Source organism: Physella acuta, unplaced genomic scaffold, assembly GCF_028476545.2.
Source record: "Physella acuta isolate Inbredline_101_S28 unplaced genomic scaffold, ASM2847654v3 ptg000446l, whole genome shotgun sequence".
In the NCBI taxonomy this organism is placed as follows: Eukaryota; Metazoa; Mollusca; class Gastropoda; family Physidae; genus Physella; species Physella acuta.
Window position 1 is genome coordinate 43,577 of NW_026731965.1, and position 72,089 is coordinate 115,665.

The window sequence follows — 72,089 nt, forward strand, 5'->3', positions numbered from 1 at the left end:
GACGCATCTAAAGGGCAAAATAATTGGCTTCGAGTAAAGATTAAGGGAACGAAAATCATACACACTGTAATTATTAAGAAATGTCCAGACTGTCTCTCACACACACATACACATATGCATATATATATATATATATATATATATATATATATATATATATATATATATATATATATATATATAAATTTTTATGCACATTTTGTTTCATAAATTATGCCTTTCAATTCTCTTTAATCAGTATCTACAATCAACATTGGCTGCAAAATGAACTGACCTTCTACACCACCGCCGTCTTAACTGCTGTTGGATTACTATCTAACGTGTTGATTTTCATCACTTTATGGACGTCAGGACTAAAAAAGAACTCATGGAATTTATTTGTATCAGCCCTTGCTATATGTGATGGGATGGCCATATTCTTCGCTCTGTTGTCTGAAATGTTACCGTTTTATAATATTTGGTTGGAGTTTTTCATCCTCATCGCTCAAGATTTTTTTTCTTCACACTCTATCTCCATACTTTTATTAATTTGTTTTGATCGTCTTCTTTCAGTGTTTTATTCCCACAAAAAATCATTCATCTTGTCCAATCGGCGCAGCCGTATCATTCTGTTTCTTGTCAGTGGCGTTATATTTGTATTTTCTGTTTTAATACACGTATGTTGGCATTTTTCTTTAGTTTCTGGTAAAGTACTTTACTTGATTCACTTTCTTATCTCCAGGTTAGTTCCATTTATTTTTTCTCTCCTTTTTACCATTACTTTTGTTAGTAAACTTTGTATACTAAGAAAAAAAAAAGAATGGCTTTACAATGACTGTGTATTTAGAAGAGGAAAACAATTGGAAAGGAAGTTAACTTACACATTGATATGTGTTCTCATCATGTATACGATACTCTACTTGCCCCATGTTCTCCTTGTTTTTGTTGATTTATTACAATTGATGGAGTACTCAGATATGAACATACTTTTAAGCATAGTACGTATTTGTATTGCCATCAAACATTCTTCAAATTTCTTCATGTATTTAATACTGATCATAGAATTCCGAGTGAGATTTTTCAAACTAATGCTATGTAAAAAGCAATAAGCATTAACTACACATTGATGCTTAAGGCTAGACACTTAACTGTAACTATTGACATGAGCCCACCAACAGATTGTAATAAATCCGATACAATTATACATATTAGTTAAATGACTGGATAATGCATCATATAATGGATAAGAAGACCGATAACAAAAACTTTAAATAATTTGCAACAAGCCGTCCGGTTTGAACTGTGGTCCATCATGCCTGAACTGTGGTCCATCATGCCTGAACTGTGGTCCATCATGCCTGAACTGTGGTCCATCATGCCTGAACTGTGGTCCATCATGCCTGAACTGTGGACCATCATGCCTGAAATGTGGACCATCATGCTTGAGCTGTCGTCCACCAGGTTTTGATAAATTGCCCTATGACAATTTTGAAAGTATTTTAAACCTAGTCGTCACCCGAGAAAAAATAACAATGTTATTTTCTGAAAAATTATTTCTATACTATTAAATTTTTAAGTGTAACGCATGTAAACGTAGATAATTGTAGTAAATGGTATTTGTTATTAGTGTATTCTCGTCATATATTAATCGTATTGTTTTACACCTATAAATCCTCTAACACGTGATGAACGTAAACCTTTAGATGTTCTTGAATTTCTTTGGTGTTAATAAACTACTTATTCTGTCAGATACTTATTGTTACTACTTTTTTCGTCGTGTTGTTGTCTGAAGAAACTCGACAAACCGGTTTTATCCGTAGACACTAGTGTCTGCGTCCTGTTCCACGTCACCAGTTCCTGTAGCACTTCACTGCTGCGAGAAACCAAAGTGCTACACTAAATGCTACACTAAGTGCTACACTTATCGCAACACCAAGTGTTACATTTAATTTTAATTTGTTGAATTATTTCGGCTCAGAATAATTTTGCACAGCTTTCGACTGCTAACCCGTTAGTCTTGTGTTTGGATCCGTTGGAAGTCTTTTAAACCACCCAGCTGTTATGGGTACCTAACTTACGTAAGGCAAATCAAAATTGGCTGAACATAGTGCTGGCTGCACCATCCGCTCGTATGCCGAGTTAACTAAAAAAAGGTGAACTCTACTTAACCTGACCTAAGGACGGTTAAAAGAAAGCAAGCTCAACTACAGAACTATTTACACATCATTCACACAGCGTTAAATCAAATACTTAATACCTAGGGCGTTGATTTTTTGTTCAAATTTAATTTATTAAAATTTATTAAAATTTATTCAAAAAACGGTTACAATTGTAGGCACGAAGGCCTTTTTCACATTGGCCGTTTAAACAAATAAAACAATTCAATAACATATAGCAGTAACATAGCACTAAAAATGTGGAATAAAGAATTAATGTTACATAGTTATAAAACAAAATGAGATAAAAAAGAGAATATAATAAATGAATGAGAAATGTTACAATGAGTCCGTTAGAGAGGTCATTAAATAATTGTAGTTTTAGTTTAGATTTGAATATATTTTCAGGTCTAGATAGCTTTATTTTATTAGGAAGATTGTTCCACAAATTAGAACCAGAGTAGGCGAAGCTATGTTTTTGGAAAAAAGTTGTATATGGGAATGGTAAATTAAGACGATGATTTAAAATTATGTTAAAAGAAAATAGGTCTGATAAGTAAGAGGGGGCTGTTTCGTGGAATATTTTATATAAGAACATTGATTTAGTATATATTATCTTTTTATTTAATGGAAGTATTTTAGTTGTAAGAAAAGAATCCAGACTACTAGACAAGCCAGTAACCAATTTTATAGCCCGTTTTTATAAAGATAGAAGCAGTGTTTCTTCCAGACTTTTTTCTCCGGGGGGGCACTTGAAATTTTCGGGGGGGGGGGGGCGGTAGACTTTCTTCGGGGGGGGGGGGGCGGACACTGTTAAAAGTATATATTTTCTATATAAATTATATGAATTTCATTTCGTTCGGGGGGGGGGGCGGTAAAAAATTTTCGGGGGGGGGGGGGGGCGGAGCCCCCCCGAAGAGATGCCTGGAAGAAACTCTGGATAGAAGAGGACGCTGCTTAGTTACAAAGCTGCCGCTCCACACTACAGAAGCATAATCCGACCTAGATTGAATAAAAGCGTCATAAAAAACTAGCCTGCTCCTATAGTCGAGAAAGTTCTTTATCCTTGCTAATTGAAAAGTTGTCTTTAATAAGGACATTCTTAGAAAATGAATATGATCGGACCAAGTGAGGTTGTGATCTATAACCAATCCTAGGCATTTGTAACTATCAACCTGTTCAATGTTTGTATTGTCTATAGTAATGCGTAGTTCGGTGGATGGAAGACGAAGGCGTTTCTGATGAGTTGTAATAAACATTGACTTGGTTTTATCGGGGTGAAGTTTCATTAACTAGTATCTCATAAATTTTAAAGTGTGTTGACTTCTAAATGTTTATCTGGCCCATATACAGATATAAAATGGTGCGGTGTGTTTGAGCACACAAATACTAACCTAAAGGTTTCGAGTTTGGTTCCATAACTAAATTTAGTAAAAGTATATATGTTTGTGCACTGAATACACTGACAATTTGTGCCGATGTCAAAGAAACAGATGAACTACTACATCTGCACAATAGATCATACTTCAAGATCTAGATCCTACAACTGAACGCTTAAACTCAATCATACAGGCTCTAAGAGGCAGTTAAAGATCCTTTTTTTCTAGGATTAAAATTTTCTGAAACTAGTAGGCAGACTTGTACTATTCTTTCCGCGCTATTATACGTGCATTATCATGTTCATTTGTTGTGCAATAGTTTTTAGTTATGTAACTCTGTTGTAAATAAAAAAAATTAAAGTATTGAAAAAAGTAGCATAAAAACATTTTAATAACAAGCTTTTATGTATTATTACACTAAAAATGAATCAATAATGATTTTCTTTAAATATATAAGAATACACTACCATTTTAATTACTACATAAAAGCAAGGATCCCTTCCTTAATAATAGTAAAGGTATCCAACACATATTTTGTGATTTATTACATACAAGCATCTTATTAAAATGTTTTTATGTAATTTTTTAATTAAATGAAATCTGAAAATCTTTAATAAAATGTCAAATAAACCGGGAGTGATCTCCCCTAAACTTTCTCGAATATTCTTATGTAACACTACGAGGGATGGCAACTCGGTATATAGACAATATTTTTAATCCATTTTTAATTACTTAAACTTTTTTAAATAGAATAGAATCTCACAGAAAAAATAATTGCACACCAAGTGAACGCCAAACAAAATGTGCATAATAGTGCGTGATATTATTAGTACTTTATAAATGTACATGCGTTTTTTTAGAAATCGAAAGTAGCGTAAATTACTACTTCCGGTCAACGTAAATTACTCAAAATTTGATAGAAAGCAGAGAATTATATCTTTTACTTATATTTGAAGTTTAATTTATCTATCTGAAATAGTAATCAAGTTATAGGCTTTTGAAAAACTCAAAGTAGAAAAAATTCTACTTCGGTTATCGAAAATCGCTGAAAAGCTGATACGGATCTACAAATTTGATAAAATACTTATATATGAAATTTCATCAACCTAGCTGTAACAGTACTCAAGTTATCGTGTTTAGAGACACACATACATAACCCCCCCCCCCCACACACACACACTGACATTCCAACAAAATTGCAAAATTATGTTTTTCCGACCCAGAGAGGTGTAAAACGTCGAGATTTCCCAAAATCTCGATTTTTTTACTTTCTCGTATATACGTAGTATAGAGAAAGTATTGTAATCGTGCAAAAAAAAAAATCGAGATTTTTACAAATCTCGACGTTTTACACCTCACTGATACGGAAAAACATAATTTTGCAATCTTGTCCTTATGTCTGTGTGTGTGTGTGTCTGTGTGTGTGTCTGTCCGTGTGTAAACACGATAACTTGAGTACCGTTACAGCTAGGTTGATGAAATTTCATATATAAGTATTTTATCAAAATCGTAGATCCGTATCAACTTTTGAGCGATTTCCGATAACCGGAAGTGGTACTTTTCCTACTTTGAATTTTTCAAAAGCCTATAACTTGAGTACTATTTCAGATAGATAAATGAAATTTCACATGTAAGTAAAAGATCTAATTCTCTACCTTCTGTTAAATTTTGAGTAATTTCCGTTGACTGGAAGTAGTAATTTACGCTACTTCCGATTTCTCAAAAAACTAATGTAAATTTTTAAAGTACTAATAATATTGCGCACTATTATACGCGTTTTTATTCGGCGTTTGCTTGGTGCGCAATGTTTTTTTTATGAGATTCTATTCTATTTTTAAAAGTTTAAGTATTTAAAATGGATTAAAAATCATAACTATATCCCCAGTTACCATCCCCTGTTGTTTTATATAAGAATATTCGAGAAAGTTTAGGGGAGATCACTACCGGTTTATTTTGTTGCACGATTACAATACTTTCTCTATACTCTGTAGATCTATATACGAGACAGTAAAAATTTAAAATTTACCAAGAATTTATTGCGACTTTTGAACTCTATTTATATAGAATTAAAATGTAAAAGAAAAGTAAAAATAATTTGTGTAACTTTGGTATTTTAAATTCATTCAGATTTGTACATATTATCTTACTTCTTCTGGTCTCAATAAAAAAAAATCATTACAAGATCTGCCCAATACTTTAATTCCAAATAGAATGAAATAAAACATACATATGTTCAAATTCTTTTGATGCAGCATTCAGATAATTAACTTTCCAACAGTCACTTCAGAAGGAAGGTTTAAAAATGTGAAGGTCTAGCCCTTTTCAAGAAAAACAAATTTTAACAAATATATTTACATGTTACAGATCCATCCATCCATCCATCCATCCATCCATCCATCCATCCATCCATCCATCCATCCATCCATCCATCCATCCATCCATCCATCCATCCATCCATCCATCCATCCATCCATCCATCCATCCATCCATCCATCCATCCATCCATCCATCCATCCATCCATCCATCCATCCATCCATCCATCCATCCATCCATCCATCCATCCATCCATCCATCCATCCATCCATCCATCCATCCATCCATCCATCCATCCATCCATCCATCCATCCATCCATCCATCCATCCATCCATCCATCCATCCATCCATCCATCCATCCATCCATCCATCCATCCATCCATCCATCCATCCATCCATCCATCCATCCATCCATCCATCCATCCATCCATCCATCCATCCATCCATCCATCCATCCATCCATCCATCCATCCATCCATCCATCCATCCATCCATCCATCCATCCATCCATCCATCCACCCACCCACCCACCCACCCACCCACCCACCCACCCACCCACCCACCCACCCACCCACCCACCCACCCACCCATCCATCCATCCATCCATCCATCCATCCATCCATCCATCCATCCATCCATCCATCCATCCATCCATCCATCCATCCATCCATTCCATCCGCCCGTCCTTCCATTTGTCCGTCCATCCGTTCATCCGTCCAACCGTTCATCCGTCCGTCCGAATGTCCGTCCGTCTGAACGTCCGTTCGTCCGTTGGTCCATCTATCCTTCCATTTGTCCGTCCATCCATCCGTCAATTCATCCGTCCGTACATCTGTTTATTTATCCGTCTATCTTATCGTCTATCCCATCCTCGTGCGACGAGCTATCCATCAGTCCATTTATCCGATCTTTATGTGAACATTAAATTACTTACGGTGCACTGAGATCGAGTCCTATTAGATAATACGAAATAAAATAATTATTTATGAAATACATATATTTTGCTTCTTTAGACAGTAATTTGCATTTTTTAAAAATTCAATCAACATACACATACATATGAATGTGTATCTGTCAGTATAAATGTAATCGTGTAATTATGCGTATGCACATGTGCCTGTGCTTGTTCATACGTGTACGTGTACATGTACGCCTTTAAGGCGTACTAGTATATTGTCAACGATTAGGCAACCAACCGCGACCGTACAGTAGGCGCTGACCACAGCTCTATCAAGTTATTTTCTTTTATTTTTGATTTTAGTAAATATTTATAATTTAATGACTAATCTAGAGTCTGACTAGTTTAAAAATAAAAGTATTCATGCAATGTCATTTGAATACTAAGATATCTGGAAATTTTTTAACGAAATTGGTGCATTAGAAAAAGGTCAAAATTGAGTTACAAGATTTGTAACAAACCTAATTAAACAAACAAACGAACGCTACGAGTTAAGTAAAAGCATGTAAAAAGTATAGATATGTCTGTTTTAAGGATTTTTCACACTAAAAAAAAATAAGTAGTTTTTTACCCATCGCAAAAACCCCTACAACAATCTTTGTAAAAACCACAAAATTGATTTCTTTCTGCACATCTAAATAAAATTAAAGAATCTGATCAGTTTGCATGTGAATTACAATAAACTTTGTTGTTTTTTAAGTTAAACTAATAACATTATCTACGCCTATCAAATTTCAGGTTACTTTATAACAAAATTACATTAATCACTTATGCTACAAACAGTAAATTTGATTTTAACATTAAATAATAATTAACGATTTAACTCATACAATGATTTCAGCATTTATATTACGACTATGTACCTTTTTTTGCGACCTTTAGTCTCAGATGAAACGTCTACAATAAAAAAATATTACAAGCAGAATGGTATGTTTAAACAATTAAAAAAGACACTTAAACACACATTTACACTTGCGCCTACACCTACATGTAATAGCACACGCACAATAAAGGTTTGAAATGTTGTGTATTTAAAAAAAAAAGAATGGTAATTGTTTCTGCCCCATTACGCTTTTATCCAACAACCATAAATGCATCAAAAGTGGTGACCTGTATAGGATTTTGTATATATTTACGTACAGGTATAGCTATTGTTTTAGATATAGGTATATGTTTAGATGGCTATGGCTATGGCTATGGCTATGGCTATGGCTATGGCTATGGCTATGGCTATGGCTATGGCTATGGCTATGGCTATGGCTATGGCTATGGCTATGGCTATGGCTATGGCTATGGCTATGGCTATGGCTATGGCTATGGCTATGGCTATGGCTATGGCTATGGCTATGGCTATGGCTTTGGCTATGGCTATGGCTATGGCTATGGCTATGGCTATGGCTATGGCTATGGCTATGGCTATGGCTATGGCTATGGCTATGGATATGGCTATGGCTATGGCTATGGCTATGGCTATGGCTATGGCTATGGCTATGGCTATAAGAATAGGCTTTGATATGGGTATAGCTTTAGATAGGGGTATAGGTTTTAATTTTTAATAACATCTACAATCGCAAGCGGTGGTAAGTCGTGGTCAGTTTTTAGCCCCTGGTAGCCGATAGGCTATTTTCCCCCTTTTTGGTCGCCCGTCGCGATAGTCAGATTTGAAGTTAAAGGATTATGTCTAGCTTTTCTTAGGTTTTCAAAAGAAGTATGATTCAAATCTTACCTAAAAACAACTCTTATACTAATACTAACCAATTCTAATTACTATTTCTAATAGAACTAACATCAAAACCATTATAATAATATGCTTTTAAATACACTGAAAATACGAAAATGACCAAAGAAAACAAACTTGATTTATTTGATAAAGCCTCGGTCATTCATAAGAACTCTTAAATAAATTAGTGACCAAAACCGACTCACACAAACATATACATATATATATATATATATATATATATATATATATATATATATATATATATATATATATATATATATATATACACTTATATATATACACGCACACGCACGCACACGCACACACACACCATATATATATATATATATATATATATATATATATATATATATATATATATATATATATATATATATATATATATATATATCTATATATATATATATCTATATATATATATATATATATATATATATATATATATATATATATATATATATATATATATATATATATACAACACCAGTAACAAATAACTCACCACGTTGATCGATGACGAAAGCGTTGCCAAGTTGTAACACAGCAAGGAGCAAGAAAATAACAAAATATTTCATTTTGCTCAGTTTTCCTCCTGTACCAACTCACCAACTGATTAAAGTAAAGACCCAAGTTGCTCGTAACTGAGAGGCCAGTTACATGTGTTGGTGTATAAGAGGGTGGGGAGAGTTGAGGACTGCAGAAGGTTGAGTTGTGGCCTTTTGATTATAAATATGTGTATCCAACTCGTTTCACAGCTCAATAAAGTTTAATTAAACTATTCAAAAAAAAGAGGGTATTGTATTGCGCTACAGGTGTCACACACAGTTTATCTCAAATGTAATATGTAACATACCACAAGGTGTGCGAGATTTTATCCTTTTGAAAAAGTGACGAACGATGGCGATGCGCAGATGGAAATATTTAAGTACTATTGCAGGGAGTCTATATGTTTTTTTATTTTGTGATGTACAGTTTGAATGGTTACTCAAAATGAGCTTTTATTTTTTTTTTTTAAGTATAAAATATGTACTCCCACACGCAAGCAAACAAGCTGACATACTGACACACGCAAAAATACACACACTACAGATAAAATTATGTTAGGGTAGAATCCCTTTGAGCCGACATACAAATGGGCACTGAGATTTTTATTATGCTACATATTCGTGCACATACACTCAAGTATTCTCTCTCTCTCTCTCTCTCACACACACACACACACACACACTGAGACAGAGATAGAGAGAAAGAGAGAGAGAGAGAGGGGGGGGTCAGCAATACTCAATTAATAACGATCTTTTCAAAAATTTAAATTTTTTCATACAACCCCGCTTTTTATTTCTCACAACCCCACCTCTTGTTACATTCAACCCCACCTCTTGTTACATACAACCCCACCTCTTGTACATACAACCCCACCTTTTGTTACATAAAACCCCACCTCTTCCCACCCATACCTCTTGTTACATACAACCCCACCTCTTGTTACATACAACCCAACCTCTTGTTACATACAACCCCTCCTTTTGTTACATATAACCTCATCTCTTGTTACATACAACCCCACTTTTTTTTACATACAACCCCACCTTTTGTTACATACAATCCCACCTTTTGTTACATACAACCCCACCTTTTGTTACATACAATCCCATCTCTTGTTACATACAACCCCATCTCTTGTTACATACAATACCACCTTTTGTTACATACAACCCCACATTTTGTTATATACAACCCCACCTCTTCTCACCCATACCTCTTGTTACATACAACCCCACCTCTTGTTACATACAACCCAACCTCTTCTCATCCACTCCTCTTGTTACACACAATCCCACCTTTTGTTACATACAACCCCAACTCTTGTCACATACAATCCTACATCTTCTTACATACAACCCCACCTTTAGTTACATACAACTCACCTTTTGTTACATACAACAACACCTCTTGTTACATACAATCCCACCTTTAGTTACATACAATCCCACCTTTTGTTACATACAACCCCACCTTTTGTTATACACAACCCCACCTCTTCTCACCCATACCTCTTGTTACATACAACCCCACCTCTTGTTACATACAACCCCACCTCTTGTTACATACAACCCCACCTCTTGTTACATACAACCCCACCTTTTGTTATATACAACCCCACCTCTTCTCACTCATACCTCTTGTCACATACAACCCCACAACTTGTCACATACAACCCCACCTCTTGTTACATACAACCCCACCTTTTGTTACATACAACCCCACCTTTTGTTATATACAACCCCACCTCTTCTCACTCATACCTCTTGTCACATACAACCCCACCTCTTGTCACATACAACCCCACCTCTTGTTACATACAACCCCACCTCTTGTTACACACAACCCCACCTCTTGTTACATACAATCCCGCCTATTGTTACGTACAACCCCACCTTTTGTTAAATACAACCCCACCTCTTGTTACATATAAACCCACCTCTTGTTACATACAACCCCACCTCTTGTTATATACAACCCCACCTCTTGTTACATACAACCCCACCTTTTGTTACATACAACCCCACCTTTAGTTACATACAATCCCAACTTTTGTTACATACAACCCCACCTTTTGTTGCATACAACCCCACCTCTTGTTACATACAATCCCACCTTTAGTTACATACAATCCCACCACTTCTTACATACAACCCCACCTTTAGTTACATACAACCCCACTTTTGTTACATACAACCCCACCTCTTGTTACACACAATCCCACCTTTAATTACATACAATCCCACCTTTTGTTACATACAACCCCACCTCTTGTTACATACAATCCCACCTCTTCTTACATACAACCCCACCTTTAGTTACATACAACCCCACTTTTGTTACATACAACCCCACCTCTTGTTACACACAATCCCACCTTTAGTTACATACAATCCCCCCTTTTGTTACATACAAGCCCACCTTTTGTTACATACAATCCCACCTTTTGTTACATACAATCCCGAATTTGGTTACAAACACTTTTGTTCTATATTTCGAACCTAAGGGACGGTGTGGTCGAATGGTAGAGCGTTTCACTGCTAAGTCGAAAGTCTCGAGTTCATGTCCCGGGCCGAAGTCTATACGATGTCCCTTAGTTCACAGCTACGATTTGTACCTGGATCTCGTTAGGGAAAGTAAAGACGTCTGTGCATAGTGCTGAACGCACTATCCCTTCATATGCCAAAGTCACAGAAACAGGTTGACTACTTCACCTTCCCCACGGACCTTAAGGTAGTTTGTATTTTATCTAGCTATTAAACAGGTTAAACAACAGATGAAAAAGAGGGACAGGGAAAGGAATGGACAGTGTGTACTCCTATCTATAGCTAACTGACATGAAAGCGAAGGAAAGATAACCCTGAACTCCACCGATACTTTCACCTATCCACTCATCAACGCTTATTACCTTGATCAACACAGCGATATTGACATTTTAATTAAAGGTGAGTTCTAAATATAGAGCATAACTCTAAATGCCACGTCAGGCCGGTGTAACATATGTTAAGATACGTGCTCGGAAAATGGACTCTCCGTAAGTTAGGGGTGGCAGGTTTTTAATTGTATTGCAATACATGGTTTAGCGTAAGGGTCAGATTTAGAGGTTCGGTTAGGTGGTTAGGATTTGGCTAGAGATAAGATAAGCGTTGAAATTAGAAGGTGATATTATTTTATAACTTACTGCCAGTAACCTAACATATAAAAAAAAGTAAAAACACGATTCTATACTGGGATTGTTCATTTAACGTTATAATTATAAGATAAAGTAACAAGCAAATCTACTTCACCTATCCTGCCGTTATGTTGGTAGGTGTGGCAGATTGTGAGAAAGTCATCAACACAAATAATGAAAAATGTGGGGGCCACACCGACGGAGGAGACCAGACATGCAGTGTGTACGGTTTAGGTTCGAATCATACCAGTTGTTTTTTTACTGTGAGTGCATGATCAAGCTGAGACAGTTCACCATGAACCACCCGGTGGGGACTTGCAAGATGGGACCAAAGGGATGTAACACAACAGTTGGCGCGCATGAGTTGCGGTTCGTTGTTTTAAACCAAACTTAACCACGTTAACCATGGGTAACATATTAAAAAAAATTAATTCAAATAAAAGGGTTAGTATCCTCACAAATTCAAGACAATTACAATTACAATGAAAATGGACGTTTCGACCCGAGGTCTTCGACAGCACACAACAGTGTGGTTAAAGATTACACAAAAAAGACAATCAGTAACATAATGACCTAAATTATTTTAAGTTTCACTTGAACAAAGTAATATGTTTATAAATTAGACGTCCACAACATTTAACTATAAATTGTTCCTTCAATGTTTGGTGACAAGTCTAATTACTACACGTTGTGAATACGAATTCATCTGCCCTATAGAGCGCTCACGCTAGGCTGGTAACCCGAAAGTCTCGAATTCGAATCCGGGTTCAAGTCAGTCCACCCAGCTCTGATGGGAACCTGAATAACTTTAGGGAAAGTAAAGGCTGCTGGGCAAAGTGCTGAGTGTTATGAATGGGTTAGATAAATTATAATATGGGGAAGTAAACATTAAAATAAGGTCTAACGTAGCTTACCTTTTGTTTACCTTTATTAACCTTAAGCTATTTTTGTCTGTTTTAAGTCTGTTTTGTTGTGTTCATTTTTATAAGAAACGTCATGAATTGCACGCTTATGTAGCATAGTAACCATTGGGAGTTAAGTGACATATATGGTAGGAATTAGGGATTAAGGGGGTATATAAAGACATGGAAAGTTTAGAAGAGGCAGTTGTGTTAATCACAGAGGCGTAGCGATAAGGGGGGGGGGGGGGCAGTGGGGTACATATGTCCCCGAGCACCGACCATCGGGGGCGCCAAAATAGGTTGTAAAAGCAAATTAAAATGTCATTTATCTGCATTTTAGCATTATAAATAGTTTGAGGAGAGGGTGGTGCAAATCGAAAGTTTGAAGGGGGGGGGGGGGGCGCAAATCAAAAGTTTGCTCCCGAGGGGGGCGCCAAATTGAAAGTTTGTCCCCGGGCGCCGGGAAGGGTCGCTACGCCTCTGGTTAATCATTAATCCTGTCGTTGTCGTATCGTTTAGTCATCCTGCAAGTTTAGTTTAGTTATCGTCAGTATTGTCATCGTCAAGGTTATGTACTTTTCAAGCGCAATAAATGAACAAGGAATTCGTATAAGGACTCCGTGGTAATTATCTCCAACGTCGACTCTGTCCTCAAAGTTTGCTTCGCAACACTGACCACACCTTCCTTTCATATGCCGAGGTCAAGAAACCTATGAAATATACTTCATTTACTCTATGGATCGCAAGGTCTAAAAAAATATTATTTTATTTTTTTATTTTTATAGAGCATTCTACTGCTAACCCGAAAGTCTTGAGTTCGAATCCGGTTACTGCACCGCACAACGCTCTGAGTCACGTTAGTGAAAGTAATGGCAGCTTGTTACATTCTCCCCTCATTTGTCGAGGTTACAAAAATAGGTGAACTCTACTTCACTTGCCCTATGGACCTTCAAGTTGGAAAGGGATTTTGTTTAACACACCGCCAGTTTCGAAATGATAACGTTACTACACAATAACCTGGATTATACCTCAGCGCACACAGAAAATTCATGCCCAAAACTTGATAAAATGTTAACCAGTTTTAGCAATGTGATGGGTCTACGTGTGGTCGACGCCTCTGTCCTACCATGGATCGTGTCGGGTTATGTACACACCACTGTTGTTATGATCGATGAAAAAGCCGCGGACCTCATTAAAGGGGAGACAATCATGAATAATAGCACGCAACACAATTATGTTAATAAACTATAGAACTACTTGTAAAATATTTATTTTGGTCTTAATTTTTCACATTGTAAACACATTTTTTGAACTATAGTATAAATCAAGTTTAAAAAATGATTATTTAAAAAGGGCTTGATCGGTTAATTAAAGACAGCTACTATTGAAAGTAAAGAGGTGGAAGACAAAAGCACACATCTCTGTTGGAGGACTGCACCGAGATTTTCCAAGTAGAGGAATGTTTGTGTCATTATGTGCCATTATGCTTCTTTATTGATCACAAATTTATTTCAGCTCTAGCTATAAATTCCAACCCCCTCCCACCCGCCCCGAATTTTTTTTTCTTCCTGTTTATTTCGTTCCAACTTTTGGGACATCTCCTCCCATTTCCTCATAACCATCATTACTAGTTAATTATTTATTTCATTTATTATGGCTTTAACAGTGTTTCTTCCAGACTTTTTTTCTCCGGGGGGCACTTGAAATTTTCGGGGGGGGGGGGGGGGGGCGGTAGACTTTCTTCGGGGGGGGGGGGGGGGGAGCGGACACTGTTAAAAGTATATATTTTCTATATAAATTAGATGCCTGGAAGAAACTCTGGTCTTTAAAAAAATGAAATCCTTAAATCCTTATGAATTCATGAAAAATACGTACCAGAAGACAGTGTGTCTATTACTGTTGTAAATATGAACCCGTCTTTGGAAACTTATAATGGAAAATGCAACACTAAGGCAAACAAATAGGTAAGGTTAGTGTACGCTACAAATTATACGCCTGAGGCAAAGTAAATGATACATTTATATAAGCACCATAAACATATTGATCGTGGACAGCCCAAGACTAATATATTCACTCTACCTACTGGTGAGTTACCGAAGCCTGTTGAGTTACCACTTACTTACACCTTACTGAGTTACCAAAACCCTGTTAAGTTAACAGCACCCATTGAGTTACCCGCAACCTGTTAAGTTACCCGCACCCATTGAGTTACCCGAAGCCTGTTAAGTTACCCGCACCCATTGAGTTACCTACAGCTTGCTGAGTTATCAACACCCTGTTGAGTTACCAGCACCTCTTTGAGTTACCCGAAACCTATTAAGTTACCCGCACCCATTGAGTTACCTACAGCTTGCTGAGTTACCAACACCCTGTTGAGTTACCAGCACCCCTTTGAGTTACCCGAAACCTATTAAGTTACCCGAAGCGTGTTGAGTTACCCGTAAGCCACACATAATGCCCTACACATTGTCCTGAAGTTTAGTGAAGCACATAAACACGCCAGGGCAAATATGGGTCAAGCTAACCACATACAGCGCTTGATAGTATCAGTACAGTAGTTAGACCTCGCACACTGAAGGAAGGCACAATACGTAAACATGTCTGGTCTACTGTGGACGTTACTTGTACTAGTGGCTGCTGTCTGTGTTAAAGTGTTTATACTGGACCAGAGGGCTACTCAACACAGGGATTATATGATAGATAAATTCAATGCATCTTACGACTTCATTATAGGTATTATTTTTTTTAAAAGAATTTTTAAGTTTCTCTGATAAAATGTTACTATTAAAAAAACAATATGTAATAGTGTTAAATAACGGAACAGTCATTATGGAGCCACTCTCGTTTAAGCAGAGATCAAGTTAAGATTAAGAGGCCTATACTAAATACGGCGGACAGGGGGTGCTTTTAATATGTGTGTATGAGACGTTAGGTTAAGGCTACTTGATTTTAACTGGACATTTATGTGGTTAAAGGCTTACTTAAATATGTTCTAAAGGTTGTCATTTTTACATGGCTACTTATATATATATATATATATATATATATATATATATATATATATATATATATATATATATATATATATATATATATATATATATATATATTCAAAGTTGAAAAAAATTAAACTCTTTTAAATATCTGAATATCAAATATGTTGGTTAATTTCTATTTATAGTTCTAAACGTTCATGGGAAACAACTTACTTTTTTAGTGTCAAAAGTCGTTAAAAAACAAAAATTCGACAGTAACAAAATAAATATGTAATTTTTATCATCCATCATTTTTCAAACATTACAATTTAAAAATTTATTTTAAATTTATGTCTAGTTAAAATGCTGTTTTGAGTATTGAATTATCTATGTGATCTAGTTTAATTTATAAACGGTTTAGCGTTATTAAATATCTTAATTTTTAGAGTTCTCAGTGATAATTAAACCAGTGTTTCGAAGTGATGGTATTGGCCGTGTATTTATGTTTGATTTGATGTGTCTTATTGCAATCAACTTAAATTCTATGGTTGCCTTAAATTTGTATCATTTTTTCTGTAATCCCAAATTTATTTCAGCTCTACTTATAAGCCCAACCCCCCCCCCCTCCCCCTCAGCACAGCACGACGATGGGAAAAAAAAATCCCTAGAATCATCATTTAATTACACATTTGCATTTTCAGGTTTCTTTTTGTTTTTGTTTTAAAATAAAATTGTAATTAGACGTTTTGTATTAGATGTATGTATATGCAAACCACTTTAAATGAATGAAAGTAGGCTACAAGTAAGAAAGAGGTATCACTGTTGTAAATCTGTATCAGTCCTTACAAGCCGATGATGAAAACTGTAATACTAAAGCGAACACGTAAGGTAAACTGATGCTGTAAATTGCATGTCTGAAGAGAAAAAGAATTTTTTTTTTTACTAACACACGTAAAGTCTTGATAAACTCTCCCCCCCCACCCCCCCCCCCCCCCCCCCCCCACCCCCCACCCTCTCCTCTTCTCCTACCTCGTAACATTGTCAGTAAGTTTTTATGATATGCTTGCCCGCGAAGTATACAACGTTAAATATTTCAACTTCAAAACGGGTGTGCGCGAAATTAAATTGTGTTGAACCCCAAACTAGTCCAGTGTCAAATCTTCCGCATTAAGCTTTTAGGGAACGTATTTGAACTTTAACTTGAGCCAAAACATAACATGACCTCATTATTCGTCATGTCAGCTATAGCGTGTAGTTATATTTATTTACAGAAAAAACTTTTCTGCACTGTGTAGGCCGATGTAGTGTAACAAAGACCTTTCTACGCTGTGTAGGCCGATGTAGTGTAACAAAGACCTTTCTACGCTGTGTAGGCCGATGTAGTGTAACAAAGACCTTTCTGCACTGTGTATGTCGATGTATTGTTACAAAAACCTTTCTACGCTGTGTAGGCCGATGTAGTGTAACAAAAACCTTTTCTGCACTGTGTAGGCCGATGTAGTGTAACAAAAACCTTTTCTGCACTGTGTAGGCCGATGTAGTGTAACAAAAACCTTTTCTGTACTGTGTAGGCCGATGTAGTGTAACAAAGACCTTTTCTGCACTGTGTAGGCCGATGTAGTGTAACAAAGACCTTTCTACACTGTGTATGTCGATGTATTGTTACAAAAACCTTTCTACGCTGTGTAGGCCGATGTAGTGTAGAAAAGACCTTTCTACACTGTACCCGATGTAGGTTACCTGAAACACGAATAGCTGATGTTCTGGTTCACCAACTGTGTTACGAATGGTTGAAGTACCGAGACTTGTAATGTTATGCTAGTAACTACTGATTTCGTAGTCTTAGAACGATAATCTTCATCGTAAGATTGGTCAATAATGTGAACGTTGTGGTGGTAATGAATGTATGAGAAGTAAACTAGGATATAACAATTGGGTCTAGGACTTATCCACCCCCGCAGAAATTAACGTACGGATTCATTACCCCCTACCAATTAGCCCTCCAATCCCCCTCCCCCTCCATTCTGAACAACCTTAACTCTAACCCCAACCACAAATCTATAGCTTACCCTAATCCAACATCAATCCTAACACCAACACTAAATCTACATCTAACCCTAAATCAGACTCTAGCCCTAGCCCTAACTCTAACTGGGTGGAGGGTAGTTGACGGGGGGGGGGGGGGACAAATGCTCCGTTGGAGGGGGAATGGGTGGGGCTAATTGTTTGGGCGGGGGGGGGGTAATATGTCCTGCTCCCATACAGATTACCTACCTAAGCACGAAAATGTTTGTAGCTATGAATATAGAATCTTAAATATGCTGTACAAGTCTCAATTATCTACGTAGTCGCCGCTTTACAGAGCACGGCAATCGCACAATTCTTTTTAAATGGCTTTATAATTAGCCTGCTAAAACTAATTACCTGGTGGCAATTAATTACAATGCTGCTCATAATATCTGGACGGCATTGTGTTGTAACAGGACACATTATTGTAGATTAATGACACTAATTATGTAATGTTATTGCAAGAAAACTTAGATTTTTTTTTATAATTAAAGACTTTTTAAAAATAATTATTTTAGATATATTAAAAAACTTATATATTATTTCCATTATTCGACTGTTTTGAACTTGATTATGGTTTTAGACTACTTGTTTTAATTTCGCTTTGTAAACATTAAAAAATGACTTTATTATTACAAACTAGTTAAGCATGTATGGAACTATTGGTTTAGCTGAATACAATCAAATTTAGTATTTTAGTAATGTTTTAGAGCGGCGTAGCTCGACAATTAAAATGAAAGATCGACTACTTTATCATCAGTCGGTGGCGGCACCGCTGGTTGTGTGGTGGCCGGGAGGTTGTCAGAGGACCGTGACGTCACGGTGCTGCTACTGGAAGCGGGGGAGAACGACCTGGGCAACAATAACGTTCGAATACCTGGGCTGGCTTTCCTGACGTTGAACAGTAGTGTGGACTGGGAGTATTACACGGAGCCGCAGGATGGGAAGTATCAGGGACTTAAAGGAGGCGTAAGTTGATCAACGTCATCTTTTCCAGCTTGTGCCCAAGACACATGGAGCAGATGAAGTAGAGTGCATCTGTTTGTGGTCAGCATTATGCACAGCGCCTTATTAAAAACATAACTTGAGTCAGTTACCCATCGGTGCGGGGTGGACTCAGGGTGTTCCGGCAGCCATAAGTCAGAACAGAGATTCGAACTCGAGACCTTCGGGCTAGCACTCAAACGCTCCACCATTCGAACTCACATTCCCTGCATAAGTAGGTAGTTCAATAAAAACATTGCATATTTAACATAAATAATTAGTAAGGAAATTTTAAGGTAATGGCCTCCCTCATGTACGTACTTAGTTAATGATAAAAAGACAGGGAAATCAGTCAATAAAGAATGTGTTGGTTCTTTAAACCGTAGTATAGTGATAAAAGTGTTTAGTTTTATCCTACCTCTACCCTATGCTGTATACAAACATTACTCTCAGAAAATCTACTGGCCCAGAGGTAAGGTCATGGGCGGTTCTGGAAGCTTAAACGGCATGCAGTGGGTCCGTGGTTCCAGACACGACTACAACAGGTGGGCTGATTACCTGGGGACCACTGACTGGGACTACAGACACGTCTTGCCTTACTTCAAGAAATCTGAGGACATGAACATACCTGCTCTAAGGGATTCAGGTAGGTTTTTTTGTGGGTTTTTTTTTTTGTATTTTCTAAACTAAAGTTGAAATTAAAATAACGGAATCTGCCATCACTAACTTTAAAAAAGCGGTGTCATGTAAAATAACGTACAGTAAAATGTTTTATTTATAAAAGTGTATCACGGAAAAGATGGGCCGGTTTCCGTCAATTATGCTGACCATTTGCCTATCGCTGGTCACTTAATTGAGGCAGCAAAATCAACAGGATTTCCGTTCAACCCGGACTACAATGGGGACACTATGGAAGGTAATTCGTTCATGATTTTAGGGGTGTACAAAAGTTTAAGTAGTTCAATGAATTTTTTTTTACATCAAATAGTCTACCAAAGTTATTTGCTGCAGCCTCGACCTTTAACTTCTAGGAATATCCTACTCACAACTCAACACAAAGAACAGCGAACGTTGGGCAACAAGCCAGGCTTACATCCACTCAGACTCGAGCAGGACAAACTTACACGTGTCCACTCACTCACACGTCCAGAAGGTCAGAAATTTGTTTTACCCAGGAAATGATGAGTTGATATTGTGTGCCATAATACAGCATTTAGTGATTATGCCAGTAAAATATCCGGGAAGTTTTAAAAAATAGCTTAATTTAAAACGAGAGAAATACGAATAAACAGTTTTAAAATGTTGATACCAAATCAATGGCTACTATCTGTAAAGCTGTTGTTTCTTCAAATTTTATAGCTAGGTTTGTACTTTAAATAACATAACCCTAAGGATAACCGATAGACGCCGAACTAGAACTAAAGGTTAATTAATTATGCAAAGCATTCATAATTAATATATACATCTTTACCTCAATAAATGAAAAAGAAATTCTATCAATAGACCATTAGAACGTGTAAGCTCATTACACATGTTGTAAAGTAGAAACTTTTTGTTAATTTTTCTTTTAGGTAATTATTGAGAACAATAAGGCAACGGGTATCGAGGTAATAAAGCAAGGCCGCAAATATATCGTTCATGCCAGAAAAGAAATAATTTTGTCTGCCGGGTCTATAGGCTCTCCACAGATTCTCATGTTGTCCGGCATTGGCCCTAAAACACATCTGGAAAATATGAAGGTATTCGTGCTTATCATACTGGTCGCAATATTCGTGCTTATCATACTGGTCGAAATAGTAATTTAAAATGTGCTTATAAACGCTGTATAACAGCTTCCACTCATGTGTAGTGCTTAAGTAAGGACACCGCACGTTAATAGTAGTATAAATCCTTTTTTCTTTATTTTGATAATAAAACTCTGTAGATATTTAATGTTGAAAACACTAAACTTGGTGGTCTATGATTCGCTTGTGTGAATGTTTTGTGTAGATTCCTGTTGTAGCTGATTTGCCTGTGGGAGAAAACCTACAAGATCATGTTCTGTTTGACATGAGCGTCAGCATCAAACAGCCCTTAACTGCCAGTTTGGAGACGATCGGAAGTTGGTGGTCGATTCTCAAGTACACTTTGTTTGGAACAGGTTGTCTTTTGTTTGAAAAGTTAAACTAATGCCTTATACGTCTATACACATATTTGTGATGTAATTTATTAACCCCCTCCAACACACACAATACACCCCCCCCCCCCCACAAAATAGTTTTGCTAACCCTAACCCTCTCAGCTCATGTAATTTATTGACCCCTCCGCCTAACACATATTACACCACCTATTAAATCGTATAGCTGACACCTCAACTCACCATGTTTTATTTATTTACCCCTCCCCCCTTTTACAACCCCCCCCCACACACAAACACCTTTTAAATCGTAGAACTAATCCTTTGCAGGACCTCCCTCAGTTCACCATGTTTTATTTATTTACCTCTCCCCCCCCCCCTTCTACAACCCCTCCCCCCAAACACCTTTTAAATCGTAGAACTAACCCTTACAGGACCCCTCAATTCACCATATGTCATTTATTTACCACCCCCTTCTACCCCTCCCCCCAAACACGTTTTAAATCTTAGAACTAACCCTTTACAGGACCCCTCAGCTCACCATGTGTTATTTATTTACCCCTCCCCCCTTATACAAACCCTCCCCTCCCCCCAAACAACTTTTAAATCTTGGAACTAACCCTTTACAGGACCCCTCAGTTCACCATGTTTTATTTATTTACCCCTCCCCCCTTCTACAAATCCTCCTCCCCCCCCCCCTCCCAAACACCTTTTAAATCTTAGAACTAACCCTTTACAGGACCCCTCAGTTCACCATATGTCATTTATTTACCATCCCATTCTACCCCCCCCCCAAACACCTTTTAAATCGTAGAACTAACCCTTTACAGGACCCCTGAGCTCCCCATATGTCATGCAGAACATGGCATTTAAGAGCACGACGACAGCAACTAGAGACAAAGATTGGCCAGATTTGCAGCTACACTTTGTTCATCTGTTGCCACATACATATGCACTAAAATACAACTATGCTGACCACGTATGTCAACGTTATATCAACTCTTTATTTTAGATTTTTGTTGAATGTAAATTCTTTTTAACTTAAAAATAGCTTTAAAAAAAAAAACTCACTCCATTTCTCAGCTCTTTGTCTTCATTTTCCTTCGGTATCCAGGACTCATTGGGCCACCCCATAGAGTTCTTTCCTTCCATTCTCTAGCGACCTTATTTGCAGCATAACTTGTTATTTTGTGTTTATTCTAGGTTAATACACAAATGACACCAAGGAACTCTGAGAAATATGGATTTATGTGTTTACCATCTTTACTTAGACCGGAAAGTAGAGGAAAGATAACTCTGAGATCGAGTGATCCGTTTGATTACCCGATTATCGTTCCTAATTATCTAGACAAGCAAGAGGACGTAGATTTGTTAATAAGAGGTAAATTTTAGTTCGCTGTGTAGTAAAATTTATATATATATATATATATATATATATATATATATATATATATATATATATATATATATATATATATATATATATATATATATATATATATATACTTTTCATGTATATATATATATATATATATATATATATATATATATATATATATATATATATATATATATATATATACTGAGTAGAACTACAATGTGTTGACATATTGACTTGCTAAATCTATTTTTTTAAAATAAAGAGCTGATTACAGTAGTATGATTATTACCTTTTTACCCCAGGTGTTCATGAATGTGAAAGAATTGTGAACTCTGAAACAATGAAATCACTTGGTGCAGAGTTCACGAAGAATGATCCAGCCGCTCCATGTAAACAGCACAGGTTCAAATCCAACGAGTACTGGGGGTGTGTCCTAAGGCTGAGACCACTGACCATCTACCATCCTGTGGGGACTTGTAAAATGGGACCAGACGGTGACCCCACCTCGGTCGTAGATCCACACTTTAGGTACGCTAAATATCATGGACAAATCAATAAAGATAAACGTAATATTAACAGGAACAATTTGTTTTGATATAATTTTACTACATTTATACTGATAGTAATAGTCCTTGATAAATTTTCAGGGTTCGTGGTATATCCGGCCTCCGTGTGGTAGACGCCTCTGTGATGCCATGGATTGTGTCAGGGAACACAAATGCTCCTGTTGTTATGATAGCTGAGAAGGCAGCGGACATGATTAAAGGGAAACAGCCACTACCCCCTAGTGATTTATAAATTTATATATAATTTTTTTTTTACTATTTTGTTACTTTCTATCTTTTAATTAAACAAATGAAGGATGACAAATCTTATAGTGAATTTTTTCATTACACCATTTAAGGGATGACACCATGGCAAAAAAATATGAACAATACATTCAAGAAATATGCATTTTACCAAATGCAGTTAATGAATGATTAGAGTAAATTAACCTGTCCAAATAAGTGACTTTAGATAAACATCTTTACTATTAACTGTGCAGATTTTACAACTGTCACTGGTAGGGGGGGGGGGGGGGGGGGGGGGAAATGACAACAATTGCAAAATTTACAGCGGGAAAAAAGGCTTTGTTGAGTATTTTGAATTATTTAAAAGTCTATCAACGACCAGAGAGAACATATGCGTAGCGATATGTATACCTTTATATATATATATATATATATATATATATATATATATATATATATATATATATATATATATATATATATATATATATATATATATATATATATATATATATATATATATATATACTAGCGTACCCGTCATCCGCGCGTTGCCGCGGGATAGAAGAAAGTTTGACGAAATGTATTAGAAGGATTTCACCCACGCGTTACCAATCATATGTTCTTAGACGAGGGACCTTTTTTTCCAAAAGTGAGTTATGTAAATGTAAACAATGCCTGCGCTGCTATCATAAATATCGGGACACGGGTTTACCTACACTACCGCATGAAAACATTGAGTGTACATTAATCACTCACCGAAATAATATGGTAGAACACACTTCGGTGACCGCTAATGAGTCAGAGACGTAGAGGGGCGCTCTCAGGGCCCCACCCCCGATTACACTACCGCATAGGCGCGGCGTACGACCCCTGGCTCCTTAAAACTAACAGGCGCCATCGTGCCAAATAGCATCCTGTTAATAATGATGCAGATTTCGTCATTCGCTCAAGTGACACAAATGAACAGGATTTTTTTCTTTAACACGGAAAAAAAATATTTGACGTGTTTTAAACATCAGTGTGACTGATGCAATATGCTAGCGCTACTAATGTCTATTATTAAATGCTCGATCTCAATTTCTGATTGATTATCTAATTATAGATGCTTATTGCATCATTCGCAAAGTGACGAAACGCTACTGTAGGCTCCTCATATTCAAAAAGTTTTTATTTCATCTTTCGCATGGTGACGAAACTGTACAGAAGGATTTCCTCGCGTTACAAAGTTATTTTAGAAGCTTGTTGTAGTTTTAACGCTGAATATAGTAATAATTTGGGCAATGATTATGGTTTGGGCTTTGTTATAACTTGGATTTGGGTTTGATTAATTATATGTAATGGTTGGCTTTCAATTTCCGAAGGATGTTTTAATAAACAACCTAATACTTTAGGCCTACTACTTTCCGTAGCCTAACACCCCTTTTCAGAAGATTCCATATTAATTAAACAGGTTTGCCAACAACAGAAATTTCACCCTCCCCCACTCCCAATTCTAAGTGTTTGAAAAAAATGAAATTTTTTTATCTACAGCACCTGGTGTTCCCAAGCGGTCACCCATCTAAGTACTAATCACGCCAGACGTTGCTTGACTTCGGTGATCGGACGAGAACCGGTATCTTCAACATTGTATGGCCGTAGATATACAATAACAAAAAAGTAGTATTTTATAATGATGTCTACATGAACCTTTTGACATAAGCAACACACTCTAAAAAAATTATATTCGTTGAATAAAAATAACTCAAGAAAAATTATTTCAACCTTCGTCTTCTATTTATTTCTGAAAAAAAAGTAAAGAATACATTTTTATAAAAAAAAAATTTAAAAAAATAAATAAATTTCAATCTACAGCACGTGGTGTTCACAAGCTGTCACCCATCTAACTACTAACCACGCCAGACGTTGCTTGACTTCAAGTGTTTCTTAAACCCTCAAAACTAATCTGGCATCCCTTTTTTTCACAATGGTTTGATCTGTTCTGACACCCCTATTTCTCTCAATAATGTAATAAACAATAAATTGTTTCCTTTTCCGCAGTTGAAACTCATATTTCAGAAGATTTCTTTAATACTGCGTTATTGAACAGTGATGATAAAATTAAACTCCCCTTCCCACCCCCATTCCCTTTCCTTGTCGCATCAAAATATACTGTTGACTTTTTTTTTAGCCTGACAACGCGATGTCGTAAATGACGTAACGATGTCACAGGTTATGTAACATCAGTTACTTCATTCAAAAATGTTACGTAACCAGGCATAAGCTGGTCTCGACTTTGTGGGTTGTGTTTCTAAAAAACTCATAATTATGTCCTGTCATCCCTTTTTTCACAATTGTTTGATCTGTTCTGACACCCCTACTTCTTTACTTAATTTTCTGCACGTGCATGTAAAAAATGTCTTAATATTGGTATCAAACTAATAGACTCTTCCTATAAGAGGTGTGTTATAATAAAGGAATCATAGTATTATTACCTACAGTAATTTGGACAAGGATTAGGGTTAGAGCTATGGTATAACTTGGATTTGTGTTTGATTAATAATATAATGGTTGGCTTCCAATTACCGAAGGATGTTTAATAAACAATCTAATAGTTTAGGTCTACAACTTTCCGTAGCCTAACACCCCTTTTCAGAAGATTCCATAATTCTTTAATAATTGTGCCAATCACAATACAATCAGCCCCCCCCCCCCCCTCCGCCCTTCTATCTCGTTCATGAAAAGTGTTCACAATTTTTAAAAGTCCAACAGCTAAACATCGGAGTCGTGGATGACGTAACAAGATCACAGGTTACGTAAAATCAGTTATGTCTTTATAAAGTGTTATGTAACGGTGTAGTCGGTTTCGAATTTGTGAGCTGTTTTTCTAAAACACTCAAGAATGAAGTCCTGTCATCCCTTTTTTCACAATGGTTTGCTCGGTTTTGTCACCCCTACTTTTTATTAATCGATTGTTAGTTACGCGCACTTTAAAAAAAATCTCTTAATATTTGTATCAAACTAATAGACTCTTCCTATAAAGGGTGTGTTATAATAAAAATAATCTCGGATTATCACCTACAGTAATTTGGGCAAGGATTAGGGTTTGGGCTTTGTTATAACTTGGATTTGGGTTTGATTAATAATATGTAATGGTTGGCTTTCAATTTCCGAAGGATGTTTTAATAAACAACCTAATACTTTTGGCCTACTACTTTCCGTAGCCTAACACCCCTTTTCAGAAGATTCCATATTAATTAAACAGGTTTGCCAACAACAGAAATTTCACCCGCCCCCCCCACCCTCAATTCTAAATGTTTGAAAAAAATGAAAAAAATCTATCTACAGCACGTGGTGTTCCCAAGCGGTCACCCATCTAACTACTAACCACGCCAGACGTTGCTTGACTTCACGTGTTTCTAAAACCCTCAAAACTAATCTTGGCATCCCTTTTTTTCACTATGGTTTGATCTGTTCTGACACCCCTATTTCTCTCAATAATGTAATAAACAATAAATTGTTTCCTTTTCCGCAGTTGAAACTCATATTTCAGAAGATTTCTTTAATACTGCATTATTGAACAGTGATGATAAAATTAAACTCCCCTTCCCACCCCCATTCCCTTTCCTTGTCGCAACAAAATATACTGTTGACTTTTTTTTTAGCCTGACAACGCGATGTCGTAAATGACGTAACGATGTCACAGGTTATGTAACATCAGTTATTTCATTCAAAAATGTTATGTAACCAGGCATAAGCTGGTCTCGACTTTGTGGGTTGTGTTTCTAAAAAACTCATAATTATGTCCTGTCATCCCTTTTTTTCACAATTGTTTGATCTGTTCTGACACCCCTATTTCTTTACTTAATTTTCTGCACGCGCATGTAAAAAAATGTCTTAATATTGGTATCAAACTAATAGACTCTTCCTATAAGAGGTGTGTTATAATGAAGGAATCATAGTATTATTACCAACAGTAATTTGGACAAGGATTAGGGTTAGGGCTATGGTATAACTTGGATTTGTGTTTGATTAATAATATATAATCGTTGGCTTCCAATTACCGAAGGATGTTTAATAAACAATCTAATAGTTTAGGTCTACAACTTTCCGTAGCCTAACACCCCTTTTCAGAAGATTCCATAATTCTTTAATAATTGTGCCAATCACAACACAATCAACCCCCCCCCCCCCCCCTCCGCCCTTCTATCTCGTTCATGAAAAGTGTTCACACTTTTAAAAAGTCCAACAGCTAAACATCGGAGTCGTGGATGACGTAACAAGATCACAGGTTACGTAAAATCAGTTATGTCTTTATAAAGTGTTATGTAACGGTGTAGTCGGTTTCGAATTTGTGAGCTGTTTTTCTAAAACACTCAAAAATGAAGTCCTGTCATCCCTTTTTTCACAATGGTTTGATCGGTTTTGTCACCCCTACTTTTTTATTAATCTTTGTTAGTTACGCGCACTTTAAAAAAATCTCTTAATATTTGTATCAAACTAATAGACTCTTCCTATAAAGGGTGTGTTATAATAAAAATAATCTCGGATTATCACCTACAGTAATTTGGGCAAGGATTAGGGTTTGAGCTTTGTTATAACTTGGATTTGGGTTTGATTAATAATATGTAATGGTTGGCTTTCAATTTCCGAAGGATGTTTTAATAAACAACCTAATACTTTAGGCCTACTACTTTCCGTAGCCTAACACCCCTTTTCAGAAGATTCCATATTAATTAAACAGGTTTGCCAACAACAGAAATTTCACCCCCCCCCCCCCCAACTCTAAATGTTTGAAAAAAAAAATGAAAAATTTCTATCTACAGCACGTGGTGTTCCCAAGCGGTCACCCATCTAAGTACTAACCACGCCAGACGTTGCTTGACTTCGGTGATCGGACGTGAACCGGTATCTTCAACATTGTATGGCCGTAGACAATAACAAAAAAGTAGTATTTTATAATGATGTCTACATGAACCTTTTGACATAAGCAACACGCGCTAAAAAACTAATATTCGTTGATTAAAAATAACTCAAGAAAAATAATTTCAACCTTCGTCTTCTATTTATTTCTGAAAAAAAAGTAAAGAATACATTTTTATAAAAAAATAAAAATTAAAAAAAAAAAATTTAATCTACGGCACGTGGTGTTCACAAGCTGTCACCCATCTAACTACTAACCACGCCAGACGTTGCTTGACTTCACGTGTTTCTAAAACCCTCAAAACTAATCTGGCATCCCTTTTTTCACAATGGTTTGATCTGTTCTGACACCCCTATTTCTCTCAATAATGTAATAAACATTAAATTGTTTCCTTTTCCGCAGTTGAAACTCATATTTCAGAAGATTTCTTTAATACTGCGTTATTGAACAGTGATGATAAAATTAAACTCCCCTTCCCACCCCCATTCCCTTTCCTTGTCGCACCAAAATATACTGTTGACTTTTTTTTTAGCCTGACAACGCGATGTCGTAAATGACGTAACGATGTCACAGGTTATGTAACATCAGTTACTTCATTCAAAAATGTTACGTAACCAGGCATAAGCTGGTCTCGACTTTGTGGGTTGTGTTTCTAAAAAACTCATAATTATGTCCTGTCATCCCTTTTTTCACAATTGTTTGATCTGTTCTGACACCCCAACTTCTTTACTTAATTTTCTGCACGTGCATGTAAAAAATGTCTTAATATTGGTATAAAACTAATAGACTCTTCCTATAAGAGGTGTGTTATAATAAAGGAATCATAGTATTATTACCTACAGTAATTTGGACAAGGATTAGGGTTAGAGCTATGGTATAACTTGGATTTGTGTTTGATTAATAATATAATGGTTGGCTTCCAATTACCGAAGGATGTTTAATAAACAATCTAATAGTTTAGGTCTACAACTTTCCGTAGCCTAACACCCCTTTTCAGAAGATTCCATAATTCTTTAATAATTGTGCCAATCACAATACAATCAGCCCACCCCCCCTCCGCCCTTCTATCTCGTTCATGAAAAGTGTTCACAATTTTTAAAAGTCCAACAGCTAAACATCGGAGTCGTGGATGACGTAACAAGATCACAGGTTACGTAAAATCAGTTATGTCTTTATAAAGTGTTATGTAACGGTGTAGTCGGTTTCGAATTTGTGAGCTGTTTTTCTAAAACACTCAAGAATGAAGTCCTGTCATCCCTTTTTTCACAATGGTTTGCTCGGTTTTGTCACCCCTACTTTTTATTAATCGATTGTTAGTTACGCGCACTTAAAAAAAAATCTCTTAATATTTGTATCAAACTAATAGACTCTTCCTATAAAGGGTGTGTTATAATAAAAATAATCTCGGATTATCACCTACAGTAATTTGGGCAAGGATTAGGGTTTGGGCTTTGTTATAACTTGGATTTGGGTTTGATTAATAATATGTAATGGTTGGCTTTCAATTTCCGAAGGATGTTTTAAAAAACAACCTAATACTTTTGGCCTACTACTTTCCGTAGCCTAACACCCCTTTTCAGAAGATTCCATATTAATTAAACAGGTTTGCCAACAACAGAAATTTCACCCCCCCCCCCCCACCCTCAATTCTAAATGTTTGAAAAAAATGAAAAAAATCTATCTACAGCACGTGGTGTTCCCAAGCGGTCACCCATCTAAGTACTAACCACGCCAGACGTTGCTTGACTTCGGTGATCGGACGAGAACCGGTATCTTCAACATGGTATGGCCGTAGATATACAATAACAAAAAAGTAGTATTTTATAATGATGTCTACATGAACCTTTTGACATAAGCAACACACACTAAAAAACTAATATTCGTTGATTAAATATAACCCAAGAAAAAAAATTTCAACCTTCGTCTTCTATTTATTTCTGAAAAAAAAAGGAAAAAAAAAAATAAAAAAATAAAAAAAATTCAATCTACGGCACGTGGTGTTCACAAGCTGTCACCCATCTAACTACTAACCACGCCAGACGTTGCTTGACTTCACGTGTTTCTAAAACCCTCAAAATTAATCTTGACATCCCTTTTTTTCACAATGGTTTGATCTGTTCTGACACCCCTATTTCTCTCAATAATGTAATAAGCAATAAATTGTTTCCTTTTCCGCAGTTGAAACTCATATTTCAGAAGATTTCTTTAATACTGCATTATTGAACAGTGATGATAAAATTAAACTCCCCTTCCCACCCCCATTCCCTTTCCTTGTCGCAACAAAATATACTGTTGACTTTTTTTTTAGCCTGACAACGCGATGTCGTAAATGACGTAACAATGTCACAGGTTATGTAACATCAGTTACTTCATTCAAAAATGTTATGTAACCAGGCATAAGCTGGTCTCGACTTTGTGGGTTGTGTTTCTAAAAAACTCATAATTATGTCCTGTCATCCCTTTTTTTCACAATTGTTTGATCTGTTCTGACACCCCTACTTCTTTACTTAATTTTCTGCACGCGCATGTAAAAAAATGTCTTAATATTGGTATCAAACTAATAGACTCTTCCTATAAGAGGTGTGTTATAATGACGGAATCATAGTATTATTACCTACAGTAATTTGGACAAGGATTAGGGTTTGGGCTTTGTTATAACTTGGATTTGGGTTTGATTAATAATATGTAATGGTTGGCTTTCAATTTCCGAAGGATGTTTTAATAAACAACCTAATACTTTAGGCCTACTACTTTCCGTAGCCTAACACCCCTTTTCAGAAGATTCCATATTCATTAAACAGGTTTGTCAACAATATAAATTTCACCCCCCCCCCACCCCCAATTCTAAATGTTTGAAAAAAATGAAAAAATTATATTTACAGCACGTGGTGTTCCCAAGCGGTCACCCATCTAAGTACTAACCACGCCAGACGTTGCTTGACTTCGGTGATCGGACGAGAACCGGTATGTTCAACATTGTATGGCCGTAGATATACAATAACAAAAAAGTAGTATCTTATAATGATGTCTACATGAACCTTTTGACATAAGCAACACGCACTTAAAAACTAATATTCGTTGATTAAAAATAACTCAAGAAAAATAACTTCAACCTTCGTCTTCTATTTATTTCTGAAAAAAAAGTAAAGAATACATTTTTATAAAAAAATAAAAATTAAAAAAAAAAAAAAAAAATTCAATCTACAGCACGTGGTGTTCACAAGCTGTCACCCATCTAACTACTAACCACGCCAGACGTTGCTTGACTTCACGTGTTTCTAAAACCCTCAAAACTAATCTGGCATCCCTTTTTTTCACAATGGTTTGATCTGTTCTGACACCCCTATTTCTCACAATAATGTAATAAACAATAAATTGTTTCCTTTTCCGCAGTTGAAACTCATATTTCAGAAGATTTCTTTAATACTGCATTATTGAACAGTGATGATAAAATTAAACTCCCCTTCCCACCCCCATTCCCTTTCCTTGTCGCAACAAAATATACTGTTGATTTTTTTTAGCCTGACAACGCGATGTCGTAAATGACGTAACAATGTCACAGGTTATGTAACATCGGTTACTTCATTCAAAAATGTTATGTAACCAGACATAAGCTGGTCTCGACTTTGTGGGTTGTGTTTCTAAAACACTCAAAATTAAGTCCTGTCATCCCTTTTTTTACAATGGTTTGATCGGTTTGGTCATTCTTACTTTTAATTAATCGATTGTTAGTTACGCGCACTTTAAAAAAATCTCAGTTAATAATCTAACCTTAGTTAATTTTTCTGATTATTAAAATAAAACGTATTATATGGCCCTCAGCGGCCCATGTGAAATTTTGGGGGCCGAAAGAGACATTTTTATTTGCAGCCAAATCGCACCCTACCAGGGCGCCAGTGGACACGCCTGATTCAATTTAGTGAGCATTTGTAACGCTCCATCCTATCCATTGTCTATCACACTGTTTAGACCGATCGTAGTCACCGTAGCGCTCACAGGAAAGACAAGGGCGCCAAATCGCATCCTGCCGGGCGGCCACCCATGCAAAATCAAATCATTCTCCCCCCGACACCCACCCCCACTCCCGCTCCCTAAAGTTTTATGGCACCCGGATAAAATGTGTCGAACGCAATCGTCTTTTATTTTTATTTGCCGTATATAGAGAAAAATCCCACCATCCCGTGGCGCCGCCCATGCGAAATTAAAAATGATTTTTTTACAGAACCCTTCCCTGGAGTGTTCTAATCAACTCCCAAAAGTTTGATGGCTATCTATGAACGGTGTGAAACCACAATCGACTTATATTTTTATATACCTTATATAGAGAGAAAACAAATCGCGCCCTGGAGTGTTCTAATCAACTCCCAAAAGTTTGATGGCTATCTATGAACGGTGTGAAACCACAATCGACTTATATTTTTATATACCTTATATAGAGAGAAAACAAATCGCGCCCTGCCGGGGCGCCACCCTTGCGAATTTGAAAATGTTTTTTACCCAAAAACCTCCCCATGAATATTCTCAACATCTTCCCGAAGTTTCATGGCGATCGTGTGAACGGTGTCACTGCAATTCACTTTTATTATTTTTATTTACCGTACATAGAGAAAAATCGAACCCTCCCGTGGCGCCGCCCTTGCGAAACTAAAAATGATTTCTTACAGAACCCTTTCCTAGAGTGTTATAATGAATTCCCTAAAGTTTAATGAATATCCTATCTTCTTCTTCGTTCTTAATTTTAGTGTTGAAGGGGATCGAGATTTATCTGCCAGTGGGTTTGAACTCGAGACTTAGTTCGAATTCATCAACCATGAGCTTTTTGCCGACTCGACCACGCCTCCAACACAATTAAGCGTGTCAACTTGTTATGCGCCATTGAGGCCATTAACTCTGATTTCAGCCTGCTTTTCTTTTTGGATTTGCTTCCATAGCCTTTGTCCAACCAAGAACAAACTACAAGGCAGCAGTTGTTTGATTTTTGGAGTTGTCTCTCCTGTCCCCAGCTAACGAGCCTCGTCTGCCCGAGGGTTCGAACTCGAGACTTTTCGGTTTAGCAACCATGAGCCGACCCCCTACTATCGTATGAAGGGTGTCAAATTAAAATCGACTTTTTTTAATAGACCGTACATAGAGAAAAATCGCACCCTCCCGTGGCGCCGCCCTTGCGAAATTAAAAATGATTTTTTACAGAACCTTCTCATAGAGTGTTATAATGAAGTCCCCAAAGTTTCATGCCTATCGTATGAACGGTTTCAAATAAAAATCGACTTTTATTTTTATATACTGTATATAGAGAAAAATCGCACCCTCCCATGGCGCCGCCCTTGCGAAAATAAAAATGATTTTTTACAGAAACCTTCCCCAGAGTGTTCTAAGGAACTCACCAAAGTTTGATGGCGATAGGATGAATGGTGTCAAACCAAAATCGACTTTTATTTTTATATACCGTATATAGAGAAAAAAACAAATCGCGCCCTGCCAGGGCGCCACCCCACGAATTTGAAATATGTTTTTTCGCAGTAACCTCCGCAGAAATATTCTCAAAAACATCCCAAAGTTTCACGGCGATGTGATAAGAGGTGTAGTAATGCATACAAAACATACACACACATACATACATTGTTTTATATATATATATATATATATATATATATATATATATATATATATATATATATATATATATATATATATATATATATATATATATATATATATATATATATATAGGGGCCCAAAAAAAATTCTACGGGTGGGCTTTTTTCTAGTTCCGCCAATGGATGTGTGTAGCACAGTGGCAAATAGAATGTCATCCAGTACCCGTGTTTGTTTTGACAAGTGCCTAGGATAGTAAAAGTTCATTGTGTGACAGGATATTGTGAGATGACATGCGCAGTGTAGGCCAAACGTTAGTGCAGAATCTAGTAATGTGTCTTTGGGAACAGGCGCTGATCCTTTGGACTGAGACCTCCATCTTGAATTTAGGAATTTCAATAAAATGTTTCATGTGCTTGGATAATTTATCTATCTCATGGCCTTGAAACAGCACCGACCTACATAACAGCATCCCATTAACGACGAGGTGCTCATATTTCATGTGTCTGGATAACTTATCTTTATTACTGCCATGAAACAACGCTGATTTACATAACAGCATCACATTGATGACGAGGGTTGAGGTAAGTTTTGTATACTATCATTGTACAGAATATTTAAAATTGATAAGGGCTAACATTTTTAAGTTTTTACTTTTCACTTACTCATATAGGTCTAAACGAAATATACGAAGTATATAAAGTAGTTAGTAGCATGAGATATTTACTTTGCATAGCCTTGAATACCTATGGTAAACTACTAGCCATCGGCACCCGTCATTATATCCCTCATTTTTGTTATTCTTGTTTGAGAAAAATAATTTATAAAATAGTTATTGGCCAACACGCAATGTTCTTTACTACACGTTGAACGATATTAGTGACACAATAAAGAAATAACTAAATAGCTAAAAATCCGACACCTTTAAAATAACATAGGCTACCAATACCTATTAGAAAAACCAAATTATATACATTATTAGTCAACGCAAAACCATATTAAATGCACAAACTGATTAACAGACTTAAAAAAGGATTCCGTTGAAAGCCCGGCTGTTATTCGTGTTGTTTTTTAAAGTATTTTTTTGCCCGAGAAAATTATAAAGGTCTACATTTATAGCATGTCTTTTTTTCAAAATTATGTTATACAGGACCATTTCCTAAACGATTCGACCATAGACACAAAAGACATAATACAATATATATAGAATATGAAAATATTTTAGTAAGATTTAAATTATATCTTGTTAGTTATTGTTACGTCCCTTGTATTATACATATCATAGCTACTTCCCTTGAATGTTCAGTCTGTTAACGTATAGTCAGAGTTGTCTGCTGTAAATAATAAAACACTGAAGTCAATACAAAGTATTCTCCTCTTTGTTCTGAATGATGGAAATAAAGTAATACACTGTAAGATAAAAATAAATTACCGTATAACAAAACAACAAGTTTATTAAATCGTTGATAAGATGACAAACATTACGAAATTCTTCATTATGTTATTACTTATTTCATCACAGGGTGATTTGGATACCGGAACTTTCACCGGAAGTTGGGGAGAACATTTATGTGATGCTGTCGACAGCTACTTTACACGCCATCATCGAGTGCACCCCTCATCAAGTCCACCCATAATCGAGTGGACCCATCATCGAGTGGACCCAGCAAGTGGACCCATCATCAAGTCGACCGATCATCGAGCGGGCCCATCATCAAGTGGACCCTTCATATAGTCTACCCATCATCAAGTGGACCCATCATCGAGTGGACCCAGCAAGTTGACACATCATCAATTCGACCGATCATCAAGTGGACCCATCATCAAGTGGACCCTTCATATAGTGGACCCATCATCGAGTGGACCCATCATCAAGTGGACCCATCATCTGTTTGACCCATCATCGAGTGGACCCATCATCAAGTGGACCCATCATCGAGTGGACCCATCGAGTGGACCCATCATGGGCAGATCTCCTGCAAGAGTACTCGGCTTAAGGACTTTAAGGTCTGTTTGATGTGTGTTCGTCTGGTTGTGCGTTTAGGACATGATACGTAAGACATGATACGTGAGACATGATACGTGAGACATGATACGTGAGACATGATACGTGAGACATGATACGTGAGACATGATACGTGAGACATGATACGTGAGACATGATACGTGAGACATGATACGTGAGACATGATACGTGAGACATGATACGTGAGACATGATACGTGAGACATGATACGTGAGACATGATACGTGAGACATGATACGTGAGACATGATACGTGAGACATGATACGTGAGACATGATACGTGAGACATGATACGTGAGACATGATACGTGAGACATGATACGTGAGACATGATACGTGAGACATGATACGTGAGACATGATACGTGAGACATGATACGTGAGACATGATACGTGAGACATGATACGTGAGACATGATACGTGAGACATGATACGTGAGACATGATACGTGAGACATGATACGTGAGACATGATACGTGAGACATGATACGTGAGACATGATACGTGAGACATGATACGTGAGACATGATACGTGAGACATGATACGTGAGACATGATACGTGAGACATGATACGTGAGACATGATACGTGAGACATGATACGTGAGACATGATACGTGAGACATGATACGTGAGACATGATACGTGAGACATGATACGTGAGACATGATACGTGAGACATGATACGTGAGACATGATACGTGAGACATGATACGTGAGACATGATACGTGAGACATGATACGTGAGACATGATACGTGAGACATGATACGTGAGACATGATACGTGAGACATGATACGTGAGACATGATACGTGAGACATGATACGTGAGACATGATACGTGAGACATGATACGTGAGACATGATACGTGAGACATGATACGTGAGACATGATACGTGAGACATGATACGTGAGACATGATACGTGAGACATGATACGTGAGACATGATACGTGAGACATGATACGTGAGACATGATACGTGAGACATGATACGTGAGACATGATACGTGAGACATGATACGTGAGACATGATACGTGAGACATGATACGTGAGACATGATACGTGAGACATGATACGTGAGACATGATACGTGAGACATGATACGTGAGACATGATACGTGAGACATGATACGTGAGACATGATACGTGAGACATGATACGTGAGACATGATACGTGAGACATGATACGTGAGACATGATACGTGAGACATGATACGTGAGACATGATACGTGAGACATGATACGTGAGACATGATACGTGAGACATGATACGTGAGACATGATACGTGAGACATGATACGTGAGACATGATACGTGAGACATGATACGTGAGACATGATACGTGAGACATGATACGTGAGACATGATACGTGAGACATGATACGTGAGACATGATACGTGAGACATGATACGTGAGACATGATACGTGAGACATGATACGTGAGACATGATACGTGAGACATGATACGTGAGACATGATACGTGAGACATGATACGTGAGACATGATACGTGAGACATGATACGTGAGACATGATACGTGAGACATGATACGTGAGACATGATACGTGAGACATGATACGTGAGACATGATACGTGAGACATGATACGTGAGACATGATACGTGAGACATGATACGTGAGACATGATACGTGAGACATGATACGTGAGACATGATACGTGAGACATGATACGTGAGACATGATACGTGAGACATGATACGTGAGACATGATACGTGAGACATGATACGTGAGACATGATACGTGAGACATGATACGTGAGACATGATACGTGAGACATGATACGTGAGACATGATACGTGAGACATGATACGTGAGACATGATACGTGAGACATGATACGTGAGACATGATACGTGAGACATGATACGTGAGACATGATACGTGAGACATGATACGTGAGACATGATACGTGAGACATGATACGTGAGACATGATACGTGAGACATGATACGTGAGACATGATACGTGAGACATGATACGTGAGACATGATACGTGAGACATGATACGTGAGACATGATACGTGAGACATGATACGTGAGACATGATACGTGAGACATGATACGTGAGACATGATACGTGAGACATGATACGTGAGACATGATACGTGAGACATGATACGTGAGACATGATACGTGAGACATGATACGTGAGACATGATACGTGAGACATGATACGTGAGACATGATACGTGAGACATGATACGTGAGACATGATACGTGAGACATGATACGTGAGACATGATACGTGAGACATGATACGTGAGACATGATACGTGAGACATGATACGTGAGACATGATACGTGAGACATGATACGTGAGACATGATACGTGAGACATGATACGTGAGACATGATACGTGAGACATGATACGTGAGACATGATACGTGAGACATGATACGTGAGACATGATACGTGAGACATGATACGTGAGACATGATACGTGAGACATGATACGTGAGACATGATACGTGAGACATGATACGTGAGACATGATACGTGAGACATGATACGTGAGACATGATACGTGAGACATGATACGTGAGACATGATACGTGAGACATGATACGTGAGACATGATACGTGAGACATGATACGTGAGACATGATACGTGAGACATGATACGTGAGACATGATACGTGAGACATGATACGTGAGACATGATACGTGAGACATGATACGTGAGACATGATACGTGAGACATGATACGTGAGACATGATACGTGAGACATGATACGTGAGACATGATACGTGAGACATGATACGTGAGACATGATACGTGAGACATGATACGTGAGACATGATACGTGAGACATGATACGTGAGACATGATACGTGAGACATGATACGTGAGACATGATACGTGAGACATGATACGTGAGACATGATACGTGAGACATGATACGTGAGACATGATACGTGAGACATGATACGTGAGACATGATACGTGAGACATGATACGTGAGACATGATACGTGAGACATGATACGAGAACATGATACACGAAACATGATACACGAAACATGATACACGAAACATGATACACGAAACATGATACACGAAACATGATACACGAAACATGATACACGAAACATGATACACGAAACATGATACACGAAACATGATACACGAAACATGATACACGAAACATGATACACGAAACATGATACACGAAACATGATACACGAAACATGATACACGAAACATGATACACGAAACATGATACACGAAACATGATACACGAAACATGATACACGAAACATGATACACGAAACATGATACACGAAACATGATACACGAAACATGATACACGAAACATGATACACGAAACATGATACACGAAACATGATACACGAAACATGATACACGAAACATGATACACGAAACATGATACACGAAACATGATACACGAAACATGATACACGAAACATGATACACGAAACATGATACACGAAACATGATACACGAAACATGATACACGAAACATGATACACGAAACATGATACACGAAACATGATACACGAAACATGATACACGAAACATGATACACGAAACATGATACACGAAACATGATACACGAAACATGATACACGAAACATGATACACGAAACATGATACACGAAACATGATACACGAAACATGATACACGAAACATGATACACGAAACATGATACACGAAACATGATACACGAAACATGATACACGAAACATGATACACGAAACATGATACACGAAACATGATACACGAAACATGATACACGAAACATGATACACGAAACATGATACACGAAACATGATACACGAAACATGATACACGAAACATGATACACGAAACATGATACACGAAACATGATACACGAAACATGATACACGAAACATGATACACGAAACATGATACACGAAACATGATACACGAAACATGATACACGAAACATGATACACGAAACATGATACACGAAACATGATACACGAAACATGATACACGAAACATGATACACGAAACATGATACACGAAACATGATACACGAAACATGATACACGAAACATGATACACGAAACATGATACACGAAACATGATACACGAAACATGATACACGAAACATGATACACGAAACATGATACACGAAACATGATACACGAAACATGATACACGAAACATGATACACGAAACATGATACACGAAACATGATACACGAAACATGATACACGAAACATGATACACGAAACATGATACACGAAACATGATACACGAAACATGATACACGAAACATGATACACGAAACATGATACACGAAACATGATACACGAAACATGATACACGAAACATGATACACGAAACATGATACACGAAACATGATACACGAAACATGATACACGAAACATGATACACGAAACATGATACACGAAACATGATACACGAAACATGATACACGAAACATGATACACGAAACATGATACACGAAACATGATACACGAAACATGATACACGAAACATGATACACGAAACATGATACACGAAACATGATACACGAAACATGATACACGAAACATGATACACGAAACATGATACACGAAACATGATACACGAAACATGATACACGAAACATGATACACGAAACATGATACACGAAACATGATACACGAAACATGATACACGAAACATGATACACGAAACATGATACACGAAACATGATACACGAAACATGATACACGAAACATGATACACGAAACATGATACACGAAACATGATACACGAAACATGATACACGAAACATGATACACGAAACATGATACACGAAACATGATACACGAAACATGATACACGAAACATGATACACGAAACATGATACACGAAACATGATACACGAAACATGATACACGAAACATGATACACGAAACATGATACACGAAACATGATACACGAAACATGATACACGAAACATGATACACGAAACATGATACACGAAACATGATACACGAAACATGATACACGAAACATGATACACGAAACATGATACACGAAACATGATACACGAAACATGATACACGAAACATGATACACGAAACATGATACACGAAACATGATACACGAAACATGATACACGAAACATGATACACGAAACATGATACACGAAACATGATACACGAAACATGATACACGAAACATGATACACGAAACATGATACACGAAACATGATACACGAAACATGATACACGAAACATGATACACGAAACATGATACACGAAACATGATACACGAAACATGATACACGAAACATGATACACGAAACATGATACACGAAACATGATACACGAAACATGATACACGAAACATGATACACGAAACATGATACACGAAACATGATACACGAAACATGATACACGAAACATGATACACGAAACATGATACACGAAACATGATACACGAAACATGATACACGAAACATGATACACGAAACATGATACACGAAACATGATACACGAAACATGATACACGAAACATGATACACGAAACATGATACACGAAACATGATACACGAAACATGATACACGAAACATGATACACGAAACATGATACACGAAACATGATACACGAAACATGATACACGAAACATGATACACGAAACATGATACACGAAACATGATACACGAAACATGATACACGAAACATGATACACGAAACATGATACACGAAACATGATACACGAAACATGATACACGAAACATGATACACGAAACATGATACACGAAACATGATACACGAAACATGATACACGAAACATGATACACGAAACATGATACACGAAACATGATACACGAAACATGATACACGAAACATGATACACGAAACATGATACACGAAACATGATACACGAAACATGATACACGAAACATGATACACGAAACATGATACACGAAACATGATACACGAAACATGATACACGAAACATGATACACGAAACATGATACACGAAACATGATACACGAAACATGATACACGAAACATGATACACGAAACATGATACACGAAACATGATACACGAAACATGATACACGAAACATGATACACGAAACATGATACACGAAACATGATACACGAAACATGATACACGAAACATGATACACGAAACATGATACACGAAACATGATACACGAAACATGATACACGAAACATGATACACGAAACATGATACACGAAACATGATACACGAAACATGATACACGAAACATGATACACGAAACATGATACACGAAACATGATACACGAAACATGATACACGAAACATGATACACGAAACATGATACACGAAACATGATACACGAAACATGATACACGAAACATGATACACGAAACATGATACACGAAACATGATACACGAAACATGATACACGAAACATGATACACGAAACATGATACACGAAACATGATACACGAAACATGATACACGAAACATGATACACGAAACATGATACACGAAACAACAACGCTTTCAACAACTGACTGTTCACTATCACGGACCCAATTTTGGAAGTATTATGTTTTGTTTACCCCCAGATTGTGCCACCTTTATTTGACAAAGCGTCTACAGGACCAGTACAAGAAAGCAAATGTCTCTATCACCCTTCTGGACCATTGAAAAAAAGCAGTTGTTTCTATATATATTCAATAATGCAAACATCATTTTTTTTTTAAATCAGTTTCAGAACCTTAGGTCACTAGGAAGACACTGATTAAAAGTATCTTATTTTTATTTGACTAGCTTCACAAGATTTTTTTTTTAAATAAAAATAAAATTACTGTAAAATCATAAGCTTTTAAGCGGAATAAGAATAATTAAGCATATACAACCTAGCTATTTACAGAATTTAATAATTCTTTCAGTTTTTTTAAGGAAGTCTGTAGCACGTAGTTGTAGAATCTTGCAACTCATCGTAGACAATATTCTTACTCTCTGGTCAGCTATTATATTTAAAACCAACCAGCCGTTATCACCAAATCATGCCATCGGCTAGCTGATACAGAGATCGCAAATACTTTAATGGTTATTTGCCCTTTTGAATTGTAGTAGTGTTTTTAAATAAGCTTCATTAGCATAACCTAAAACTAACCCCACGATCTACACCCAGTCACTTATCCCACACCATACACACAATTTACCACACTCCAACCCTCACCCATACCAAAATCCACACCACCTTACACAGTACGACACCACGAACTACACCCCTAACCAAACCCCCACACAACCCCGGCCCACACTTCAACACTCTCTTGAACGCCACCCGACATCCTAAACCACAACATCGCACACCCCACCCCGCAAAAAAAAACACTACACCCTACAATGCACATTTAAAACACACTGTCCAGGATTTATATCCCTTTACTGTACATTGCCCAACCCACATCGCAGCCGCGCTACTTACATGATCCACACCCAGTTACTTATCCCACACCATTCCCAATACACCACAGCCTACTTACATGATCCACACCCAGTTACTTATCCCACGCCATTCCCAATACACCACAGCCTACTTACATGATCCACACCCAGTTACTTATCCCACGACATTCCCAATACACCACAGCCTACTTACATGATCCACACCCAGTTACTTATCCCACGCCATTCCCAATACACCACAGCCTACTTACATGATCCACACCCAGTTACTTAAACACCAATCCCAATACACCACAGCCTACTTACATGATCCACACCCAGTTACTTATCCCACGCCATTCCCAATACACCACAGCCTACTTACATGATCCACACCCAGTTACTTAAACACCAATCCCAATACACCACAGCCTACTTACATGATCCACACCCAGTTACTTATCCCACGCCATTCCCAATACACCACAGCCTACTTACATGATCCACACCCAGTTACTTATCCCACGCCATTCCCAATACACCACAGCCTACTTACATTATCCACACCCAGTTACTTATCCGACGCCATTCCCAATACACCACAGCCTACTTACATGATCCACACCCAGTTACTTATCCCACGCCATTCCCAATACACCACAGCCTACTTACATGATCCACACCCAGTTACTTATCCCACGACATTCCCAATACACCACAGCCTACTCCACTACACACAAAAACCTCACAATACACGCAGTATACCAAACCCCAACCCACCCGTCCCAAACCACACCACAGAGGCGTAGGGGGGGGGGGACAAAATGGGTTGGAAAAAAAATTGAAAGGTTGAGGGGGGGTGTGCAGAGTTTCTTCCAGAAAGCCCCCCCCCCCCCCCCCCCCCCCCGAAAATTTTTTACCGCCCGCCCGAACGAAATGAAATTTATATAATTCATATAGAAAATATATACTTTTAACAGTGTCCGCCCCCCCCCGAAGAAAGTTTACCGCCCCCCCCCCCCCGAAGATTTCAAGTGCACCCCCCCCCCCCCCGGAGCAAAAAGTCTGGAAGAAACACTGGGGGTGTGCAAATCAAAGTTTGAGGGGGGGGGGTGCAAATCGAAAGTTTAAGGTGGGGGGTGCTAATCGAAAGTTTGAGTCCCTGGGCGCCGAAAAGGGTCGCTACGCCTCTGCCACACCACTCCATTTTCTCACACAACTTCAAGAACCTTAGTATGAGTTAAGATGGTCAGCACGTACACATGTACTTGATGAACATGTACTTAAATACCTCAGGTAAATTAGGTATAAAAACACTGTGGATAAGGCTAAGAGTGAACCTGCCTCCAATATATAAAGTTTATAAACACTGTGGATAAGACTAAGAGTGAACCTGCCTCCACTATATAAATAAAGCAAATTTCAAATAAAGAATAACTATAGATCTAGTTGTTATTTTACAATCAGAATCATAGCATTTGTAACAGGTGAACTTTTGTGAATATTGTTTTTGCAGTTACCAGTAAAGTGGTGTATGAGCCGCACTACAGTACAATGATCTCTCCCATTCCTTATCATTATGTTAAAAAATAATCTTTGAAGAACACAAAAAGCAGTGGCTAATTCAAAGATGTCAAGATCTGAAAGTCACAGTGTAAAGATAAATATCTTGTAGGCTAGTATTGAGACTGATCCATCTATGAATTATAGTGTTATTTTGAAATTAGTTTTTTTTTATACCAACTCAGCTTTCACAAACTTTTTTATGCTGTGATATTTTAGCATTTATGTTGGAAATAGTAATAAGCTACTATATTAAATAGTAAAATAGTTATTGATCTGTTTAAATTTGAAATCTGCAATTAAATAAGTTTATCAATCCATGTCTATATTAAGAGTGATTATTTCCCCTACTGTCGTTCGCTTGACTAAATAAAATGACATGTCAAATTTTTTTTTGTTTTTTTTTTTTTTGCAATATTTGGTTGTGTTGTGTGTATATTTTGTTATTTGTTTTTTGTGATAAACTACTGTGTTGTGTGTATATTTTGTTTTGGTGTGATAAGCTGTTCTATTGTGGACCTAGATCGTGTTTTGTTCTTTTTACTTTCTCGTATATACGAAGTATAGAGAGTCTTGTAATCGTGCAAAAAAAAAAAATCGAGATTTTTGCAAATCTCGACGTTTTGTATCTCACTGATACGGAAAAACATAATTTTGCAATCTTGTCCGTATGTCTGTGTGTCTGTGTGTGTGTCCGTGTGTAAACACGATAACTTGAGTACCGTTACAGCTAGGTTGATGAAATTTCATATATAAGTATTTAATCAAAATCGTAGATACGTATCAACTTTTGAGCGATTTCCGATAACCGGAAGTGGTACTTTTCCTACTTTGAATTTTTCAAAAGCCTATAACTTGAGTACTATTTCAGATAGATAAATGAAATTTCATACGTAAGTAAAAGATCTAATTCTCTACCTTCTATTAAATTTTGAGTCATTTCCGTTGACTGGAAGTAGTACTTTACGCTACTTCCGATTTCTCAAAAAACTAATGTAAATTTTTAAAGTACTAATAATATTGCGCACTCTTATGCACTTTTTTATTTGGCGTTCACTTGATGTGCAATTCTTTTGTCTACGAGATTTTATTCTATTTTTAAAACTTTAAGTATTTAAAATGGATTAAAAATCATGTCTATAGCCCGAGTTCCCATCCCCTGTTATTTTATATAAGAATATTCGAGAAAGTTTAGGGGAGATCACTCCCGGTTTATTTTTTACTGATTTTGGTACATTTAAAATAGAATCACCATGGCGGAGCACGGGTATGCAGCTAGTATTGTAAATATCGCAATGACATAACAACTGTATATATTTGACTATTTTAATTTTAAACTATTTTGTTAATGCAAAAGAAGAATCAAATATTGGGGTTGTTTGTCTAAGGTGACAGCAATGGTGTTTTGTTTTAAAGATTGATAGAAAAAAGTGTGTGTTGTGAGTTCACGCGTAGGATGCAACACGTAAGTTTACACATGAATACACGGGGGTAAAGGTCAAGGATCAGCAACACACGTTACACGTGATAGATGTTAGAAAACTCTGGAACAAGTTGTATTCGGAACTCTCGAAGCCTTAGCGGTTTTGTTGGTTTCTTAATAAATAAATTTTATGGCATTTATTAATTCAACATTATTTTTTTTGTTTTTACCATTCAAAGTCTAAGTCACCGTCAAGTTCAAGGCCGTCTCCCCAGTCATCCATATCGTCAGACATGGCTAACATGAGAAGTACCAAATTCGTGGCGGCCGCATCTTGAGCGGCCTGGGGAAGTAACCGGGGCGGTCTGGCGATAGGAAGTGCCGAGTACGGATTGCCTCCCCTGCTAATGATCGTCCTCGGCTGGTTAAAACTGTTGCCGAGAACATACGCGAACATCAACGCCGCCGTGTTCCCGTCGTCGCCAAGGTCACCAAAGCCGTCGGTCAGGGATCCCAGGCCCTCGGTGAGGTCTTCCCTCAACTCTGCCACGCCATCGCCCAGCTCGCCCATCTGTTCACCCAAGGCCCGCGGTGAGGTCTTCCCCCAACTCTGCCACGCCCTCGCCCAGCTCGCCAATCTGTTCTGTTCACCCAACGCCTCGCCGGCTTTGCTGACGCCTTCGCTGATCTCCCCGAGGCCTTCGCCAATGTCGCCGATATCTGGGTCAAGGTCGACGTCTCCGACGATATCGCCGGCCTTGCCCACCAGGTCGGCGGCCGCGTCTTTGATGTTCCCGGCAGCATCCTGGATCCCATCCCCGATGTCTCCAAGATCCGGCGCGTCGATGACGTCACCGATCCTATCAAGCACATGCTGACACCGTCACCCAAATCAGCTACACCGTCGCCGATTACGTCACCAACGTTGACCACGGCGTCGCCTACGTCAGCCACAACGTCACCGGTGTCGCCGATGACGTCATCGATGCTCCCTACCGCATCTTTTACGATATCCGCTACGTCTGGCACCACGTCCTTGACCGTGTCGCTCTAAGGATTAGAAAAAAGAAATGATTCCTTCTCGTTTAAAATAAGACAAACAATGCGTCTACTTAATTTACGGTAAATACAGACATTTATAAATGCCTCACATAGAACATGATGTAGGAAATCTCCTTTAAATTACTTACCAAAGCCACCAGTGGAAGGACCAGAAAGTTGGCTGCCGAGTCCAAAGTTTTTTTCTGGAAACTTCACGCCACCGACCGCTGACTTGCCGTCACTGTGGACCTGCAACTTCGGCCAAAAAGGTTGGAGTTGTGTGTAGGTTGTAGGTTGTAGCTTAATACTAACCTAAGGTATAGTTATAGATCTTAGATATATAACACGGGAGTGTTTATTAGGTATAGTACAAAGGTATAGTTAAATTTTAACATTATTTTAAAGCCTTAACACATGTTAACACATTATTTGAAAGTCTTAGCACAAGTTAACATATTATTTAAAAGCCTTAACACATGGTAATACATTATTTGAAAGGCTTAACATATGTTAAATCATTATTTGAAAGCGTTAACACATGCTAACACATTATTTGAAAGCCTTAACAATAATAACACATTATTTGAAAGTCTTACCACATGTTAACATATTATTTGAAAGCCTTAACACATGTAAAATCATTATTTAAAAGCCTTTACACATGTTAACAAATTATTTGATATCTTTAACACATGTTACACGTTTTTTGAAAGCCTTAACACACGTTAACACATTATTTGAAAGCCTTTACACGTTTTAAGACATTATTTGAAAGCCTTAACACATGTTAACTCATTATTTTAAAGGCTTAACACATGTAAACATATTATTTGAAAGCGTTAACACGTGTTAACACATTATTTGAAAGCCTTAACACATGTTTACACATTATTTAAAAGCCTTAATATATGTAAACACATTATTTGAAAGCTTGTCACATGTTAACACATTATTTGAAAAACTTAACACATGTTAATACATTATTTGAAAAACTTAACACATGTTAACACATTATTTGAAAGATTTAACACATGTTAACGCAATATTTGAAAGCCTTTACACTTGTTGACACATTGTTTAAAAGCCTTCACACATGTTAACACAATATTTAAAAGCCTAAACACATGTTAACACATTATTTTAAAGCCTTAACACATGTTACCACTTTATTTAAATGCCTTTACACATGTTAACACATTTTTAAAAGCCTTAACACATGATAACACATTATTTGAAAGCCTTAACACATTTTAAAGCTTTTTTTTAAAGTCTTAACAAATGTTAAAACATTATTTCAAAGCCTTAATACATGATAAAAAATTATATAAAAGCCTTAACACATATTAACACATTATTTAAAAGACTTAACAAAAGTAAAAACATTTTTTGAAAGCCTTAACAAATTATTGGAAAGCCTAAAAACATGTTAACACATTATTTGAAAGCCTTAACACATGTTGACACATTATTTGAAAGCCTTAACACATGTTAACACATTGATTGATAGCCTTAAATCATGTAATACATAATTTTAAAGGCTTAACACATGTTAACACATTATTTCAAAGACTTAACACATGTTAAGACATTATTTGAAAGCCTTAACACATGTTAACACATTATTTGAACGCTTTAACACATGTTTAGACATTATTTGCAAGCCTTAACACATGTTAACACATTATTTGAAAGGCTTAACACATGTAACCACATTATTTGAAAGCCTTAACTCATCTTAACACATTATTTGAAAGCCTTAACACATGTTAACACATTACTTGAAAGCCTGAACACATGTTAACACACTATATGAAAACTTAAACACATGTTTACATTATTTGAAAGACTTTACACATGTTAACACATTTTTTAAACGCTTTAACACACCTTAACATTTTATTTGATAACCTTAACACATGTTAACACATCAAATAAAAGCCTTGACACATGTAAACACATTATTTGAAAGCCTAATAATTTTTAATAGCCTTAACACATGTAATACATTATTTGAAAGCCTTAACACATGTTAAAACATAATTTTAAAGCCTTAACACATGTAATTACCTTGTTTGAAATCCTTAACACATATAAACAAAATATTTGAAAGCCTTAACACATGTTAACACATTATTTGAAAGCCTTAACACGTGTTAACATTTGGATGGATTACCGTAAATCATGTAATACATAATTTTAAAGGCTTAACACATGTTAACACATTATTTCAAAGACTTAACACATGTTAAGACATTATTTGTAAGCCTTAACACATGTTAACACATTATTTTAAATCCTTAATATATGTTAAGACATTATTTGAAAGCTTTAAAATATGTTAATAAATTATTTGAAAGCTTTGACATATGTTAACACATTATTTGAAAGGCTTAACACACGTTTACACATTATTAATAGCCTTAACACACGTAATACAGTATTTGAAAGCCTTAAAACATATTAACACATTATTTCAAAGCCTTAACACATGTTAACACATTATTTGAAAGCCTCAACACATGTTAACACATTATTTGAAAGCCTTAACACATGTTAACACATTATTTCAAAGCCCTAACACATGTTAACCCTTAATTTGAAAGCCTTAACACATGTTATTACCTTGTTTGAAATCCTTAACACATATTAACACATTTTTTGAAAGCCTTACCACATGTTAACACATGATTTGAAAGCCTTAACACATGTAAACACACGATTAGAAAGCCTTAACACATGTTAACACATCAAATAAAACCCGAAACACATTGAAACACATTATTTGAAAGCCTTAACTCATCTTAACACTTTATTTGATAACCTTAACACATGTTAAGACATCAAATGAAAGCCTTAACACATGTCAACACATTATTTAAAAGCCTTTAACACATGTTAGCACATTATTTCAAAGCCTTAACACATGTTAACACATTATTTGAAAGCCTTAACACATGTTAACAGTTTATTTAAAAGCCTTAACAATGTAAAAACATCAAACTAAAGCCTTAACACATGTTAACACCTTGTTTGAAAGCCTTAACACTTGTTAACACATTATTTCAAAGCCTTAACACATCTTAACACGTTATTTGATAACCTTACCACATGTTAACACATCAAATGAAAGCCATAACATTATTTGAAAGAATTAACACATGTGAACACATTAAATGAAAGCCTTAACAAATGTTAACATTTTATTTAAAAGCCTTAACAATGTAAAAACATCAAATAAAAGCCTTATCACATGTTAACGCATAAATTGAAAGCCTTAACACATGTTAACACCTTGTTTAAAAGCCTTAACACTTGTTCACACAGTATTTGAAAGACTTAACACCTGTTAACACATTATTTGAAAGCCTTAACACATGTTAACACATCAAATAAAACAGGAAACAGGAGTTAACACATTATTTAAAAGCTTTAAAACATGTTAACACATTATTTAAAAACCTTAACACATGTTAACACATTATTTGTAAGCCTTAACACATGTTAACACATTATTTTAAATCCTTAACATATGTTAAGACATTATTTGAAAGCTTTGACATATGTTAACACATTGTTTGAAAGGCTTAACACACGTTTACACATTATTGATAGCCTTAACACACGTAATACAGTATTTGAAAGCCTTAAAATATATTAACACATTATTTCAAAGCCTTAACACATGTTAACACATTATTTGAAAGCCTCAACACATATTAACACATTATTTGAAAGCCTTAACACATGTTAACACATTATTTCAAAGCCCTAACACATGTTAACCCTTAATTTGAAAGCCTTAACACATGTTATTACCTTGTTTGAAATCCTTAACACATATTAACACATTTTTTGAAAGCCTTACCACATGTTAACACATGATTTGAAAGCCTTAACACATGTAAACACACGATTAGAAAGCCTTAAATCATGTTAAAACATAAAAAAAAACCCGAAACACATTGAAACACTTTATTTGATAACCTTAACACATGTTAAGACATCAAATGAAAGCCTTAACACATGTCAACACATTATTTAAAAGCCTTTAACACATGTTAGCACATTATTTCAAAGCCTTAACACATGTTAACACATTATTTGAAAGCCTTAACACATGTTAACAGTTTATTTAAAAGCCTTAACAATGTAAAAACATAAAACTAAAGCCTTAACACATGTTAACACCTTGTTTGAAAGCCTTAACACTTGTTAACACATTATTTCAAAGCCTTAACACATCTTAACACGTTATTTGATAACCTTACCACATGTTAACACATCAAATGAAAGCCATAACATTATTTGAAAGAATTAACACATGTGAACACATTAAATGAAAGCCTTAACACACGTTAACACATTATTTGAAAGCTAAAACATGTAAACACTTATTTAAAAGCCTTAACACTTGTAAAAACATCAAATAAAAGCCTTATCACATGTTAACACATTATTTGAAAGCCTTAACACATGTTAACATTTTATTTTAAAGCCTTAACAATGTAAAAACTTCAAATAAAAGCCTTAACACATGTTAACACATTATTTCAAAGCATTAACGTATGTGAACACATTATTTGAAAGCCTTAACACATGTTAACATTTTATTTAAAAGCTTTAACAATGTAAAAACATCAAATAAAAGCCTTAACACATGTTAACGCATAAATTGAAAGCCTTAACACATGTTAACACATTATTTGAAAGCCTTAACACACGTAATACATTATTTGAAAGCCTTGAAACATATTAAAACACATTATTTCAAAGCCTTAACACATGTTAACACATTATTTTAAAGAATTAACACATGTTAACACATTATTTGTAAGCCTTAACACATGTTAACACATTATTTGAAAGCCTTTACACGTGTTAACACATTATTTGAAAGCTTTAACATATGTTAACACATTATTTGAAAGCTTTAACATATGTTAACACATTATTTGTAAGCCTGAAGACATGTTTACACATTATTTGATAGCCTTAACACATGTTAACACATTATGTGAAAGCTAAAAAAAGTAAACAGTTTTTTAAAAGCCTTAACACATTTAAAAACATCAGATAAAAGCCGTATCACATGTTAACACCTTTTTTGAAAGTTTTACACATGTCAACACATTATTTGAAAGCCTTAACACATGTTAACACATCAAATAAAATCCGAAACACATTGAAACACATTATTTGAAAGCTTTAACACATGTTAATACACTATTTAAAATACTTAACACATGTTAACACATTATTTGAAAGCCTCAACACATGTTGAGACATTATTTGAAGGCCTTAACACATGTTAACACATTATTTTAAAGGCTTAACACATTTAAACACATTATTTGAAAGCCTTAACACATGTTAACACATTATTTGAAAGCCTTAACACTTGTTAACACATTATTTTAAAGACGTTAGTGAAAGTAATGGCAGCTTGTTACATTCTCCCCTCATTTGTCGAGGTTACATAAATAGGTGAGCTCTACTTCACTTGCCCTATGGACCTTCAATTTGGAAGGGGTTTTTCCTATTTAACAGTTTCGAAATGATAACGTTACTACACAATGACCTGGATTATACCTCAGCGCACACAGAAAATTCATGCCCAAAACTTGATAAAATGTTAACCAGTTTTAGCAATGTGATGGGTCTACTTGTGGTCGACGCCTCTGTCCTACCGTGGATCGTGTCGGGTTATGTACACACCACTGTTGTTATGATTGCTGAAAAAGCCACGGACCTCATCAAAGGGAGACAATCATGAATAATAGCACGCAACACAAATATGTTAATAAACTATAGAACTACTAGTAAAATATTTATTTTGGTCTTAATTTTTCACATTGTAAACACATCTTTTGAATTATAGAATAAATCAAGTTTAAAAATGATTATTTAAAAAGTGCTTGATCGGTTAATTAAAGACAGCTACTATTGAAAGTAAAGAGGTGGAAGACAAAAGCACACACCTCTGTTGGAGTACTGCGTAGAGCTTTTCCAAATGGAAGAATGTTTGTGTCATTGTGTGTCATTATGCTACTTATTGAATTAGTTTTCTTTTTGATCACCAATTTATTTCAGCTCTAGTTATAAATCCCAACCCCCTCCCATCCGACCACGAACTTTTTTCTCCCCCTTTTATTTCGTTCCAACTTTTGGAACATCTCTTCCCATTCCTTCCTTACCATCATTACTATTTAATTACTGATTTAATTTATTATGTCTTTAAAAAAAAATGAAATCCTTAAACCCTTATGAATTCATGAAAAATACGTACCAGAAGACAGTGTGTCTATTACTGTTGTAAATATGAACCCGTCTTTGGAAACTTATGATGGAAATGTAACACTAAGGCAAACAAATAGGTAATGTTAGTGTACGCTACAAATTATACGCCTGAGACAAAGTAAATAATACATTTATATAAGCACCATAAACATATTGATCGTGGACAACCCAAGACTAACATATTCACTCTACCTAATGGTGAGTTACCGAAGCCTGTTGAGTTACCAACACTCTGTTGAGTTACCAGTTACAGCTTGCCGAGTTACCAACACCCTGTTAAGTTAACAGCACCCATTGAGTTACCCGAAGCCTGTTAAGTTACCCGCACCCATTGAGTTACCTACAGCTTGCTGAGTTACCAACACCCTGTTAAGTTAACAGCACCCATTGAGTTACCCGCAACCTGTTAAGTTACCCGCACCCATTGAGTTACCCGAAGCCTGTTAAGTTACCCGCACCCATTGAGTTACCTACAGCTTGCTGAGTTACCAACACCCTGTTGAGTTACCAGCACCTCTTTGAGTTACCCGAAACCTATTAAGTTACCCGAAGCGTGTTGAGTTACCCGTAAGCCACACATAATGCCCTACACATTGTCCTGAAGTTTAGTGAAGCACATAAACACGCCAGGGCAAATATGGGTCAAGCTAACCACATACAGCGCTTGATAGTATCCGTACAGTAGTTAGACCTCGCACACTGAAGGAAGGCACAATACGTAAACATGTCTGGTCTACTGTGGACGTTACTTTTACTGGTGGCTGCTGTCTGTGTTAAAGTGTTTATAGTGGACCAGAGGGCTACTCAACACAGGGATTATATGATAGACAGATTCAATGCATCTTACGACTTCATTATAGGTATTATTTTTTTTTAAAGAATTTTTAAGTTTCTCTGATAAAATGTTACTATTAAAAAAACAATATGCAATAGTGTTAAATAACGGAACAGTCATTATGGAGCCACTCTCGTTTAAGCAGAGATCAAGTTAAGATAAAGAGGCCTATACTAAATACGGCGGACAGGGGGTGCTTTTAATATGTGTGTATGTGACGTTAGGTTAAGGCTAATTAATTTTAACTGGACATTTATATGGTTAAAGGCTTACTTAAATATGTTCTAAAGTTTGTCATTTTTACATGGCTACTTATATATATATATATATATATATATATATATATATATATATATATATATATATATATATATATATATATATATTCAAAGTTGAAAAAATTAAACTCTTTTAAATCTTTGAATATCAAATATGTTGGTTAATTTCTATTTATAGTTCTAAACGTTCATGGGAAACAACTTACTTTTTTAGTGTCAAAAGTCGTTAAAAAACAAAAATTCGACAGTAACAAAATAAATATGTAATTTTTATCATCCATTATTTTTCAAACATTACAATTAAAAATTTATTTTAAATTTATGTCTAGTTAAAATGCTGTTTTGAGTATTGAATTATCTATGTGATCTAGTTTAATTTATAAACGGTTTAGCGTTATTAAATATCTTAATTTTTAGAGTTCTCAGTGATTAATTAAACCAGTGTTTCGAAGTGGTGGTATTGGCCGTGTTTTTATGTTTGATTTGATGTGTCTTATTGCAATCAACTTTAATTTTATGGTTGCCTTAAATTTGTATCATTTTTTTCTGTAATCCCAAATTTATTTCAGCTCTACTTACAAGCCCAACCCCCCCCCCCCCTCCCCCTCAGCACACCACGACGATGGGAAAAGAAATCCCTAGAATCATCATTTAATTACACATTTGCATTTTCAGGTTTCTTTTTGTTTTTGTTTTAAAATAAAATTGTAATTAGACGTTTTGTATTAGATGTATGTATAGGCAAACCACTTTAAACGAATGAAAGTAGGCTACAAGTAAGAAAGAGGTATCACTGTTGTAAATCTGTATCAGTCCTTACAAGCCGATGATGAAAACTGTAATACTAAAGCGAACACGTAAGGTAAACTGATGCTGTAAATTGTATGTCTGAAGAGAAAAAGAATTTTTTTTTTTTTTTACTAACACACGTATAGTCTTGATAAACTCTCCCCCCCCCCCCTCTCCTCTTCTCCTACCTCGTAACATTGTCAGTAAGTTTTTGTTCAATACTGACCAGTGATATGCTTGCCCGCGCAGTATAAAAAGTATGCATAGTTAAATATCTCAACTTCAAAACGGGTGTGCGCGAAATTAAATTAAGTTCAACCCCAAATCTTCAGCATTAAGCTTTTAGTGAACATATTTGAACTTTAACTTGAGCCAAAACATAACATGACCTCATTATTCGTCATGTCAGCTTACAGCTATAGCGTGTAGTTATATTTATTTACAGGAAAAAAAACTTTCTGCACTGTGTAGGCCGATGTAGTGTAACAAAAACCTTTGTGCACTGTGTAGGCCGGTGTAGTCTAACAAAGACCTTTCTTCACTGTGTAGGCCGGTGTAGTCTAACAAAGACCTTTCAGCACTGTGCAGGCCGGTGTAGTGTAACAACGACATTTCAGCACTGTGTAGGCCGATGTAGTGTAACAAAAACCTTTCAGCACTATGTAGGCGGATGTAGTGTAACAAAGACCTTTCTACACTGTACCCGATGTAGGTTATCTGAAACACGAATAGCTGATGTTCTGGTTCACCAACTGTGTTATGGATGGTTGAGTTGAAGTACCGAGACTTGTAATGTTATGCTGGTAACTACTGACTTTCGTAGTCTTAGAACGATAATCTTCATCGTAAGATTGGTCAATAATGTGAACGTTGTGGTAGTAATGAATGTATGAGAAGTAAACTAGGATATAACAATTGGGTCTAGGACTTATCCACCCCCGCAGAAATTAACGTACGGATTCATTACCCCCTACCAATTAGCCCTCCAATCCCCCTCCCCCTCCATTCTGAAGAACCTTAACTCTAACCCCAACCACAAATCTATAGCTAATCCTAACCCAACATCAATCCTAACACCAACACCAAATCTATAGCTAATCCTAACCCAACAACAATCCTAACACCAACACCAAATCTACATCTAACCCTAAATCAGACTCTAGCCCTAGCCCTAACTTTAACTGGGTGGAGGGTAGATGACGGGGGGGGGGGGGCAAATGCTCCGTTGGAGGGTAAATGGGTGGGGCTAATTGTTTGGGCGGGGTGGGGGGGGGGAGGTAATATGTCCTGCTCCCATACAGATTACCTACCTAAGCACGAAAATGTTTGTAGCTATGAATATAGAATCTTAAATATGCTGTACAAGTCTCAATTATCTACGTAGTCGCCGCTTTACAGAGCACGGCAATGGCACAATTCTTTTTAAATGGCTTTATAATTAGCCTGCTAAAACTAATTACCCGGTGGCAATTAATTACAATGCTGCTCATAATATCTGGACGGTATTGTGTTGTAACACGACACATTATTGTAGATTAATGACACTAATTAAGTAATGTTTTTTTTTTTAAATCTTACATTCCTTTTATAATTAAAGACTTATTTTTAATAATTATTTTAGATATACTAAAAAACGTATATATTATTTCCATTATTCGACTTTTTTGAACTTGACTTTGGTTTTAGACTACTTGTTACAAGCTTTTATTTAACTCACTTCCTCTGTCGTCAGTCGTCAGTCTGTCTAGATCGATACGCGAGAGTGAAAATTCGGACACTTCTATTTGACCAATACGATTCTCAGTTGGCACGAGGGTCAAGACATGAAGACAATGCAATCTGAAATTAAATTTGACTTAATTGGATGCCTAATTAATCTGTTATCAATTAATTAAAATTTGGACCGAATTAGTAGGCATGTATATCCAACCACACCACACGCGTCATCACGTTCAATAGCTGCGCCATCACGTTCAGTAGGCGCGCAATGGTTTTTAGTCATGTAACTCTATATATATAATTCTCTTCTGGGAGCCGTTAGAAAACAAGCTGCAAGCGCGCCTTGCAGTCCCCTCTTTTCCTCTCTCTCCCTACCACCCCCACCCCCACCCCCCTCACATGGTCGGGTGAGCTGTGGTTCACGCTAAATGTTTACGATCGTAGAGCCGGGTTTGGTGACGGCTAAATTTAGTTTGAAACGATTTTAAACTTAGAGGAGGTAACTAAGAGGAGGCTACCTTCACAGAGGGGGGGGGGGGGGGTGTTAGTGTTTTAAAGCAAATATTTTCAGTGGCAGCATTGGTACTGTCGAATTCACAAATTATGATTTACTGAAAAGTAGAAAAAAAAAAAACTAAATAGCGGCGTATGATACACCGCGGGTCGGCTCGTTGTAAATAAAACATGTAAAGTACTGGAAAAAATTTTTTTCATAAAAAACGTTTTAATAACAAGCTTTTATGTACTAATGCACTAAAAAGTAGAAAATAAATTATAGACTACTATTTAAATAACTATAAAGAAAAGCGCGGGTCTCTTCCTAAACATTAGTAAAGGTATCCAATAGATACTAAAGTGACCCACGCTTTTCTTTCTAGTTATTTAAATAGTAGTCTATAATTTATTTTCTACTTTTTAATGAATTATTACATAAAAGCTTGTTATTAAAACGTTTTTTTTATGAATTGTTTTTTTTTTAATTTCGCTTTGTAAACATTAAAAAAAGTACTTTATTATCACAAACTAACTAGCTAAGCATGTATGGAACTATTGGTTTAGCTTGATACTATCAAACTTAGTAATGTTTAGTAATGTTTTAGAACGGCGTAGCTCGACAATTAAAATGAAAAGTCGTCTACTTTATCATCAGTCGGTGGTGGCACCGCTGGTTGTGTGGTGGCCGGGAGGTTGTCAGAGGACCGTGACGTCACGGTGCTGCTACTGGAAGCGGGGGAGAACGACCTGGGCAACAATAACGTTCGAATACCTGGGCTGGCTTTCCTGACGTTGAACAGTAGTGTGGACTGGGAGTATTACACGGAGCCGCAGGATGGGAAGTATCAGGGACTTAAAGGAGGCGTAAGTTGATCGACGTCGTCTTTTCCAGCTTGTGCCCAAGAGACATGGAGCAGATGAAGTAGAGTGCATCTGTTTGTGGTCAGCATCATGCACAGCGCCTTATTAAACTCATAACTTGAGTCAGTTATTTATCAGAGCTGGGTGGACTCAGGGTGGTCCGGCAGCCATAAGTCAGAACCGAGATCCGAACTCGAGACCTTCGGACTAGCACTCAAACGCTCTACCATTCGACCACACATTCCCTGCATAAGTAGATTGTTCAATAAAAACATTGCATATTTAACACGAATAATTAGAAAGGAAATGAAATGGCCTCCCTCATATAGGTACTTAGTTAATGATATAAAGACAGGGAAATCAGTCAATAAAGAATGTGTTGGTTCTTTAAACTGTAGTATATTGATAAAAATGTTTGGTTTTATCATGCTGTATTATTGTATACAAAAATTACTCTCAGAAAATCTACTGGCCCAGAGGTAAGGTCATGGGCGGTTCTGGAAGCTTAAACGGCATGCAGTGGGTCCGTGGTTCCAGACACGACTACAACAGGTGGGCTGATTACCTGGGAACCACTGACTGGGACTACAGACACGTCTTGCCTTACTTCAAGAAATCTGAGGACATGAACATACCTGAGCTAAGGGATTCAGGTATGGTTTTTTTTTTTTTTTCAAAAACTTAAGTTTTAATAATTAAAATAAGTGAACCTGCCATCGCTAACTTTAAAAAAAGCGGTATCATGTAAAATAACATACTTTAAAATGTTTTTTTTCTTTTAAAAAGTGTATCACGGAAAAGATGGGCCGGTTTCCGTCAATTATGCTGACCATTTGCCTATCGCTGGTCACTTAATTGAGGCAGCAAAATCAACAGGATTTCCGTTCAACCCGGACTACAATGGGGACACTATGGAAGGTAATTCGTTCATAACTTTAAGCATTTACAAATGTTTAGTAGTTTATTGAAATTCGTATACATAAAATAGTCCACCAAAGTCATTTGCTACAGACTTGACCTTTAACCTCTAGGAATATCCTACTCACAACTCAACACAAAGAACAGCGAACGTTGGACAACAAGCCAGGCTTACATCCACTCAGACTCGAGCAGGTCAAACTTACACGTGTCCACTCACTCACACGTCCAGAAGGTCAGAAATTTGTTTTACTTAGGAAATGATGAGTTGATATTGTGTGCCATAATACAGCATTTAGTGATTATGCCAGTAAAATATCCGGGAAGTTTTAAAAAATAGCTTAATTTAAAACGAGAGAAATACGAATAAACAGTTTTAAAATGTTGACACCAAATCAATGGCTACTATCTGTTGTTTCTTCAAATTTTATAGCTAGGTTTGTACTTTAAATAACATAACCCTAAGGATAACCGATAGACGCCGAACTAGAACTAAAGGTTAATTAATTATGCAAAGCATTCATAATTAATATATACATCTTTACCTCAATAAATGAAAAAGAAATTCTATCAATAGACCATTAGAACGTGTAAGCTCATTACACATGTTGTAAAGTAGAAACTTTTTGTTAACAATTTTTCTTTTAGGTAATTATTGAGAACAATAAGGCAACGGGTATCGAGGTAATAAAACAAGGCCGCAAATATATCGTTCATGCCACAAAAGAAATCATCTTGTCTGCAGGGTCTGTAGGCTCTCCACAGATTCTCATGTTGTCCGGCATTGGCCCTAAAACACATCTGGAAAATATGAAGGTATTCGTGCTTATCATACTGGTCACAATATTCCTGCTTACCATACTGGTCACAATAGTTTATAATTAAATTTTTGAAGTAATTTAAAATGTGCTTATAAAAGCTGTATAATAGCTTCCACTCATGTGTAGTGCTTAAGTAAGGACACCGCACGTTAATAGTAGTATAAATCCTTTTTTCTTTATTTTGATAATAAAACTCTGTCAGTATTTAAGGTTGAAAACACTAAACTTGGTGACCTGTGAATCGTTTGTGTGAATGTTTGGTGTAGATTCCTGTTATAGCTGATTTGCCTGTGGGAGAAAACCTACAAGATCATGTTTTGTTTGACATGAGCGTCAGCATCAAACAGCCCTTAACTGCCAGTTTGGAGACGATCGGAAGTTGGTGGTCGATTCTCAAGTACACCTTGTTTGGAACAGGTTGTCTTTTGTTTGAAAAGTTAAACTAATGTCTTATACGTCTATACACATTTGTGATGTAATTTATTGACCCCTCACCCAACACACACAATACACCTCCCCCATAAAATCGTTTCGCTAACCCTTTTACAAGACCTCACAGCTTGTGTAATTTACTGACACCCCGCCTTCCAACACACATTCACTCACCCTTTAAATCATATAGCTAACTCTTTACAGGACCCCTCAGCTCACAATGTGCTTTTTTTATTTACCCTCCCTTTCTACCCCTCCCCCCCCCAGAAACACCTTTTAAATCGTAGAACTAATCCTTTACAGCACCCCTCAGTTCACCATGTTTTATTTATTTACCCCTCCCCCCTTCTACAAACCCTCCCCCACCCCCACAAACACATTTTAAATCGTAGAACTAACCCTTTACAGGACCCCTCAGTTCACCATGTTTTATTTATTTACCCCTCCCCCCTTCTATCCCCCCCTCACCTTTTAAATCATAGAACTAACCCTTTACAGGACCCCTCAGTTCACCATCTTTTGTTTATTTATCCCTCCCCCCTTCTACAAACCCTCCCCACCCCCACACCTTTTAAATCATTGAACTAACCCTTTACAGGACCCCTCAGCTCCCCATATGTCATGCAGAACATGGCTTTTAAGAGCACGACGACAGCAACTAGAGAAAAAGATTGGCCAGATTTGCAGCTACATTTTGTTCATCTGTTGCCACATACATATGCGCTGAAATACAACTATGCTGACCACGTATGTCAACGTTATTATCTCTTTATTTTTAGATTTTTGTTGAATCTAAATTCTTTTTAATTTAAAAATAGAAGAGCCCAGTGCTAAAAGTACTTAAGTCACATTTTTGTGAAAATCAAACCAAGCATTGATCGTTATTCCTCTAGTTTAACTTTATCTTATAAACAAATAGTGATACTGAAGAATTTATTTAATTAGCTCTTCCAAATAAACAAATAAAATAAAAACTTAATGTTTCATAGTAAATTTTAATCTTTGAACTCATTTTTCTCAAAATGTTGTTTTTATGACTTAAGTACTTTTAGGACTAATTCAGTTCATTGCATAGCTCTTTGTCTTCATTTTCCTTCGATATCAATGACACATTGGAACACCCCATATAGTTCTTTCTTTCCAGTCCCTGGAGACTTTATTTGCACCATAACTTAAGTTATTTGTGTTTATTCTAGGTTAATACACAAATGACACCAAGGAACTCCGAGAAGTATGGATTTATGTGTTTACCATCTTTACTTAGACCGGAAAGTAGAGGAAAGATAACTCTGAGATCGAGTGATCCGTTTGATTACCCGATTATCGTTCCTAATTATCTAGACAAGCAAGAAGACGTAGATTTGTTAATAAGGGGTAAATTTTATTTCGCTATCTAGTAAAATTTATATATATATATATATATATATATATATATATATATATATATATATATATATATATATATATAGAGAGAGAGAGAGAGAGAGAGAGAGAGAGAGAGAGAGAGAGAGAGACTTTTTATATATGTACATATAGTGAGTAGAACTACTATGTGTTAACATATTGACTTGCTTAATCTATTTTTAAAAAAGTAAAGAGCTGATTACAATAGTAGGATTAGGAACTTTTTTTTTCCCAAGGTGTTCATGAATGTGAACAGATTGTGAACTCTGAAACAATGAAATCGCTTGGCGCTGAATTCACGGAGAAGGATCCTGCCTCTCCATGTAAACAGCACAGGTTCAAATCCAACGAGTACTGGGAGTGTGTCCTAAGGCTGAGACCACTGACCATCTACCATCCTGTGGGGACTTGTAAAATGGGACCAGACGGTGACTCCACCTCGGTCGTAGATCCACACTTTAGGTACGCTAAATATCGTGGTCAAATCAATAAAGATAAACTTAATTATTAACAGGGACAATTTGTTTTGATATAATTTTACTACATTTATACTGATAGTAATGGTCTTTGATAAATTTTCAGAGTTCGTGGTATATCAGGCCTCCGTGTGGTAGACGCCTCTGTGATGCCATGGATTGTGTCAGGGAACACAAATGCTCCTGTTGTTATGATAGCTGAGAAGGCTGCGGACATGATTAAAGGGAAACAACTACTACCCCCTAGTGATTTATAAATATAACACAATTTATATATAATTTTTTTTTAACTTTTTTGTTACTTTCTATCTTTTAATTAAACAAATGAAGGATGACAAATCTTATAGTGAATTTTTTCATTACATATTTACTGCAGCTTTCATGTGAAAACACTATATGTAGCATTAAGCGATGAATCTACAGCACACGTGTGATGGTCCTCTTTGCTGTGTAAGACTAAAAAATGGACTCTAATACAGACTAGAAGACACGTATTATAGGGCTTTATAAATAAGCAGAGGCGTCGCGAGGAGGGGGCGGGGGTTGGGGACAGCGCCTGGTGACACAATTTAAGGGGTGACACCATGGCAAAAAAATATGAACAATTCATTCAAGAAATATGCAATTTACCAAATGCAGTTAATGAATGATTAGAGTTAATTAACCTGTCCAAATAAGTGACTTTAGATAAACATCTTTACTATTAACTGTGCAGATTTTACAACTGTCACTGGTGGGGGGGGGGGGGGGGGGGGGGGGGGGGGGGGAATGACAACAATTGCATAATTTACAGCGGGAAAAAAGGCTTTGTTGAGTATTTTGAATTATTTAAAAGTCTATCAACGACCGGAGAGAACATATACATAGCGATATGTATACCTTTATATATATATATATATATATATATATATATATATATATATATATATATATATATATATATATATATATATATATATATATATATATATATATATATATATATATATATATATATATATATATATATATATATATATATATATATATATATATATATACTAGCGTACCCGTCCCCCGCGCGTTGCCGCGGGATAGAAGAAAGTTTGACGAAATGTATTAGAAGGATTTCACCCACGCGTTACCAATCATATGTTCTTAGACGAGGGACCTTTTTTTCCAAAAGTGAGTTATTTAAACGTAAACAATGCCTGCGCTTCTATCATAAATATCGGGACACGGGTTTACCTACACTACCGCATGAAAACATTGAGTGTACATTAATCACTGACCGAAATAATATGGTAGAACACACTTCGGTGACCGCTCATGAGTCAGAGACGTAGAGGGGCGCTCTCAGGGCCCCACCCCCCGATTACACTACCGCATAGGCCCGGCGTACGACCCCTGGCTCCTTAAAACTAACAGGCGCCATCGTGCCAAATAGCATCCTGTTAATAATGATGCAGATTTCGTCATTCGCTCAAGTGACACAAATGAACAGGATTTTTTTCTTTAACACGTAAAAAAATTATTTGACGTGTTTTAAACATCAGTGTGACTGATGCAATATGCTAGCGTTACTAATGTCTATTATTAGATGCTCGATCTCAATTTCTGACTGGATTATCTAATAATAGATGCTTATTGCATCATTCGCAAAGTGACGAAACTCTACTGTAGGCTCCTCATATTCAAAAAGTTTTTATTTCATCTTTCGCATGGTGACGAAACTGTACAGAAGGATTTCCTCGCGTTACAAAGTTATTTTAGAAGCCTGTTGTAGTGTTAACGCTGAATATAGTACTAATTTGGGCAATGGTTAGGGTTTGGGCTCTGTTATAACTTGGATTTGGGTTTGATTAATAATATGTAATGGTTGGCTTTCAATTTCCTAAGGATGTTTTAATAAACAACCTAATACTTTAGGGCTACTACTTTCCGTAGCCTAACACCCCTTTTCAGAAGATTCCATATTCATTAAACAGGTTTGTCAACAACAGAAATTTCACCCCCCCCCCCCCACCCCCAATTCTAAATGTTTGAAAAAAAAATGAAAAAAATTCTATCTACAGCACGTGGTGTTCCCAAGCGGTCACCCATCTAAGTACTAACCACGCCAGACGTTGCTTGACTTCGGTGATCGGACGAGAACCGGTATCTTCAACATTGTATGGCCGTAGATATACAATAACAAAAAAGTAGTATTTTATAATGATGTCTACATGAACCTTTTGACATAAGCAACACGCACTAAAAAACTAATATTCGTAGATTAAAAATAACTCAAGAAAAATAATTTCAACCTTCGTCTTCTATTTATTTCTGAAAAAAAAAGTAAAAAATACATTTTTATCAAAAAAAAAAATTTAAAAATAAATAAAAATTTCAATCTACAGCACGTGGTGTTCACAAGCTGTCACCCATCTAACTACTAACCACGCCAGACGTTGCTTGACTTCACGTGTTTCTAAAACCTTCAAAACTAATCTGGCATCCCTTTTTACAAGCTTTTATTTAACTCACTTCCTCTGTCTGTCGACAGTCTGTCGTCAGTCTAGATAGAAACGTAGGAGTGAAAATTCGGACAGTTCTACTTGACCGATACGATTCACAGTTGGCACGTGGGTCAAGACATGAAGACAATACAATATGAAACTAAATTTGACTTAATTGGATGCCTAATTAATTTTTTATGAATTAATTAAAATTTGGACCGAATTAGTAGGCATGTCTAGCCAACCACACCACACGCGTCATCACCTTCAATAGCTGCGCCATCACGTAATGGCTGCGTTCAAAAACCATTGCGCGCCTACTGAACGTGATGTTTAGTAGGCGCGCAATTGTTTTTAGTCATGTAACTCTATTGTAAATAAAACATGTAAAGTACTGAAAAAAAATTCATAAAAAACGTTTTAATAACAAGCTTTTATGTAATGATGCACTAAAAAGTAGAAAATAAATTATAGACTACTATTTAAATAACTATAAAGAAAAGCGTGGGTGTCTTCCTTAACATTAGTAAAGGTATACAATAGATACTATAGTGACCCACGCTTTTCTTTATAGTTATTTAAATAGTAGTCTATAATTTATTTTCTACTTTTTAGTGCATCATTACATAAAAGCTTGTTATTATAACGTTTTTTATGAATTTTTTTTTCACGATGGTTTGATCTGTTCTGAAACCCATATTTCTCTCAATAATGTAAAAAACAATAAATTGTTTCCTTTTCCGCAGTTGAAACTCATATTTCAGAAGATTTCTTTAATACTGCATTATTGAACAGTGATGATAAAATTAAACTCCCCTTCCCACCCCCATTCCCTTTCCTTGTCGCATCAAAATATACTGTTGACTTTTTTTTTTTAGCCTGACAACGCGATGTTGTAAATGACACAACAATGTCACAGGTTATGTAACATCAGATACTTCATTCAAAAATGTTATGTAACCAGGCATAAGCTGGTCTCGACTTTGTGGGTTGTGTTTCTAAAAAACTCATAATTATGTCCTATCATCCCTTTTTTTCACAATTTTTTATCGGTTCTAACACCCCTACTTTTTTACTTAATTTTCTACACGCGCATGTAAAAAAATGTCTTAATATTGGTATCAAACTAATAGACTCTTCCTATAAGAGGTGTGTTATAATGAAGGAATCATAGTATTATTACCTACAGTAATTTGGACAAGGATTAGGGTTAGGGCTATGGTATAACTTGGATTTGTGTTTGAATAATAATATATAATGGTTGGCTTCCAATTACCGATCGATGTTTAATAAACAATCTAATAGTTTAGGTCTACAACTTTCCGTAGCCTAACACCCCTTTTCAGAAGATTCCATAATTCTTTAATAATTGTGCCAATCACAACACAATCAACCCCCCCCCCCTTCCGCCCTTCTATCTCGTTCATGAAAAGTGTTCACACTTTTTAAAAGTCCAACAGCTAAACATCGGAGTCGTGGATGACGTAACAAGGTCACAGGTTACGTAAAATCAGTTATGTCTTTATAAAGTGTTATGTAACGGTGTAGTCGGTTTCGAATTTGTGAGCTGTTTTTCTAAAACACTCAAGAATGAAGTCCTGTCATCCCTTTTTTCACAATGGTTTGATCGGTTTTGTCACCCCTACTTTTTATTAATCGATTGTTAGTTACGCGCACTTTTAAAAAATCTCTTAATATTTGTATCAAACTAATAGACTCTTCCTAGAAAGGGTGTGTTATAATAAAAATAATCTCGGATTATCACCTACAGTAATTTGGGCAAGGATTAGGGTTTGGGCTTTGTTCTAACTTGGATTTGGGTTTGATTAATAATATGTAATGGTTGGCTTTCAATTTCCGAAGGATGTTTTAATAAACAACCTAATACTTTAGACCTACTACTTTCCGTAGCCTAACACCCCTTTTCAGAAGATTCCATATTCATTAAACAGGTTTGCCAACAACAGAAATTTCACCCCCCCCCCCACCCCCAATTCTAAATGTTTGAAAAAAATGAAAAAATTCTATCTACAGCACGTGGTGTTCCCAAGCGGTCACCCATCTAAGTACTAACCACGCCAGATGTTGCTTGACTTCGGTGATCGGACGAGAACCGGTATTTTCAACATTGTATGGCCGTAGATATACAATAACAAAAAAGTAGTATTTTATAATGATGTCTACATGAACCTTTTGACATAAGCAACACGCACTAAAAAACTAATATTCGTAGATTAAAAATAACTCAAGAAAAATAATTTCAACCTTCGTCTTCTATTTATTTCTGAAAAAAAAAGTAAAAAATACATTTTTATCAAAAAAAAAAATTTAAAAATAAATAAAAATTTCAATCTACAGCACGTGGTGTTCACAAGCTGTCACCCATCTAACTACTAACCACGCCAGACGTTGCTTGACTTCACGTGTTTCTAAAACCTTCAAAACTAATCTGGCATCCCTTTTTACAAGCTTTTATTTAACTCACTTCCTCTGTCTGTCGACAGTCTGTCGTCAGTCTAGATAGAAACGTAGGAGTGAAAATTCGGACAGTTCTACTTGACCGATACGATTCACAGTTGGCACGTGGGTCAAGACATGAAGACAATGCAATATGAAACTAAATTTGACTTAATTGGATGCCTAATTAATTTTTTATGAATTAATTAAAATTTGGACCGAATTAGTAGGCATGTCTAGCCAACCACACCACACGCGTCATCACCTTCAATAGCTGCGCCATCACGTAATGGCTGCGTTCAAAAACCATTGCGCGCCTACTGAACGTGATGTTTAGTAGGCGCGCAATTGTTTTTAGTCATGTAACTCTATTGTAAATAAAACATGTAAAGTACTGAAAAAAAATTCATAAAAAACGTTTTAATAACAAGCTTTTATGTAATGATGCACTAAAAAGTAGAAAATAAATTATAGACTACTATTTAAATAACTATAAAGAAAAGCGTGGGTGTCTTCCTTAACATTAGTAAAGGTATACAATAGATACTATAGTGACCCACGCTTTTCTTTATAGTTATTTAAATAGTAGTCTATAATTTATTTTCTACTTTTTAGTGCATCATTACATAAAAGCTTGTTATTATAACGTTTTTTATGAATTTTTTTTTCACGATGGTTTGATCTGTTCTGACGCCCATATTTCTCTCAATAATGTAAAAAACAATAAATTGTTTCCTTTTCCGCAGTTGAAACTCATATTTCAGAAGATTTCTTTAATACTGCATTATTGAACAGTGATGATAAAATTAAACTCCCCTTCCCACCCCCATTCCCTTTCCTTGTCGCACCAAAATATACTGTTGACTTTTTTTTTTTAGCCTGACAACGCGATGTTGTAAATGACACAACAATGTCACAGGTTATGTAACATCAGATACTTCATTCAAAAATGTTATGTAACCAGGCATAAGCTGGTCTCGACTTTGTGGGTTGTGTTTCTAAAAAACTCATAATTATGTCCTATCATCCCTTTTTTTCACAATTTTTTATCGGTTCTAACACCCCTACTTTTTTACTTAATTTTCTACACGCGCATGTAAAAAAATGTCTTAATATTGGTATCAAACTAATAGACTCTTCCTATAAGAGGTGTGTTATAATGAAGGAATCATAGTATTATTACCTACAGTAATTTGGACAAGGATTAGGGTTAGGGCTATGGTATAACTTGGATTTGTGTTTGAATAATAATATATAATGGTTGGCTTCCAATTACCGATCGATGTTTAATAAACAATCTAATAGTTTAGGTCTACAACTTTCCGTAGCCTAACACCCCTTTTCAGAAGATTCCATAATTCTTTAATAATTGTGCCAATCACAACACAATCAACCCCCCCCCCCCCCCCTTTCCGCCCTTCTATCTCGTTCATGAAAAGTGTTCACACTTTTTAAAAGTCCAACAGCTAAACATCGGAGTCGTGGATGACGTAACAAGGTCACAGGTTACGTAAAATCAGTTATGTCTTTATAAAGTGTTATGTAACGGTGTAGTCGGTTTCGAATTTGTGAGCTGTTTTTCTAAAACACTCAAGAATGAAGTCCTGTCATCCCTTTTTTCACAATGGTTTGATCGGTTTTGTCACCCCTACTTTTTATTAATCGATTGTTAGTTACGCGCACTTTTAAAAAATCTCTTAATATTTGTATCAAACTAATAGACTCTTCCTAGAAAGGGTGTGTTATAATAAAAATAATCTCGGATTATCACCTACAGTAATTTGGGCAAGGATTAGGGTTTGGGCTTTGTTCTAACTTGGATTTGGGTTTGATTAATAATATGTAATGGTTGGCTTTCAATTTCCGAAGGATGTTTTAATAAACAACCTAATACTTTAGACCTACTACTTTCCGTAGCCTAACACCCCTTTTCAGAAGATTCCATATTCATTAAACAGGTTTGCCAACAACAGAAATTTCACCCCCCCCCCACCCCCAATTCTAAATGTTTGAAAAAAATGAAAAAATTCTATCTACAGCACGTGGTGTTCCCAAGCGGTCACCCATCTAAGTACTAACCACGCCAGATGTTGCTTGACTTCGGTGATCGGGCGAGAACCGGTATCTTCAACATTGTATGGCCGTAGATATACAATAACAAAAAAGTAGTATTTTATAATGATGTCTACATGAACCTTTTGACATAAGCAACACGCACTAAAAAACTAATATTCGTTGATTAAAAATAACTCAAGAAAAATAATTTCAACCTTCGTCTTCTATTTATTTCTGAAAAAAAAGTAAAGAATACATTTTTATAAAAAAATAAAAATTAAAAAAAAAAAAAAAATTTCAATCTACAGCACGTGGTGTTCACAAGCTGTCACCCATCTAACTACTAACCACGCAAGACGTTGCTTGACTTCACGTGTTTCTAAAACCCTCAAAACTAATCTTGGCATCCCTTTTTTCACAATGGTTTGATCTGTTCTGACACCCCTATTTCTCTCAATAATGTAATAAACAATAAATTGTTTCCTTTTCCGCAGTTGAAACTCATATTTCAGAAGATTTCTTTAATACTGCATTATTGAACAGTGATGATAAAATTAAACTCCCCTTCCCACCCCCATTCCCTTTCCTTGTCGCATCAAAATATACTGTTGACTTTTTTTTTAGCCTGACAACGCGATGTCGTAAATGACGTAACAATGTCACAGGTTATGTAACATCAGTTACTTCATTCAAAAATGTTCTGTAACCAGGCATAAGCTGGTCTCGACTTTGTGGGTTGTGTTTCTAAAAAACTCATAATTATGTCCTGTCATGCTTTTTTCACAATTGTTTGATCTGTTCTGACACCCCTACTTCTTTACTTAATTTTCTGCACGCGCATGTAAAAAAATGTCTTAATATTGGTATCAAGCTAATAGACTCTTCCTATAAGAGGTGTGTTATAATGAAGGAATCATAGTATTATTACCTACAGTAATTTGGACAAGGATTAGGGTTAGGGCTATGGTATAACTTGGATTTGTATTTGATTAATAATATATAATGGTTGGCTTCCAATTACCGATGGATGTTTAATAAACAATCTAATAGCTTAGGTCTACAACTTTCCGTAGCCTAACACCCCTTTTCAGAAGATTCCATAAATCTTTAATAATTGTGCCAATCACAACTCAATAACCCCCCCCCCCCCCCTCCACCCTTCTATCTCGTTCATGAAAAGTGTTCACACTTTTAAAAAGTCCAACAGCTAAACATCGGAGTCGTGGATGACGTAACAAGGTCACAGGTTACGTAAAATCAGTTATGTCTTTATAAAGTGTTATGTAACGGTGTAGTCGGTTTCGAATTTGTGAGATGCTTTTCTAAAACACTTAAGAAAGAAGTCCTGTCATCCCTTTTTTCACAATGGTTTGATCGGTTTTGTCACCCCTACTTTTTATTAATCGATTGTTAGTTACGCGCACTTTAAAAAAATCTTTTAATAATTGTATCAAACTAATAGACTCTTCCTATAAAGGGTGTGTTATAATAAAAATAATCTCGGATTATCACCTACAATAATTTAAGTAGTACCCCTTACTCGCTAAGCAGGATGCTCGATTAACGTATGCCAAGTGCCAACATAGTCGCTCTAAAACTCAGGGCGCCAAACCGTGTATTGACGAAAGTTGTACCCTATTTGGCGCCGCCCATAAGAAACTTTATTTTTCTTTTTCGCAGAAATATTTTCTGGAGTATTCTCATCTACTCCCTAGAGTTTCATGGCACTCGGATTAACCGCATCCGAGTTTTATTTTTTATATACCGTGTATAGAGAAAAAGAAATCTCTCCCCCCCCCCCCCCGGGGTCGCCGCCCTTGCAATAATAAAAAATATTTTTTTGCAGAACCCTACCATTGAGTGATCTAATCATCTCCCCAAAGTTTCATGGTACACGGATGAACGGTGTGAAACCAAAGTAGACTTTTATTTTATAAACCGTATATAGAGAAAAATCGCATACTCCCGTCGCGCCGCCCTTGAGAAATTGAAAAAGGATTTTTTTTTACAGAACCCTTCCCTGAATTGTTTTAATCAACTCCCCAAAGTTTGATGGCGATCAGATACATGGTGTCAAACCAAAATCGACTTTTATTTTTATATACAGTATATTGAGAAACATTCCATCATTCCGTGGCGCCGCCCTTTGCGAAATTTAAATTTTTTTTTTACAGAAACCTTCTCTGGAGTGTCCAAATCTCCCCCAAAGTCTCATGGCTATCGGATAACGGTGTCACTTTTATTTTTATATACCGTATATTGAGAAAAATCGCACCCTCCCGTGGCGCCGCCCTTGCGAAGTTACAAATAATTTTTTACAGAACCCTTCCCTAGAGTTTTATAATGAACTCCC

At 36.4% G+C, this 72,089-nt stretch overlaps 1 protein-coding gene, 2 long non-coding RNA genes and 7 other non-coding genes across 10 annotated transcripts; 2 read left to right on the forward strand and 8 right to left on the reverse strand.

Moving 5' to 3' along the window:
• Nucleotides 1–5,695: 5,695 nt before the first annotated feature.
• LOC131943186 (uncharacterized) lies at nt 5,696–9,193 on the reverse strand. Its single transcript, XR_009386860.1, has 5 exons — nt 9,034–9,193; nt 7,651–7,684; nt 7,359–7,421; nt 6,764–6,782; nt 5,696–5,832 (listed from the first exon to the last, which is right to left on the reverse strand). It is a non-coding gene; the product is annotated as an uncharacterized LOC131943186 (long non-coding RNA).
• A 15,793-nt stretch (nt 9,194–24,986) lies between these two features.
• Nucleotides 24,987–25,105, reverse strand: LOC131943211 (5S ribosomal RNA). The gene has a single exon (XR_009386866.1). It is a non-coding gene; the product is annotated as a 5S ribosomal RNA (ribosomal RNA).
• A 3,153-nt stretch (nt 25,106–28,258) lies between these two features.
• On the reverse strand, nt 28,259–28,377 carry LOC131943215 (5S ribosomal RNA). Its single transcript, XR_009386870.1, has one exon. It is a non-coding gene; the product is annotated as a 5S ribosomal RNA (ribosomal RNA).
• A 1,666-nt stretch (nt 28,378–30,043) lies between these two features.
• LOC131943210 (5S ribosomal RNA) lies at nt 30,044–30,162 on the reverse strand. Its single transcript, XR_009386865.1, has one exon. It is a non-coding gene; the product is annotated as a 5S ribosomal RNA (ribosomal RNA).
• A 1,076-nt stretch (nt 30,163–31,238) lies between these two features.
• LOC131943214 (5S ribosomal RNA) lies at nt 31,239–31,357 on the reverse strand. The gene has a single exon (XR_009386869.1). It is a non-coding gene; the product is annotated as a 5S ribosomal RNA (ribosomal RNA).
• A 2,832-nt stretch (nt 31,358–34,189) lies between these two features.
• Nucleotides 34,190–42,772, forward strand: LOC131943198 (uncharacterized). The gene is made up of 3 exons (XR_009386863.1): nt 34,190–34,544; nt 35,483–35,967; nt 42,564–42,772. It is a non-coding gene; the product is annotated as an uncharacterized LOC131943198 (long non-coding RNA).
• An 11,640-nt stretch (nt 42,773–54,412) lies between these two features.
• Nucleotides 54,413–63,066, forward strand: LOC131943197 (alcohol dehydrogenase [acceptor]). The gene is made up of 11 exons (XM_059303207.1): nt 54,413–54,579; nt 58,491–58,699; nt 59,157–59,349; nt 59,483–59,614; nt 59,728–59,849; nt 60,263–60,430; nt 60,702–60,852; nt 61,466–61,614; nt 62,064–62,241; nt 62,508–62,733; nt 62,854–63,066. The coding sequence occupies exons 1-11, from the start codon at nt 54,444–54,446 to the stop codon at nt 63,002–63,004; spliced, it is 1,815 nt and encodes a 604-aa protein (XP_059159190.1). The 5' UTR covers nt 54,413–54,443; the 3' UTR covers nt 63,005–63,066.
• A 1,726-nt stretch (nt 63,067–64,792) lies between these two features.
• Nucleotides 64,793–64,911, reverse strand: LOC131943212 (5S ribosomal RNA). The gene has a single exon (XR_009386867.1). It is a non-coding gene; the product is annotated as a 5S ribosomal RNA (ribosomal RNA).
• Nucleotides 64,912–67,249: 2,338 nt separating this feature from the next.
• Nucleotides 67,250–67,368, reverse strand: LOC131943209 (5S ribosomal RNA). Its single transcript, XR_009386864.1, has one exon. It is a non-coding gene; the product is annotated as a 5S ribosomal RNA (ribosomal RNA).
• A 2,343-nt stretch (nt 67,369–69,711) lies between these two features.
• Nucleotides 69,712–69,830, reverse strand: LOC131943213 (5S ribosomal RNA). Its single transcript, XR_009386868.1, has one exon. It is a non-coding gene; the product is annotated as a 5S ribosomal RNA (ribosomal RNA).
• Nucleotides 69,831–72,089: the final 2,259 nt, after the last annotated feature.

What these genes read in the sequence shown, in the direction of transcription:
- LOC131943197 (XM_059303207.1), top strand. Translation starts at nt 54,444, where the DNA reads ATGTCTGGTCTACTGTGGACGTTACTTTTACTGGTGGCTGCTGTCTGT. An exon ending in ATCAGGGACTTAAAGGAGGC is followed by an intron (nt 58,700 to 59,156) that starts GTAAGTTGATCG and finishes AATTACTCTCAG; the next exon opens with AAAATCTACTGGCCCAGAGG. An exon ending in ACCTGAGCTAAGGGATTCAG is followed by an intron (nt 59,350 to 59,482) that starts GTATGGTTTTTT and finishes TCTTTTAAAAAG; the next exon opens with TGTATCACGGAAAAGATGGG.